Raw genomic sequence first — 56,750 nt, forward strand, 5'->3', positions numbered from 1 at the left:
TAAAAAAAAAACCAAAAAAACAAGGGGTGCCCGGGTGGTTCAGTTGGTTAAGTGTCCGACTATTGATTTCGGCTCAGGGCATGATCTCACGGTTCATGAGTTCGGGCCCCACATAGGGCTCAATACTGACAACGTGGGGCCTGCTTGGGATTCTTTCTCTCTCCCTCTCTATGCCTCTCCCCGTCTTGGCACTCTCTCTCGCTCTCGCTCTCTCTCTCAAAATAAGTAAATAAACTTAAAAAAAAAAAAAAAAACAACTAAACTCCTGAACATTCCTGTGTGGTCCAACCCTTAGGAATTCTCCAGCTCTGTGAAAAGAGGAAGGTAACTTCACCTCTCTGAGCCAGGCTGTCCTGTGTTAAATGTGGATGGTGGTACTCTTTCCCGCAGGCTCTTGGGAAGATTAAATAGATAATGCACGTAAAGCACTTAGCTCAGCGCCTGCTTCCTCGCAAGCATTCAATAACTGTTAGGAAAGAAAACCCTACCTCGAGATGTTAGTTTTCATGCCTTGCTTTTCTGCACTGCCTTATATGGAATCTTAGTCAATCCGGGGTACCCACATCGGGTAGAGGTGAATTCGGGCCATCGGAGCGGGAAGGCAAAGAGAAAAACCATCCAGGGCCCGTCTTTGACTTCCAAACCAGGCCCCCATGAAGGTTTTGAAAGGCAAAGCAAGAGCCAGGTTTGATTATAAAGCAAGAGGGGAGAACCCGAAGACAGCCAGAAATGCCAGACATGGGACTCACCCTTTACCCTTGAATAGGAAGAGGTTAGATGAAGAGCCGGACCCCTTATCCCCCCCATCCCGGGCTTAGTTAGGTGAAAGGGGGGGGACAAGGTGGGGTTGCCAAAGACCGAAGGAAGAAGCTGGAGCTGAGGGGCAGGAACTCCAGTCCCTCCCTGGTAACCACCCATGCTGAGGGGATGCCTGGTGTAGGTCTTCTGGTGACACCTTAGTGCCCTGCGACTTGGACAAGCTCCCACCGAACTCCCACACAGACCCCCTCGTTGCAGTCCAAAAGAACAGCCCCAACCTACCTGACAAAAAAAGGAGGGCTGGCCACCAGGGGGTGGATTGGCTGCAGGAGTCGTAGAGCAGGCTTTTCTTTTTGGTGGCCCAGCATCTGAGTCCCCATCCAAGTCTGGGGAGTCCCCATATGCCAAGGTAGACCCTCCCCCACCGACACCAGAAGCCTCTGAGCCAACAGTATGACTGATCAAACTACGGGCCTCAGTTCCCCCTCGGTCTCTGTGTCCTGCCCTTTGCAACACTACTTCATAGGTTGTCCTTCTTAAGCCGGAGGCTGTTTCCCCAGTGCTGATTTTGGACTTGGCCATGTCAGTTGCTTTGGCCAGACAACAATTTCCAAATCTGGACCTTAGAAGGCTCCCATGATTCCACTTGTCCTCTGGTACCACTGGAGAACCCATGTGGGCTAGCTGCTGGTCCGGGGATGTGAGACAGGGGGATCTGTGCCTCCTGGATATTCCACAGCCTCGTACCCAGAAGCAGAGCATGCCCAGCCAGCGGCAGCCTAGAACAAGCACCCTTCAGCCGAGTCATAGACAACATGAAAAATAAACATTCATTTCTGCATGCCATTGAGGCTTGGGGTTGTTTGTTACCCAGCAGTAGCAGCTAATACGCCGATGTACTCTTTTCCCAGGCAGCTAGGGCATACTGACACAGGACGTGGGCTAGGCCAACAGGACGTCTGCATTCTGGAACAAGTGGTACAAAGAAATACCATTGAGCATCTGGTTTTCAGGGGCAGCTACGGCTGAGTGCCAAGGGCAGATGGCAGTACCAGCTGAGGCATCTGGATTCTGTGCTGAAGGCAGAAGTGTCCTCACCAGCCAGTTCCCTGGCATGATTTCAGGTGATCACTCTGGCTGCCACCCCCCTTGACCTCTGCGTTTTCTGAGCCTGGTTTTGTGGCCCTCCTGACACTTCCGTGAACAACTGAACGGTCTTCCAATACACGCTTTTGCTATTTAAATTAGCCAGAGGCAGTTTCTGTTGCTGGCAAATAGAAACCCTGGCTTACATAAGATGGGGAACTCCCAGCATGTCACATTTATAATATAATTTTGAAACTGTTTGGGTTACAACTATCAGAATTACCTGAGCACTAGTATCTTAAGCGACACAAACATCGTGATTTCTCATAAAAAGGAGTCCGGAGGTCAGAAGTTCCAGGGTGGGACAGGTGGCCCTGTGATTTCAGGGCTTTGGGAGGTGGCATCTCTGCACCTCGCTTAACGTGCTCCTCATGGCCACAAGATGGCTGCAGAAGCTCCTGGCATCATGTCCTCACAGGAAGCAGTAAGGGAGGAAAGGGGGCAATAAGGCCTCTCCCTTGTCCAGAAACCCCCACCCCGGCCTCCCCTTAAAGCTGGCTGGCCAGATCTGGGAAATGTGCCCAGATCAAAAACAACCCCGGCAAAAGGCATTGCCAAGAGTGGCTCAGCCAAATCCTAAATTAACCCCCGAGGCTGGGCACGCTGTTGCTGGCACCAAATCAGGGCTCTGTTGGTGAGGCGGGAGAAATGGCTGCCAGAATGGCAATAAGCAGGGTCAGCGACAAGACATAAGCTGGGGCCTTGTAGGCAGGAGCACGGCTTCATGGCCCTCTTGCCCTTGGGACCCGCAGGCAGATGGTGCCCGGGGACACTGGAGTGGATGAGGCTCTGCTCCCACCTCCCCATCCCAGGACCTCTCATTTGTGCAGCGAACATTCGGGCTGCGCTTCCAAGGCCAGGTGCCCCTAATAAAACCCGTGCACTGAGGCTCCACCATGAGAAGCGAACTCTCCAGGGCCTGTGAGAACACAGGAGATGGAGCTACGTTCTCGGAGACAAAGCCAGGGGCGGGTTTCCAAGCTGGCCAGGTCCGGGGCAGATTCCCACCTCACAGAGCTCCCTGGAGGCCCCCTTGGCCTCGCTTGCTGCGAGGCCCCAGAAGTCACACTTGGCCTGCCTCTAGCGGGCCTGAATCCCACCATCCCGGGAGACAGCGTTTTCCCACAGCCCGAGCCCAGGTGTGGAGGGAGGCTCCTGCCGGCCGCATCCAGGGCCTTGGTGGGGAAATGGGACATCTGGAAGCAGACGGGCTTTCCCCAGGCTCCGTCCCTACATGCAGTGGCTGGCCATTCATGGCCCAAGCCATCCTGGATGAAAGGTGAAGGGAGGAGATGAGCTGACAGGACCCAGAACCCTTTAGGATACCATGCAGAGAGGCCCGGGCAGGTCCAAGGACAAGTGTGGGTGTATTTGTGTGAGCAAGTGCGTGTGCATGTCACTCAGCATACGAGCAAGGCTACGTGTGAATACCAGTGTGACCATGTCAACGTGCATGTCACAGTGCACAAGTGCAGGTGTGCATGTGAGCTTATATGCATGTGCGTGCATTTGTGCAAGCATGTGTGTGCAAATGCATGTTCCGCCTTTCTCTGAAGGACACAAACGTTCACCAAGTGAAGATTCAAGCCAGTTTCTGCTAAATTAAAAACAGCTTTTTCGTGTTTAAAGTTTACAATACGAAAAATAATTTTCCTTTCTTCCGGGGGGGGGAGGTGGTGAAGAGGGAGGGGCAGGGGGCCCCTGAGAACATTCCATGAACCAGCCCAGACGGTTATGCACAATCGACCCGGTTAGATACGGCGCGCCCCCCCCCAACCCCACCCCCTGCGCCGGCACCCCTGCCAGCTCATTGGGGACAAGATGTTCTGAGGTGTGAGCTGATCTGGGGGGACTTGCAGCTGGCAAAAGATTCTCACTGCCCCCCTGAAGGGGCCATGCCTCTAGCAGGGAAGGGTTCTCTTTGGGGGAGCTCAGGTTGGGGAGGGGGGTGAAAAGGGACTGGAATGTTCTGGTAAGTCCCCAAGGGCTGCCGCTTTTATTTCAATGCCCCTGGCAGCATGGTCTCCTTCCTGGTTCCCAACCAAGTTTTTATTTCAACACTGCCCCCCACCCACACATCCGGCTTTGCTCTGGGGCCCCGAAGGCTGCTGCACAGGAGCACCAGGCCTGTGGGTGCATTTTGAGGGTGATCCTGGAAGCCTCCCATCTCAGAAAGCTGTCCGTGAACAGCAGGCATTCTCCACCAACATACAGCCTGGTCCGTGGCGAGGCCAGGCATGAGAGCCGGGGTTGGGGGCGATTCACGGAGCTCTCAGGCCCATATGGAATGGTGATGATTTCATGCTTCCTTTAGGACTGCCCTGCGTCTCCCCCATCATGGCCTCCAGGGAGAGGGGCTCCCTGGCTCCCCAATCTCACACCCCAGGACTGAGCAGATGGAGACAACCTGCCAGGAGCTGGGGGCTGTCTGGTGGCCGGGGACGAAGCCAGCAGGCGCATGGAACAACCTGGAGAGAGTCTCACCGAAGGCCACCCAGCCCAGGGCGGATCTGTCTTCTCCTCCAGTCCCTAGGTGGAAGTTCTGGCCACACTTCCCACTGCCCCACGCCCCTGAGCCAAAGGCCAGCCCCTCTTCCAGCCCCTCTGCAATGCTGGAAAAGGGTGAGGAGGGGAGAGGAGCCCCTAACCACACAGAGGACGTGAGGAATCTGTGACCCATCAGGCCCCACAAGCTCAGCGCTGGGCCCTCTCCATCTCTTCACCATAACATTTTTATTAAATGAAGGAAAATATTAGGAGACGACATCTGCTAAGATATGAGGTTAATTCTTTACACGGTGAGTGGGTCACAGAGACACAACATCAATCGTCCGTTAGCAGCAGAAGAGACACTTTAAGTTGCCCCGAGGGTACAAATCCCATTTATAAGATAGCAATGCCGGTGTCTTAAAAGAAGCAAAACAGAACCAAAGGAGAAAAAAAAAAAAAAAAAAAAAAAAAAAACACACTAAAACAGCAAAACCAGACCAAACCAGCTTTAGAGGTTTGACACCAAATCAAATGTGGCCAGAGATGCCGCAAAGCCCTTGAAGGGAAGAGCCTGCACCACCCGCCTGACCTCCCTTGCTGAGGGCACAGGCCCTGTGGCCTGACAACCGGAACATGGGATGGGTGGGGCGGGGGTGGGGGGGTGGGGGGCTGGAAAAAAGGGAGAGAAATAAAAATCATCAGACTTGTGGAATGCAGACACACTGAGAGATTCTAAAGGTGTCCCCCTAGCGTGTCAGCCCACTCCTCACTGAGGACCCCTGAGACGCCCAGCACCAAATAGAAGGCTGGGAAACCATAAGGACCCTCTCTGAGAGCCGGCTGTGTTTTCTCCTTCTGAAAGTGGACGACAGAACACGTTGAGGGAGTTGGGACAGGAATGAAGATAAGTGCGAGACCCTCATCCAAGGCCATCCTCCCCACCCCGGCGGCTCAGGCTTATTGGGGGCAGGAACATGCCCACCCTTGAAGTCAACCCTGAGCAGGGCGCACCCCTGCCACCTTACCAGCTCCTGGAGTTCTGTGTGTTACAGAGTTTGGGGGGTGTTTATTTTTTAAAAACGCACAGTGCAAGAAACTTGGGAGGGGGCAGGGTGCAAACCATGGGTTTGGGGCTCGATGCTAATGAGCTTGCATCTGAGCATCTGAGACTGCCGAGCTGGGGGAGGAGAGAGAAGTGGGACGTAAGCCACACAACAACACCCCAAAGGAGACCCCGATTCCCTCCATGAGCGAGGATGTGGGGCGGGTGAGGAAACCCCCAGTGCCATGACATGTCAGCCTCAGGGCCGGCAGGCTCCCTCTGTCTGGTGGGCACGAAGCCAGGATCTGCTTCGGGAAGGAAGGAGGGACCCCAGGGGGAGGGGCCTTATCGACGCAGCAGGCCCCAGGATGTCAGGCCGCAGGCCGGGGGCGGGGGGGGGGGGGGGGGGGGGGGTGGGGGTGGGGTGGGGGGGGGGTGGTTCTGTGGTCCTCAGCCCCGGTGTGTGCTCACCAAAACCCCTGGCAGAGACGGCATGAGGCTGGGCCGGGTCCCACGGGTCCCGGGAGCTACCTCCTGGTCCCTGACCGGGGCAGCAGGACGGGGGCACAGGCGATGCCCGCGAACGACTCTGGGAAGTGCAGGTCGCGTTCCCACTCGTCCGTCTCTGTGTTGTACACCTGCACGATGCCCGTCACGTTGTTGAGACGCCAGTTATAGCCCCCCACAATGTAGATCTTCCTGTCCAGCAGGCAGCAGCCGGCCTCTGACTGGCCAGCCCGCATGGGGCTCACGCTGGTCCACTGGTCTGTCTCAGGCACGTAGTACTCCACGGCCAGCACGTCAAAGCAGCGGTCCACGTGGTCCATGCGGCCCCCGAGGGCGTAGATGCGGCCGCCGGCACCCACCATGGCGTGAAGCACGCGGGGCTCGCTCATGGGCGCCTTGAACTCCCACTGGTCAGCGGCGGGGTCGTAGCAGTGCAGCGCCTTCTTGTCCTCCACCGAGATGCCGTAGCCCCCCGAAATGTAGAGGCGGCCCCCCGCCGAGGCGCCGGCATGGCCCCAGGTGCGGCGCTTCAGAGAGCAGGCGTAGCCCCACTCGTTGCGCCGCGGGCAGTACCTCTCGACGGAGGCCAGGCTGCCGGCCCGGTTGCGGCCACCCGTGGCATACACCATGCCGCACAGCACGTTCAGCTGGAACTGGATGCGGCTCTCCTGCATGGCCTGCAGCCGCAGCCAGCGGTTCAGGTGGGGGTCGTAGCGGTAGCAGGCGTCCACCGCGCCCTCGCCGCTGCGGTACTGCAGGTGCTGGCCGCCCGCCACGTACACGAAGTTGTCCAGCACGGCCACGCACGTGTGGCTGCAGCCCACCTCCATCTCCGTGAGCTCACGGAAGTGGCGGGCACCGGGCTCGGGCAGCTGGTACACCTTGCTGCTGACGGAGCGGTCACTGTCCGTGTAGGGCGTGCCGCCGAAGGCGACCAGGGAGGGCACGTCCGAGCGCACGGCCGTGCGCGGGGACTGCATCTCGTGCTGCCGGAAGGGTAGCACCTGGTAGTTGAAGGCCTCCAGCAGGTACTGCCGGCACAGCACATCCTCCACCATGATGTCCAGCGGCTGCACGCTGTCCACCAGGTCCGACGACCGCATGAGCGGGAAGCGGATGTGGCAGAGCACGTGGCTGGCGCGCGGCCGCCGGGCCGGGTCGTGCTGCAGCCAGCGAACCGCGGCGCGGAACAGGTCGATCTCGGCACAGCTCTGCAGCCGATTGCTCTGCAGGAAGAAGACGAGGCGCTCCAGCGGCAGGTGCAGGAAGTCCTCCTCCTCAGCAATCTGCAGGAAGTGCTGGAAGGTGAAGGCATCCACCGACTCCTTGAGCGAGGCCAGGCTGAAGGTGGTGGCCATGTGGCCGATGTTCAGGCAGGTCTCCACGCTCATGGCGGCCTTGAGGAACTCCTCGCACAGCTCCACCACGGGAAGCATCTGCAGGAACACGGCCGCACCCAGCACGTCCTGCACGCAGTCCAGGTCTAGCGTCACCTCGGCGCTATAGGCAAAGTCGATGATGTGCCGCAGGCCGCGGGCCGACACGCCTTTCAGCTCGATGACATCCTGGCTCGCCTCCCGCATGCCACCCGTGAACATGGCCCTGAAGTTCAGAAACACAGCATGTAGGCTCGGGGCTGCCAAGGGGCATCGTGGCCACCCAGGAATAGCCTGGCCCCTGGACACCATGAGCAGGGCACGGCCAGCCAGGGGAAAGAGGCCAGATGCTCATTAAAGACACGCAAAAAAAAAAAAAGAAAAGAAAGATTTTTAACCCACCCGAGCCACATGTGTTCCTACAAACGGCAACTCCCCACTCTGCCCCTCTATTTTGGGGCCGGGTTCAGCCCACCCAGGGGTGTGGAGTGCTAGGGCCCGCTCATGGCGGGGCAGGTACGGGTGGGCAAAAGAAGGCATAACCTTGGTTTTGACGCTGGAGACAGGTGCAGCCCTACCTTGGCACCTGGCCCTGGAAGACCACACACACAGCAGGCTCAGGAGACAAGGTGGGGACCCCAAGAACACCGTGCACCATGGTTCTCAGAGCCCAGCCCCTCACCAGCAGGCACATGTGGGCCCGTGGCCTCACCTTCCCCAGCCTGAATCTCAGCCCTGTCACACAGGGACGGGGAGAGGGTTAGGGTTCCCCGGTCAGAGTACATGCTAGGAGGCCCCACCCAAGGTCACTGTCATTTCCAGAGAGAGGCCAGACAGTCAGGAAAGCCCCCCACCCCCACCCCGAGGATGACCCACAGGAGCCCTAGCCCACCGTGAGACTCCCAGTGAGTGACACCAGCTGTCAGCCTTTCTGCCTGCTCTGGAAAGCAGTGCTAGTGTGAGCACCAGTGAGAGAAACAGGACCTGGGTCAGAGCACCCCGTGGCTTTTGGGGTCCCCCATCAGGAGGAGGGGAAAGAACCCCAGCACCTGCTGGGAGTTCATCGGAGGTTCCTCTCACGGGGCAGATGTGCACTGTGACGGCTGACCAAGGAGAAGGAACTCCCCTCATCCATTCACCCAACGGATACCTGTCCTGAAGTCACACAACCAGCGTGGTCTGGGGTCAGGTCCCAGAGTAAAGGCAGTTGAGCCACCAGCTAACAACTGCCCGCCCCTGTGAGCAGCAGCGCCATGGAGCCTTCTAGGAGCAGAGCTTGGGCAGCCCCCCGGACCCTGCCTCTTCTTGTCCCCATGAGTCCCATCAGCCCATTGAAGACAGAGGCAGCCACGGCGACGGGAGGGAGCTTTGCCTTTTAAGGCCTTGCCGGCTGCAGTGCCAGCGCAGAGGAGCCTTTAAAGGGCATTTCTGGCTGGGCCGGCCCACCCGTCCCCAAATCCAGAATAAAAATAGAAACGGCGCCCCAGATGGCTTGGCTGCTCCGTCTCCCCAGAATGGCCTTGTTGGGCCTGGGGGGGGGGGGGCGGGCAGCTGGGGGGCGCACCGGGCAAGCCATCCCAGCCTCGCCACCCTGGCCTCGAGGACCGTACGGGCCTCAGAACACGCCGAGGCTGGAGCTCCGAGACGCAGTCTGCAGGGGCACTTCAGCCACCACTGGCAAAGTGGGGCCAGAGAACCACCCCAGGACAGCGCCCCAGCTCTCTCTGGCCGGGTCACAGCCTGGCAGGAGGAACCGGCCAGCTGGTCACTGAGGAAATGAGGAGACTGTCCTCAGCCCGTGACAGCCCCCAGCTGGTGAGAATGGCCCTCGCCCTTCTCCAAGGGGCCCTCACCCCCCTGCCCAGCCCAGTGTAGGGAAGGAGACTTTAGGAGAAGACCCTGGCAGCAGACTGACCAGTACACCCAGCAAGGTCTCACCCGGCATGAGGGGACTGCAACACAGTCCCAGGTACAAGCGGGGACCCCCATCTAGGCATCCCTCCTATCCCTCAGCCTGAGTAGAGGAACCACGAGGACAGAGACTTATGTCTGTCTCATCCCTGCTGGAACGCCAAGGCCAAGCATAGTGCCTGGGACACGCCAGTGTCAAACAAAGAGAGTGAAAACTTGGCCAAGCCCTGCCACTCCCCCAGGGCAGAAACGGTTAATCCAGTGCCCATGGGCCACCTCCATCCCCCAGGCATGTTCTGCTTGCCTGCACCATGGGCCCCAGAAGTTTGAGAAAGTTACAAACCTAAACAAAGCTACAGGTTTACCGAATGTGCGGCCAACGCCAGCCATTTTCCCTCAGCGATGTGCTGGCTGGCTGCACTGAGATCACACTCCCTCTCAGTAGGGTGGGCGCTCTCCAGCCTGTCCCCCGAGACCTGTGCTCACCTGAAGTAGTCGCTGCAGGCGGCCAGGACCACCTTGTGTGCGTGGAAGGTCTCTCTGTCGATGGTGAGCACGACGTCCAGGAGCTGGCCCTGGGCACGGAGGGCAGCAAGGCCCTGCAGCAGGCTGGTGCTATGGCCGGGCGCCGAGAAGGTGCACTTGAGAGCTCCATTTTTGTCAGCCATGCTGCAGGAGAGCAGAGGTGGGGGCTCAGCTCAGCGGCCACAGGTCTGTCTGATCTCTGCCCCGGGGACACCGGGCTGGCTCGCCTGGGCTCTAAAGATGCCTGAGGCGCCAACTCGCCAGGACCAGCCCCGGAGAGGCAGAAACAAAACCTGGGTCCCGGCCGCGTCTGCCACCTGGCCACCAACTGGCCTTGGCAAAGGACACCGTTTCTCCAGCCTCCATTTGCCACCTGTGAAAGGGGCAGGGTTTCTGCTCGAACTGAGGAGGCTCCAATGTCCCTTTTGTTTTTTCATTGAGATAAGATTCACATAGCATAAAATGCACCATTTCAAAGTGAACAATTCAGTGACATTTACTACCGTCGCCTCTATCTAGTTCCCGAACATTTTCATCCCCCGAAATGAGACCCCGTCCCCATCAGCAGTCACTCCCCCTCCCCCTCCCCCAGCCCCTGGCAACGGCCAATCTGCTTTCTGCCTCTGGATGTGGCTCCGCTGGACACTTCGTGTAAATGGAATCATATACCGTGTGGTCTTTTGTGTCTGGCTTCTTTCACTCAGCATGTTTTCGAGGGTCATCCACGTTGCAGCGTGAATCGATGCTTTGCTCCTTTTCATGGCTGACTAATGTTCCGTCGTGTGGCCGGACCACAATTTCTTGATCCCTTCACCCATCTGTGGACCTCTGAGTTCCTTCCACCCCTCCTCTTAAACTTTATTTCATTATTTTTCATTCTCAATGTGTCTCCTGAGTGCGTATTCTGCAGTGCAGGACTCTTCATGTCACATCACTGTCCCCCATACCCTAGCAAGCTGCCCTCCCCCCCACCGAGGGCAAACCTCTCTTCTCTCCCCTGCAGGGGCTGGGGGTGGGATTACGGTGCCGGCACAGGGCCCCAGCACAGGCATGGAGGAGAAGCTCTACGACTGACAGCTTCCAGGGCAGCTCTGGTCCCCAGGGTTGGGGTGTCGCAGGCCAGGAAAGGCCAACCTTCTTGGAGGCCCAGCTACTCTGACACCTGCCCAGCGAGCTCCTTGTGTCCAGCACCCCAGGGGAGGGCAACCACATGACCACAAAGTCATTTTCTGAAGAATTTGCTTCTAGGCTACGGTGACTGCCCAGTCTAGGCGAAAGGCCCATTGGTCCTACTTTCCAGGGACAGGGACACAATGAGTGGCTTGTCCATAGTCCCAGAGCTGTAAGACAACCAGCAAGATTTGAGCCCAGGCCCAGGACATGACAGAGTAGGTGGGATCTCCCTGTCTGTCAGGGTCAATGAAGCAGGGGAGGTGGAGGGGCACAGCAAATTGTGGGTAAGTCACAAAACCAAGAATATCTGCCCTACAAGGATGGGTTTACCTGTGGGGGTGGCTCAATGGGGGAATGGGGACAAGTGAAACAGAGGTTCCTGCACCTCAAAATAAGGACTCAGGAGGCAAAGGTCATCTTAGAACGAACAATAAAGCTTTAAAAAAGAAAGAGGTGGAAACAACCCAAAGGTCCACCAAAGGGCAAATGGAGAAACAAAATGTGGCCATCCACACAATGGAATATTACTCAGTCACAAAAAGGAATGAAGCTGAATCACGCTACAACGTGGACGAACCTCAAAAACATGACACTGAGTGAAAGAAGCCAGTCACACAAAGTCATAAATTGTATGATTCCTTTTGTATGAAAAGTCCAGAACAAGCAAATCCATAGACACAGAAAGCAGATTAGTTGTTGCCAGGGGCTGGGCGTCAGGCGTATGGGGGATGACTGCTGAGAGGCACAGGTCTCATTTTGAGGTGATGGAATTGTTCTGGAACAAGTTAGAGGTGATGTTTGCACAACACTGTGAGTGCACTAAATGCCACTGAATTGTGCATTTTAAAATGGTGGATTTGGGGGGCGCCTGGGTGGTCAGTTGGTTGAGCGTCCGACTTCGGTTCAGGTCATGATCTCGCAGTTTGTGGGTTCGAGCCCCATGTCAGGCTCTGCACTGACAGCTCGGAGCCTGGAGCCTGCTTCAGATTCTGTGTTTCCTTCTCTCTCTGCCCCTCCCCTGCTTGTGCTCTGTCTCTGTCTCTGTCTCTCTCTCAAAAATAAATAAACGGTTAAAAAAAATTTTTTTAATAAATAAATAAAATAAAATGGTGGATTTGGGGCACCTGGGTGGCTCAGTCTGTCAAGCATCCGACTTTTGGTTTTGGCTTGGGTCATGATCTCATGGTTCATGGGTTCAAGCCCTGCACTGGGCTCTGCACTGACTTGTAGAGACTGCTTGGGATTCTCTGTCTCCCTCTCTCTCTGCCTCTCCCTCTCCCTCCCTGCCCCCAAGATAATTAAAAAAAAAAAAAATTAATGGGGCACCTGGGTGGCTCAGTCAGTTAAGCGGCCGACTTCAGCTCAGGTCACGATCTCGCGGTCTATGAGTTCGAGCCCCGCATCGGGCTCTGGGCTCATGGCTCAGAGCCTGGAGCCTGCTTCCGATTCTGTGTCTCCCTCTCTCTCTCTGCCCCTCCCCCGTTCATGCTCTGTCTCTCTCTGTCTCAAAAATAAATAAACGTTAAAAAAATTTTTTTAATTAAAATGGTAGATTTTAGGTTATGTGAATTTCTCATAAAATTTAAATAAATAAATAAAAATAAACAAAAGGACATCTGGGCCTTCTCAGGTCCTGCATAAAACCCTGCCGTAACCACCAGCACCCCCACAGTATACGAGGATCATTGCTTCATTCACCCCCACATTCCCTCCCTTCCAGCATCACTGTCCCCTCTGCCGTCTCATCTTAGAAAACCTGTTGAATGCATTAAAGAATGAATGGCTTAGGCGGCCCTACTACATCGTTTCACCTCCCAAACATTAACAGGAGGGAATAATGCCATCACCTCTAGGGTCAGGCCCCTGTAGGGTCAAGAACCCCTGCCAGGACTCTCCCAACCCATGCTTCACCCCACCCACCCCAAGGCAAGGCCAAGTATTCTGCTCTCTCCCCAAGGCCCCCAGCTCTCTGGAACTTGCTTTCCCATTCCTGGGACTAACGCCTGCCCACAAATGAGGGCCAGGAATGTGGGCACTGGTCTTTCCAAGAAAGCAGGAGAAAGAAGGCTCCTCAGCCCCCACTGTCCAGCAGCTCCCCAAACAATACCACGGATAAAAGAGCTGATGCCCAGCACGGGGCATACTGTCAGCACTTGATCAATGCAACTGCTACCAACTGGAGGCCTCTGCCCTGGCACAGGCTACCAGCCTCAGTGGCCCTTCCAAGAGAGCCTCAGGAAAGGGAGGCAAACCAACCAAGGGGTTGCAGGGCCCCGGGGTGCTGGCAATAGGCCTGCAAGGTCCCAGACCTTTGGGACCCGGTGTGTGGGAGAAAGGGACATAAGACACAGCATAGGGGACATGGGACATGGCAGGGAGGACATGGGGAAGTGGAGGGGATACAGGACATGTCTGGGGGACATAGTCTGCACTTGGCAGAAGGCTTTCCCATCCCGGGAGGAGGAAACGCATGTTTCAGAACCCAGCACCACGGTCATCTGGGCTGGTAATGCTGGGATGCCGGTGGTGCCCGTGGCCAGACCCTGGGTTTGCCTGCGAGGTTTGACACACAGCCCCGCTGAAGGCCACAGAGGGAGGGAAGGAAAGGGGCCCAGAAAGACCCCAAGTCTCTAGCTTGGTCTGGCCACCTCTCTCTGCCAGGTAGAAGGGATGCCCTGTGTCACATGCCCTGTGCCCCTCCCACATTGCTACATCTAGCCCGTCGTGCCTGACCAGGCCGCCGCTGGGACTTCAAGTCTCTGTTCTTCCAATTTCCCGAGACCCTACAGTGGCCCCAAGTTCTGAGGATCACAAAGAGAATGTCACTGGCTCACAGATCCACCGGCTTCAAAGTGTGGCCATCCTCTGGCCAGGGCTGCCCGATGGGGTCTCACTGTGCCTTCTCACTGACATCCTCCAAGGCCACATGCCGCATGAGCCTCTAAGGACCCTTGAGGTGCTCAGATCCGTGCACCCTTCCCCTGACCCTCCTCTCACCTCACTGGCCTGTCAGCCCCTTGTCCCTTTCTGGTGGCAGGGACCATACAGAATGAACAAGATGGAGAGGGCTTGCCCTCACTGGGTGCAGTCTGGGGAATGGAGACCCAAAGTGGTCGAACCGTCCAGAATCAGCTTCGCACTGCAGCTCTGAGTACCTCACAGCTGGGGAGGGGACAGGAGCCTGCAGCAGAGATGTGCAGAGGATAGGGTGCCCCTAGCCCCACCACACCCACAGTTAAGACAGGGACACCCAGCCTCTCCCTTGGAGCAGAGGGCTTGGCCGCATCCTGGGGATTGGCCCCAAAGTCCCAGCTTCCACAAAAGGCCTGTCCTGAGAAGCCAACCCTCTCCCTGGGGCCCCTGGGGCCCAGACAGCACAGGGAACCGCCTTTCCCCACACCACAGGGCCCTCTGGCCTGGGGCCAAGCACTCTACCTCTCTGTGGAGCAGAGTGGCCCAGGGGTCAGGGATAGCTGGTGTGACCCCTCAGAGCCTCCCTCCCAGGGCCAGGGAGTAGAGAAGAGGCGTGTCTCCAACTTCACCACGCGTGTGAACAGGGACTGTGTCGAGACACAGACTCACACTCAGCAGCTAGGGGCAGCCCCGGGGATGGCAGTGCCACTCTGTGGACACCTTGCCTCACAGACTTTGTACATGTGTGCCCCTACCCCAGCCTTTGCCGTTACGCTTCATTTTTTTCTTAGAAGCTGCTGGGAGATTGTGCGGTAGGGCAAAAGGACTTTGTGTGCTTTCTCTAAGCCCTAAGAATTGTCGTGCCGATGCATGCTTCCAGCAGAAGAAAGATTTCACACCAGGGGCAAGTTCATCCTGGAACTGGTCGGTTCCTGGCCGTACATATCTACTATGGTTCTTCATATATAAAGAGCACCAAAAAATCAATACCAAGTCAGCAACCTCACAGAAAGATGCACAAAGGATGGTTCATAGGAAAGGAAGCACAGCTGGCTGGAGAGACCTAAGAGTCAGAAGGGCTCACGATAAAATACGTGCACACAGCAAGGGACCGGCTTCACCCTTCATGTGAGCAGAAGCATTGTGTCTGCTCGCAAAGACTCACATCAGTTCCCAGTGGGAATGTGAAGTGAAACAACACCCAGGAAGGCAGTTCAACAGACCTAGCAAAATTCTAAAGGCTCACGTCCTTGACCCAGCAACTATACTTCTGGGATTTATCTGAGATATACTTACACGTGCAAGATGAGGGACGCAGGAGGATATTCACCAAATACCATCTCTGGGGGCCACAGATGAGAAACCAGCTAAACACCTTCCAAAGGGGTATGAAGAATTATTGGACCTTCTGACCAAGGGCTGCCCTCAGCTGAGCACAGAGTCTGCGTGCACCTCAAGCATTAAAATGCTCCTACACAGGAGTTAGCCCAGAGCCCCCGACCAAGCCCACTGCACAGCTGCTTACAGGGTATGAGACCTGAGCTGTGCTGAATGGGGGGGGAACAGCCCCTTTCTGCACACACCTCGTCCTCCTCCAGGCCCTTCTCCTCATGCCCCTGGCAAGGCTCACAGTACCCTCCAAGGCTGTTTTCCCCCTCTCATCTCATAGATGGCACAGCTGTCCCTGAAGCCCCCATCAGCACCCACCACACACACCTCACAGCCTCTGGGGAGTTCAGGGAAGGAGGGAGAAAGCCAGCAAGAGCTGGAGTCCCCAGGACAGACAGGCTCGGCTGGGCGGAGGTGGGCAGGAGGAGGAGGGAGGGCTGAGGCCTGGGACCGATGACTAAGGGTAGGACCCATTACTCAGGCCAGCCCAGACAGGGGGCGGCCAGCGCGGCGGGGCCACGGGCCCCCAGGAAGGCGGCGGCGGCGGCCCTGATCCTGTCCGAGTCTCCAGACGGCCACCCGAGCCACGGTCACCCGCACTGAGTCATCGGAGCCAATGCGTCAGCAGCCGGGTCAGGATGTCTCTGGAGGCCGCTTACTGCCGCCCCAGCTGCACCCTTGGCCTGGATCTGGCCTCTGAGGGGCTACACATGCCCCCCTCAGGCCTGGCCTGAGCTCAGGGCTGTCCTGACCCCATACTCCCACACTGCCATCCCCCAGCACTGTCATTGGGCACCTCTGGCCAGGCCTAGGCCTACCCGGACATGGGGACACAGCCACTGCCTCCCTTGGAGTCTCCCCTACACCAGGGCTAATGTAAAGTGGGACCGGGCAGGGTGAAGACCCCAGGTGGACTATCTGTGGCAAGATCTCCACAATCCCCTGGGGGTCCACAGCCAGCCAAGCCTTTTGCCCACCTCGTCTCCAGCTCCTTGCTGACACACCCCCGTGTGGTCTCCTTCCCCACACAAAGCAGTCCTTCGTGGGGTCACCCCCAGAATACATCATGGGCTGGAATCCTTGTTTGAGAGTCTATTTTAGGGGGACCCAACCCAAGACAAGATGGCCAAGTGGGGAAGGCCACAAGAGGTGCAGGACCACACCAACTGCCGTCCCCACGCCCCACTGACAGGGCCCCACAGTGGACGTGGGGGCTGCCCTGGAAGTGACACCTGGTGGGGTGGGTGCTCCCCAACTCCTGCCCTCATCTGGCTGCTGGCCCTGGTCCCCATAGTTGGTTTCCCAACCCTACAGGAGAGATCTGAAGCCCCGGAACATTTCTTTTCATTGGAATGTCAAAAAAAAAAAAAAAAAGGAAAGGCAAGGCAAGAACAAGAAAGAATTTCATGGAAACATTTCTTTGGGGTTTTGTAAAATCCTTTCCCACCCCCACATGGAGCCCAAAGCTCGGGCCAGAACAGAGTCTGACGGTATTGCCCCTTTAACATACTGTTCTGACATGCAAATTCCCTCACTTCCCCTCAAAACGGAGAGCACTTCCACTTTCAAAGCCAATTTCGGTTTTATTGTCCATGTGGCTCGATAGAGCGCAGCAGCACAGCACAGCTGGTTGGCTCACACCCCGGCCGGCGACGTACCAGGGAGCTGCAGGCCACTCCGCCCGAGGGTCCCGGGTGCGTCAGCAGGGAAGATGCTGCATTTCACAGGAGAGAGGGGGACAGAGACTCAGAGAGGGGGACAAAGACCCAGAATGAAGGGGAGAAGGAGACTTGTGGGGGGTGGGGTGGAATAGAGACCCAGAGAGGGAGACAGAACCCAGGGCGGGGCGGGGGGGGGGGGTGCTGGAGAAGCTCTGGCGGCCAGCTGGTCCACCTCTCTGCCCTATTTCACACAACACCCTCCCCTACCCCCTGTCCTCCAGCCATACTGGAAACTTCTCTGCCTTCTCTCTCCCATCCACCTCTGACTCTTTACAAGGCAGGCCCACTGACTGAGCACATGCCGGGCCGGGTTCTTCACATGCCACCTCATGAATCTCCCTTCAAGACAGGGAAACTGAGGCCCAGCACAGCCCTGTGCGCAAATGTAGTCGCAGGCGACTCCAGCTTCTTGCTATACCGCAGCCTGCTGACTGCCAAGGCCACAGCACCGGCTCCTGGACATGCAGCTCCGTGGGTAAAAAGTGCATCTAAGCCAGAGTCCCACATGCCCCACAAAGGCAGACGCCCCCAGCTACTGTTGCCATGGTTCCCACAATATTTCACAGCTCAGGGTACTGTGCTCCCAGCCCAAAGGATAGAGTCACCATGTTTTGGCACCTTGCATGGGCCCTCAAATGCTGAGGCTGGCCAGCAGCCTCCATGCTCACGTCAGTGAGCCTTCTCCTGGGACTGCTCGCCAGAGGCCAGCCCGCCCTCCTCACCCCTCAGGCGGCAACAGGCCCATTCCTGGGGCTACCCTTCCTGATAAGCTCCAAAGGAGCTGCCTGCAAGTGTCTCATGAGGCTTGACCCCTGGGCTCCCAGGGGAGCAGACAAAAGACCAGAGCTTCTGGGTGGACAAGCGTGGAGCCCAGGGGTAGATGCAGGTCCTTCACTGCAGCGTCCCAGCAGGCCAGGTCACCAAACCACTAACAGAGACCCAGAAGGGACAAAGACTCAGAGGGAGAGGGAACAGAGACCCAGACAGAGGAGGACAGCCAGCCAGGGAAGGAGACGGAGACCTGGAGAGGCAGAGAAGAAATCCAGCCAGGGCCCCCGGACCCCACGTTCCCCCACCAAGCCTGGGCCCTCTCCATGCCACCAGTGGTTGTTTATTTCTCACTCCTAGTCATCATGCTGGTTTTTCTCCCATGTCTGCTTCAATTATTTAAAACACGATGCCCAGAGCCAAGGCCTACTATCTGTGCACCCTGTGAGTAAATCTGTGTATCCCGGGAGGGCAGGTGCACCAGGCCAATGGGGTCTCACCCACTGCCGCCTACCCAACCTGCCTCCAAGAACCAGAGGCATGGGCATGACTAAGGCCCACTGTGAGCCCATCCTGGAAGCATGTTGCCTGTAGAGATGCCCTCCCTGAGCCCTGCAGAGGAGCCCCAGGCCACACCAGCCTACTTCACCTTCTTCATGGCATCACCATCACAGCCATCTCCCTATGTGTATATCCTTACCTCCCGTCCGTCGGGGTTCGTCAGGCAGTAACAGGGTGACAGAACAGAGGGGTTGTCAGGGAGCTCCCAGCAGGAAGTGACCATGCAGGCTGCAGGCCCCTGGGGCTGGCAACTTCTGCGAGCCCCCACGTGACAGCCAGGGAGGCTGAGGTGGGGAGGAGGTCATCGAGGCAAGCGGGCAGAGGTTCCCACATCCACCTGGAAAGAACCATCCTGAACCTCCCAAGGGCCCGGCATGGGGAGAGAAGTAAAGTCCTCAGGACTTGGCGTAGAGGCTAGGTTCTGCCCCCACACAGCACAAGCCTGCCAATCAGAGCCCAGCAAGCCCACATGGAAGCCCCCCGCGATTCCAAGTGCACAGAGCCCGGCATGTGGTGGCCACGCTCAAGTGCCGGTTCTACTCAAGGCGGGCCCTGACAGCTTGGCCATCCTGCCCTTCTACGACAGGGACAAACCACATGAACCCCTGCCTCCCCAAATATTTACTGGGTCCTTGATGAGAACTCTGCAGACACTGCCCACCCTCCCACCGGGGTAAGGCAACAACATCAATCCCCATCTTTCTCCTGCCTAAGCCCCCCATGGCCCTCCACAGCCTCATTCTTCATAGGCCGCTGTCAGCCCAGTGCCCCTCAAGCTGGGCTGTGACCTCTTGCCTGGACCCTGGGCCATATCCCAATCTCTGAGTGAGCCCAGAACACATGGGGACCTGGCCACTGCTGATCGGCCAGAGGACCCTGTGGGCAGCACCCCTCCGATCCCATACCTGCCCAATTCTGGCCTTTCTCAAGCCTAGAAAAAAGAAAAGGGGACACCCAGACCCTACTTCCCTCACCAGCAGCAAGCTCCCTGCCTTCACAGTACCTCCGCCCCTCCCTGTCCTGGTGAGTGAGCACCCACTCCATACTGGGCTGGAGTAGGTACAAACCTGGCTCCCAGCTCACCTCTCGGTAGGCAGTTTGGAAAGGAGAATACCACTATTATCTTACAGATGGGGATACCGAAGCACAGAGAGGTTCAGGCACCCAACCAAGGCCACAGAGCACACAAGAGGCCTGGTGTCAGCCGCTCCATAGCCCCAGGTGGGTTGCCCCGTATCAGCTCCATGATACAGATGGGGAGACCAAGGCTGGGAGAGCTGAAACCACTCCCTAAGGACACTGAACCATGAATGAACATAGAGCTGGATAGCGGGAAGATCCAGATGTGGCTCCTCAGTGTTGGCCAGGGCCAGGGTGTAGACTATCCCACTAATCCTCCAGCCACTACAAGGGATGTAATCCCATCCTGCCAGGTCACTGGGAGAGTGGGAGAGCCCCATCCAGGCCCCGAGGCTTCTCTGACCCCCAACCCAGCTCTATTTGCCCCCTGATTATTGCTCCATCGGGCACACCACCCATCTGTTCCCAGCCTATCTCCCTGAGGCCGAAACAGGAACCTCACCAGGGCAGGGCAGGATGGGTTCTGTCTCCTGCTGTGTTCCAGTACCTGGCACTGTGCCCAGCACGTGCTCAGAGCTCAGTCATGCTCATTGGTTAGATGGCTGGATGGCTGAGTGGATGGATGGATGGACGGATGGACGGATGGACGGATAAGTGGGTGGATAGGTAGGTAGATGGATTGGTGAGGTGGCAGGTGGATGGCTGCCAGGTGGCAGCATTGGCTGGAGCCCGACTCATATCTTTGCTTGCTGCAGATAGCTACTGCATATGTCTGCCCTCTTCATCCCATTCATTCAACCTCCTGGTCCTAGTTCTGGGACTGAGTATGTTATCCTTTGATTGGGCTCAATCAGGAAGCCCTCAACAGGACGTTTTCTGGAAGGTCTGGCCTCCACACTTCGCTCATACTGTTCACCATGTTGAAGGGCTGACTCCTCCTGCCTCCCCCCAACCCTCCTCCTTATGTCACACTTCCAAGTCCACCAACGCTTCCATGCACTCTGGCACATTACCCTCCCGCCTTCTGAAAGTAGAAGGTCTCCCCATGGCCATGTTTGCCCTCGCGCCCCAGCCGGGGTTCTCCACAGCCTCCCTTTCGCCTCAAAGCCCAGCCAGGGCCTCCAGGTGAGGGGCAGCAGGGGCAGACTCGTGGACAAGTCTCAGGTTGAGGCTATGCCTATTTCGTTCCCACCCACCGACACAAGGCTGATCCCAGTCAGAGCCCATCCCCCCCGCATATTACCCCCCACCACACTGGGCTTGACGATGGAGCCACTTAAATAAGCAAAACCTCTGCAGATCAGGCAAGTAGGTCCATGGCTACATGGCCCCAAAGCACCACTCAAAAGCCCAGTGAGATTCTAGCACTGCCAAACTCCAGCATCTCAGTGCCAGCCCAACCACCTCCCCTGGCAGGGCAGGTGTTAAGGCCCTAAAAGGGACAGTTCTGCCAAATGGCACATGCACATGACCAGTGGTGCTAGGCCAGACACAGGCAGATGCAGACATGGAGATAGCTCAGCCTAGTCCTTCCAACAGCAGCACAAATTTAGGCAGCAGAAGGAGCCTGTCATGAATACCTCCATTTTAGGGGGTGCCAACATCCCTCCCCTCTTCAGATAAGGGTTTCCTGTTTTCCTCAGGGAGCCTCCTATTCCCCCGTGGTAGGAATCAGGAGACCCTATCCCTGGGCTGAAAAGGGAGACTGATGACCAATTAGAGCCTCCCAGATCCCTGCCTACACTGATTGGTCCCAGGATGGGGGTGTGACCCATGTGATCCAATCAGAATCCTCCCTGGGACTTTTGCTGGAGCCACCAGAATGGAGATTTGCCTTCCCCCTGTGATTGCTAGGATGGTGGGGAGGAGGAGGGAAGGCAGGGCTGAGAGAAAGGAGTCACAGATTCCAAGGGAATCATCTGAGCCCTGAATCTCAGTGTACCTAAAACTAGAACTCTCTCTGAACGTTTTTTTATGTGAACAATGAACTTTTCTTTTTTTTAATGGAACACTTTATTATCTATTTAATTTTTTTTTTCTTTTAGAGAAAGAGAGAGAGCACATGCAAGCAGGGGAGAGGGGCAGAGTGGAAGGGAGGAGAGAGAGAAACAGAGAGAGACAGAGAATCCTAAGCAGGCCCCATGCTCAGCACGGAGCCCGATGCAGCACACGATCCCACAACCCCAGGATCATGACCTGAGCCGAAATCAAGGGTTAGACGCTCAACTGGCTGAGCCACCCAGGCGCCCCTGAACTTTCATTTTCTAATTGAAGGCAGAGAGTTGAGTTTCTAGACTTCATAACCAAAGGGGGCTTTCGACGTCAGAAATCTCTGATCCAGGGCTCCTGTCCACCACATTGCAGATGAGCCTCTAAGCAAACCACCATGGAATTAACACTTCTCCAGCTGCTGCCTCTCCCTACCCTGCATTTAATCTTCCCACCCCGGGGGGGGGGGGGGGGGATGGGAGGAGCCTGGGGCGTTGAGGAAGTCCAACCTGGGCAATTGGCAGCAAGTGGGTAGTGGCCATACTCAGCCTGAGTCCTGTCTGCCTGTGACAAGACAGCTGGCTCCCCACGAAAGGTCAGCAAGCCACCCGTGGCCCCCACTGCGAAAGTTCAGCAACTCTAAATGCTAAGATGCTGGCGGCAAGCCTAAGGCTGGAGCTGCAGGGCGATGCGAGGCCATCAGCCTCGGCAAGAAAAACACCACCCATTGCTGCTGCAAGTGACTCACGTGGAGCATAAACATTTGTGTGCTCCCAACTGCCCTGCCTTACCCCCTTGCAGGACAGAGAAGGGGAGAAAAGAGAGCGAGAGATGCCCTCCAGGGACCCACCAGACTTCACCAAGGCAAGCACGTGGTTACCACTTTTAAACACAGTCCTGTAAGTTGTCCATGTGGAGGCTGCCTCGGGGATCCTCAGTGGGGCTCCTGTACCCCCCGTCCCGTGGGGCTCACTGTGTCCCTTGAGCCTGAGGCTCAAGGGACACAGTGCCACCCCCTAAACCCCGCCTTGGGAGAGTGCCCTACTCTGGGCTCCGGTCTCGGAAGATTCTGGTGATCACGTCTCTCTGCTCTGCTTCCTTCAGCAGGCTGCTTCAAATTCTAACATCCCGTTGAGAGGAGAGCTCTCCGGATATGCAGCCCAGCCCGCTCCGGCTCCCGGCCGATCCGTCTTTGACCCCTGTGGAATTCTGCAGTTGTGGCGTTAGAAAACATCTTCGGCCTCAACTCGGGTGACCCCCCTCGAGGCCTTTAAAAGCCCAAAGGTCCACCCCTCAAGATTTCCTCCAGGCTGAGCTGTTCAATTCCGGAAGCTGCTTCCCTCACAGGAAAGGTCTGCGATTCCCCAAAGGTGCCGGTTACTTCCTCCCGAATCACAATATTTTCAGTGTGCGGTGAGGCGGTGTGCGCGAAGCAATCGGCCCCTCGGCTGCTCGGGGTCTGAAACCACGCTGGCTGTGCCCCAAAACCCGCTCCGCTGAGGAAGAATGCTAGGGAAGCACTCTCGTAGCCGTGGGGGATGAGTTCTGCGAATCCTGAGCGGTCCTCTCTGGAGAGAAATGGGAAAGGGGCGGGGGAGGAGGAAGAGACTGGAGACTCGGGGTTAACAAGTGTTAAGAGCTCGTCTGCACAGCTGCGGAGCGGCTACCACAGGAGGAGGGCGGGGCTGCCGGCAGTGGGGACCCTGCGGCCCGGGCCCCCACTTCCCACTGCAGGCAGCTGGACAGGGAGAGCGGCCGGCCGTTTCCCGTCCTCCGCACACAGCGCTGAGATCCTGTCCGTTAACTAAGTGAAGCACACGCAGAAGGGGACCGCTCACTGGCTTCTCTCTAATGGGCTGATTCACTGACCGACATGCCCGCTTCTGGTTCCCTACCCAGACCGTGCCGTTAAATAAAGCGAGGGAACGGAGGAGCCTCACCCAGCAGAGTGCGGAAGGCTGTTCCAGAAGCCTCTAGGTCAGGCCAGGTCCCCTCGAAAACTTATCCCAGGCTATGTGTGGGGTATTTGCTGGAGCAAATCGGAGCCACCACAGGGAGGCTCTGCCCTTAGGAAGCATACATTCTAGGGGACACGGGTCTTTAAGCACACAGAATGTACAGTGATCACAGGGCGGGGGATGCAGAAAGGCAAGTGGACAGAGCCACCAGGCCCCAAGAAGGCCACCCGGGGGCTGTGCAAAGCACAGGGACGGGGCACTCCAGCCAAGAAGAGCCAGGTGGAAGGCCCAGGAGGGGTGGCAGCAGAGTGCTGTTGGAAACCAGCAGGGCTGCAGAAGCACAAGGACACAGCGGGTGGGCAGGGCCTCACTGTAGGGTGGGGGTGGGGGTGGGGGTCCCATGGAGAAGTAAAGTTTGTTCTGAAAGTGAGGAAGCCCCCAGGCAGGAGGCAGGCAGAGCCACATGGTCTGATGCCTGTCTTGGGAAGGACCCCCTGGAGTGCAGGGCAGCAGCCGCTGGGAGGGCAAGAGCCGACGATGGCGGCTCAGAGCAGGGATGAGGAAGAGATGGAAGAAGGGGCCAGACAGGGATGTGGCTCAAAGGTGGAACCAACATGGTGGGCCAAGAGATGAGGGGAGGAGACAGCAAATAAACGTGTGCGGGGTGAGTGCTCTCAAAGCGAAGCTTCCAGCAGGGGTGCAGAATCCAAACTGGAGAGACCTCCCTGGGTGGCTAAGACTAGGCCAAAGCCTCTTCTCAGGAGAAGGGACATTCCTGGGACCAGCAACTGCTCGCTGGAAGACCTGGGGCCCTTGAGCAAGGAGAGGCACAAGGGCACAAGGGCTTTCCAGAACAGAGACGAGCCCTCAAGCCCTCCGGGCTGCTGTCCACCTCTGCCCCCCATCTCCACTGGATGCTCACAGGCAGCACATCCTCAGGCAAGTGGGGCCTCATCCTACCTCCCACCAGCTCACCTGCCCACCTGTCAATAACCAGTACTCACTCCCCGGTCTCTGGAGGGAACCTGAGAGCCAGTGACTCCGTGCCTGGCCTCCACCGTCCATCAGCACATGGCACAAGTTCAATCTCGAATCTTCCCCAAACTCAGGCCCACCTCACCATCTCCATGGCTCCTAGCTAGGTCCAGGCCCCCTTGTCTCTCGAAAGAGGGATCCTTCTAAAACACAGATCTGACCCAGGCTCCCCTGACTCAAATTTTGCACCCCCTGAGTCTCCTGGCCTCCTCCTTCCCACCCTCTCCAGCTCCTCTCTGCCCTCATGACTCCTGAAAAGCCAGGCTGCTCCTCCTTCAGAACCTTCACGTGCCACTTGCCCGTACCCAGAAAATAGTCTACCTCCCACGACCCCCTTCCTCTGAGCTGATGACACTAACCGTCAGACTCAGCTCTGCCGCATCCACAAGGCTCTCAGAACCTTCCAGAAAAGGCAGGAACCTCAGGATCATTTATGGCAAGTGCAAAGAAATGACTACACAACTGTCCTGCTAACCCTGCTGACATGTCCCACGTGGGCAAAGCCTGTCTGTCCTGGGGGCCCAGGGCTAGCGTCAGGCACAGCAGCAGGCACACAGGAACCATACGACAATCACCAGAGGAAGAGAAAGGCGTCAAACGAGTCCCGTCCGCAAGAGAAAGGAGCCAGAGCCAGGGATGCCAGAAGCCGCCTATGTGGAGGAATTGTTTCTATCTGGGCCTTCCTCCCCTCCCCTTCTCCAGGGCCTTCAACCCCAAGTCTGTAACACGCCCTAAGGCCAAAGGGTAGCAATGCAGAGAAAGCCCCGCTTTTAAAGTGTCTGGGGTGGGCGATACGAGCGCAAACCTCCGACCTGGTCTCGCTAAGCTCTCCCGTGTGGATCGGCAATAAAAAATAATCGGCGTTGAGAAAAGTGGGATGACATACCGCATGGGCTCCCTGGAGATGGCACTATGATAGCAGAGGCTAATAAAACCTTTCTACCCCTATGGCCGACGACAAGAAGGCCGTCCCCCAGGGGGGGTCACAGCTACCAGGTGGAAGCCGTCCAGCTGTGAGACAAATGCTCCACAATTCGGGGTGAAGCGCGTGGTTTTCAGAGCAATTTCACATCATGAGCTTGCGGGACCCTGCTGGCGAGGCGGTGAGGAAGGGGGCACCTCGCTGCCTGAGGAGGAGCTGAGCTTCTCGCCCCGGCCCTCTAGCACCTCCAGCCCAGCGCTCCCTCCAGCTTGCCTCAGACTCCACTGCCCCCTCCCCAATACTCTGTAGAGACCCACAGAGCTGTCCTCTGCCCTCTGTTGCCGGGTGCGAGGCTTGCCTGGAAGCGCCTGCCCTCTCCATGTTGCAGAAGCAGCTTGGACTTGATGTGTTCCATTCTCCTACTGCCCCTGCCACCGACCCTCTCACGGCCACCAAGTAAGAGTGCCACCATCCTCCCAACTGCTCAGGACAACTGCATGTTTGTGTCCCCCTAAAGTTCACATGTTAAAGTCTAACCCGTGATGTGATGGTATTCAGATGGCCGAGGGGGGTGCTTTGGGAGGTGATTGGGTCATGAGGGTGGGGCCACGAATGGGATCAGTGCCCTTATAAAAGGGAACCCAAGGGTGCCTGGATGGCTCCGTCGGTAGAGCATGCGGCTCTTGATCTCGGGGTTGTAAGTTCGAGCCCCACGTCGGGTGTAGAGATTACTTAAAAGTAATAAAAATCTTAAAAAAAAAGAAAAAGAGGGGCGCCTGGGTGGCTCAGTCGGTTAAGCGTCCGACTTCAGCTCAGGTCACGATCTCGCGGTCCGCGAGTTCGAGCCCCGCATCGGGCTCTGGGGTGATGGCTCAGAGCCTGGAGCCTGCTTCCGATTCTTTGTCTCCCTCTCTCTCTGCCCCTCCCCCGTTCATGCTGTGTCTCTCTCTGTCTCAAAAATAAATAAACGTTAAAAAAAATTTAAAAAAAAAAAAAAGAAAAAGAAAAAGAAAAAGGGGTCCCAAAGAGCCCCCTTGCTTCTTCCATCATGAGAGGACACAGTAAGAAAACAGCCATCTGTGAGCCAGGAAGTGGTTTCACCAGACACCAAACCTGCTGGTGCCTTGATCTAGGAATTCCTAGCCTCCAGAACTTTCAGAAATGTGTGCATTATTTGTAAGCCACCCAGTCTATGACATTCAGCAACCAGAATGGGCTAACACACCAGCTTTCTCTTTTCCCACCTGCCACACTGACGCGTAGGCGAGACTTGCCCAAACCCCACAATCCCCTCGTGCCCCCTGCGGCTGCAGCGGCCAGAATGTTGGCAGCATCAGGACTGCAGGGTGACATCGCCATCTCTACATTAACATTTCGATGCACACGCCACATCCAGGTGCACCCTCACACAGGTCACTTCGTCCCAGATGCCCTTCCCAGTCGGCCTTCCCAGATGAGCAATTTAAGGCACGAAGGGTTGCAGACATGCCCAAGGTGCACGGTGAGTACCTGGGGCCGCCCTGCTTGCCAGAAGGAGGGACCACAGACACAGGTGGCTCTGATGAGGCCCCCGATACCACCAGATCTCCCAGAATTCTCAAGAGGAGGAGCTGAGGCCCCATCTCTGAAGAGTCAACACTCCCTCTCTCCCTCCTGGCTGAAAAGAGGACAAAGCCAAAGGAACAAGAACCTTCTCAAAAGGCCAAAAGGTCCCCCAGTCTTTCACACAACGGTTGGGGGGCTGGACTCTTCTAGGGCCTCGGGGCTGAGTGGGGACAATCTAGGGCACAGGCAGAAAGGGCTTGTTAAGAACGTTTAAACAAGCAAAGGTCACCAAGCCAGAAGCAGATGCCTCGCTGAACTGCCAAACCCGCTCACGCTGTGTCTGGGCCATAACTTCCCATGAAAACACCTGTGGCCGGCACGTCCCTTACCGGATACCCTCGACTCGGCCCCCGGGAGCAGCGTGAGTCAGCGAGACGGGGCCCCATCCAGACGCTGTTAGGGAAGATGGGCCGAGGACTGAGGATGCCAATGACCCAACATCTGAAGAGCCTCCGTAGCAAGAAGGTCCCTCCAGAAGTCAACCGGCCCGGTACCTCACAGTCATGGAATTTTAGCCGGGGAAGTACAGCTCCCAGGAGAATTCCTCCACCCCCTCACAACACCCCGAGTGGCCACAAACCTCCTCTCCCTCCCGAAACCCAGACCTTCGTGGAAGGCCTGAGGTGGAGCTGGGAGGGGGCCCACTAGAGAACAAGTGTCTTTTGTGCGACTGAGTCTGCAGCTAGGACCCCACCTCCCGTCTGCAAGCCCTCGGCTGAGACAGCCACGCTCCATCCATCCCGGAGGTTCAGCTTGGTTATTAACGACCATCTCTACTAGGCAACGAGTTTTTTGTTGATCCCTCGAGATGGGAAGGAAGGAGAATAAGCTTTTCTCTTTCTTTTTTTCCCCCTTGGTTGCAGAAAAGTGAAGTTGGAACAAACAAGTTATATAATGCTGGGGGCGGTGGGGGGTGGGGGAGCTTAGTCCCTCCTGAGGACAGTTTCTTGAGTTGTGGGACCGTTGGAAAGGCCAAGGGGAAGACAGGAACCACCCCCACCCCTGGCCAAATGACAAAACCCTTCATGGGACAAAAAGGCAGATGCAGGCGCCTCCTGGCAGACTGGAAAACCACCTCACAGACAAGGCCAGCCTCCCCCAGCCTCAGCAACCCTGCGAGTCTCCCTGAAAAGGCGAAGGACTGACCCAATCCCGCAGAGGGGACTTCCTTCCCGCCAGACTGCAAGAGACTCTAGAGAGCTCTTGCCACACCCCTTTCCAATCCATCCCTTCCTCTCTCCCTCCCCGCTCCTGGCCATATTTCTCGAACACTTACTTCCTCTGTGCAGCCTTGCTCCAGGCATACAAGACAGCATAAGGCAGACATGCTCTCCAGCCTCAAGGCGTGCCCACTAACAAACATACCAAGTAGTGGCAGGTGGTGACAGCGTGATCGAGGACACACCACAGCCATGAGACCCAGCGACTTCACTCCTGGTGTATGCCCCAAAGAACTGAACACAAGTGTTCCGACAAAAACTTGAACGTGCATGTCCACAGCGGCAGTATCCAAAGTAGCCAAAAGGTGGAACCAACCTAAATGTCTATCCATTGGTGAATGGATAAACAAAATGGGCTATTTCCACATGGCGAAATATTATACAGTCATAAAAAGGAATGGAATGCTCATACACACTCCAATGTAGATGAACCTGGAAAACGTGCAAAGTGAAAGAAGCTGGACATAAAAAGGAATGGAATGCTCATACACACTCCAATGTAGATGAACCTGGAAAACGTGCAAAGTGAAAGAAGCTGGACACAAAAGGTCACATGTTGTGGGACTCCGTTTACAAAACAGGGAAATTTATAGAGACAGAAATTGGATGAATAGTTGTGGGGGGCTGGGGTGGGGGAAACGGGGGGTGACTGCCAATAGGTACAGAAGTTTCTTTTGAAGTGATGGAAATGTTCTGGAACTAGGCGGATGTGATAGTTCCTCAACATCGCCAAGGTACTAAATGCCATTGAATTGTTCGCTTTAAGGGAGTGAGTTTTATGCTATTTAAACTTTACCACGTAATACAAAGTGGCCAGAAAAAGTGTTCTTGGGGCTAACTGAGCTCAGATGGTCAGGCAGATGGCTCTGAGAGGCCATGACCTTGGAGTGTGGAAGTATGGAGAAGATGAGGCATGGGCATGTCATACACTGGTCCTCACCGGCCCATTTGGAATAAATGAAGGAATGAATAAATGAACAATGCTACAAAGGCCTCTAACCTCAAGGGAGCCTTGGCAAAACACTGTGTGCCACAATCTCCCTCAAAACCTGATCCTCTTTCTACACGTTCCTTCTCACCATATTAGGGATTCTGGCCCCTTCTCCCCATACCAGCACCACAGGGATAAGAGCACCTTCCCTATCAGTTACTCTAGACAATGGTAATTTTTCACTGGGACGGATGGAAGGGGGCAAATGGGCATCTCAGAGGTGGGGGGGATGTCTTTTTAAAAAGTGCCTCCATTTAGAAAAGATTTCTTAGGGGCGCCTGTGTGGTTCAGTAGGTTAAGCGTTCGACTTGGGCTCAGGTCATGATCTCACCGTTTGTGGATTTAAGCCCCACATCAGGTTCTGCACTGACAGTGCAAAGCCTGTTCAGGATTGTCTCTCTCTGTCTCTCTCTCTCTGCCCCTCCCCTGCTTGCTCTCTCTCCCTCTCTCTGTCTCTCTCTCTCAAAATAAATAAATAAACTTAAAAAAAAAAAAAAGATTTCTGGGGCGCCTGGGTGGCTCAGTCGGTTGAGCGTCCGACTTCAGCTCAGATCATGATCTCGAGGTCCGTGAGTTCGAGCCCCGCGTCGGGCTCTGTGCTGATAGCTCGGAGCCTGGAGCCTGCTTCCGATTCTGTGTCTCCCTCTCTCTCTGCCCCTCCCCCGTTCATGCTCTGTCTCTCTCTGTCCCAAAAATAAATAAAAACATTGAAAAAAAATTAAAAAAAAAAACATTTTCTTTAAATGACAAAATTTTGCCCCATGAAAAATATCATTAAGAAAAAGAAAGAAAGCGGGGGTCCTGGGTGGCTCAGTCAGCTAAGTGTCCAACTCTTGGTTTCAGCTCAGGTCATGATCTCACAGTTCATGGGATCGAGCCCCAAATTGGGCCCTGCACTGACAGCATGGAGCCTGCTTGGGATTCTCTCTCATTCTCTCTGCCCTTCCCCTACTTGTGCATGCGTACACATTCTCTCTCTCAAAATCAATAGATAAAAACTTTAAAAAAGAGAGAGAGGAAGGAAAGGAAAGGAAAGGAAAGGAAAGGAAAGGAAAGGAAAGGAAAGGAAAGGAAAGGAAAGGAAAGGAAAGGATGAATCACAGAGAGGGAGAAAATGTTTGCAAATCATATATCTGATAAAGGACTTGTATCCAGAATACATAAAGAATTCTTAAAAATCAACAATAAGAAGACAACCCAAATAGAAAACGGGCAAAAAAATCTGAAAAGACATCTTACCAAAGATATGAATAGCCAATGATACCACGAAAAAGTGTCCAACATGATTATTTATTAGGGAGATGTAAATTAAAACCAAAATCAGGGGTGCCTGGGTGGCTCAGTTGGCTAAGCATCTGACTTCGGCTCAGGTCATGATCTCACAGTGTGTGAGTCTGAGCCCCACATCAGGCTCTCCGCTGTCAGCACAGAGCCTGCTTGGGATTCTGTCTCCCTCTGTCTCTGCCCCTCCCCCGCTCACGAGCATGCACACTCTCTCTTAAAAATAATAAAACATTTAAAAATAAATAAATGAAAACAGAATAAGATACCAGCATATACTGAAAGTGGCTAAAATTAAAGACAGGCCACATCAAGTATAAACCTACACCTACCATTGGATGCAGTCATTCCACTCCTAGGTATTTACCCCGGGGGATGAAAGTCTACGTCCCCGCAAAGACGCATTCCTGGATGTTCACAGGGACTTTATTTGTAATTGTCAAAACGGAAACCCAAACGTCCATTAACCAGTAAATGAGTAAGCAAATCTGTTCATCCATATAATGGAATACTCTGCAGCAATGAAAAAGAACAACCTGCTGATGCCTGTGACAACACAGATGAACTTCCAAAAACATTCAGTTAAGGAAAAGAAGCCAGACGTAAGAAGCCACATATTGTAGAATTCCATTTATAGAAAATTTCTAAAAGGGCAAAACCAGAGAGCAAAAGCAAATCAGGGTGTGTTTGGGGCAGAGGGTTGGCAGTTTGGTTGACCGCAACAAGCTTGAGGGAATTCTTGGGGGTGATGGAGGCCTTCTAAAAACCGGATTGTATTAAAGCATGCACAACTCTGTGAACTTATTAAAACTCAATCAACTGCTCAGCTAAAATGAGTGAATTATGTGGTATGCAATTAGTTATACGTTGCTCTTGCCCCCCAGGTTATCCCCTCCCTGGGTCCAAGGCAGGGGCCCAGAATTAGCTGCCCCTTTTTATGTGTTTCTTACATGTCGCCTCATGCCTGGTCACAAGCCCTGCCAACTCTACCCCCTGAGTGTCTTACAAATCTTCTGAGCTCTCCTCGTTCCCCACTGCAGGCCTCTAAAGCCCAATTCATGCGCCGACCCATCAAGTCTTTCGGGTCAGCACCAGCCCAAGTCTCCCCAATGAGGACTGCCTCCACAGCTCACAAGTAGTGAACAACTTCAGCACTTATCACACTGAAATTATTCGCTTCCATAAGCTCACCATCAAGAAGAGCCCAGATTTCCTCCTCGGCCAGCCAAGGGTGGTAGGGTTTCCTAGGGGGCCAGGATGGGAGGATCCGGGCCACACTGGCCTTGTGCAATGGGAAGAGGGAGGTTGTGCTACTTAAAGCACGTGTTTTCCCCCTCTGAGAATCCAAAACAATGCATACAAACACCTTCCATTTTTACACCAGTTCTGGGATTCAGGCAACCAGTCTCGGGACTTGGCCAAAGGAAAGGGGGGGGCCTCCCTGTGACCAAAGAGGGTGAATTCTGCCCCCTTGGTCTGTGGGGAAGACCTTGCTTCAAGTCCTTTCGCCTGCGGGAGGATTTGAACCCCGGAGGGATGGGAGGAAAGAGCACCCAAGATGGATGCTCCTTGTGTTTTCTTTAGACCAAAAGCTCCCCAAGACGCACCCCAGGCCCTTAGGACCCCGGGGAACTCCAGACCCCTCCTTGCCCATCAGAACTCACTGGGACCTGGGGAGGCAACCTCAGCCTCCCCTCTCAGGTTCCAAGCCCTTTAGGCCTCTTTCGGGCCCTCAGGTTCATTTGAGCCACCACCTCCAGCCTTCCACAGTCCTCATCCCTGCCAGGACCCCACAGTATGCCCCCAGGACCACATTTAGACACCTCAGGGTCCTACAACACCCTCCAGTAAGCCTTGGACCTCAGTCCCTCAAGCTCCCCTCAGTCCACTCCTTAGGGTCCCCAGGACTGCCCATGGTCCTCTGCTGAGGCCCTCTCTGCCTGCCAGACCCCTTGGCATGCCCAGTTCCCCCATGACCCCATCACAGCCTGGAGTCCATGAATTTTCCTTCAGACTCCCATGCCCCTCAATGCCCCCGCAGACCCCTAGGGCCACATGCAGATGCATCGAGGTCCTGCGGCCCCCAGCCTGCCCTCACCTGCCCCTCAGCAGCCCTCGGTCCCCCTCAGTACTCCATGACCCCCTAAAGCCCGTAGTCCCCCGCAAAGACCCTCGAACCAGCCCAGGAGGCTCCTCAGCCCCTCAGGATCCCCCGGACTCCCCACACGTTACCCTGGCCCCGGGGCAGGTACCGGCCCACCTTGCGGGCGGGTCTCACCTGCTGGGGCGCTCGGGGCCCGGGCCCGCTCCGAAGCCGCCGCCACCAGCGCCACCACCGCCACCGGACTCCGCCATCTTCCCGCCGCCGCCGCGCGTTCAAGTGACGGGAGCCGCGCGCGCCGGCCCGGGAGACAGAAACGCGGGGGTGGGGGGACGGGGGCGGGCGGCACCGGGCTTGCTCTGCAAGGAGCGCGGCGAGGGGTGGGGCCCAGTCTAATGAGGGGGTGGGTCTTGGGCGGAGAGAGGTGGGGTCTGCGGAAGGGCTGGGGCGGTGAAGGCATAGGCCAATTCAACACACGGTAGAGGGGCGGGGCCTGGGTGGGGGCGGAGTCTGTGAGAAGGGGTGGGGCGTGGTCTAGGTGGCGGGGCCCAGGCTGGGAAGGGGCGGGACAAAGGCGAAGAGTGAGGGGTGGGTGGGACCCGGGAGGGGGCTCGGAGAGTAGATGCTGGCCCGAAGGTGAAGTTCGGCTGGCCTGGGGCGGGGTCTGTTCCAAAAAGGGGGAGGGGCGGGGCCGAGATGGGGAGGAGCATGGAGAAACTGGTCCAAGAGCTCTGAGAACTTCCCCTCCCTTTCCAGGGTCACTCACTCCCCAAGACCTCCCTCAAACGTGGGAATTCATCCCCTGCCCCGGCCTGAGACTGCCAACCAGGCTTTGGGTCCTAACTCTCCTCTGACCCTCCCAGAGCCTCCACCCTCAAACCCAAGAACATCCACCTTCAGACTCCAGTCACCGGCCCTCATATCCCCAAACCTGCCTCACCCACATTTCCGGTTTTGACACCCCAAAACCCCTGTCCTCTACTCCAATCCTAACTCCCACTCCCCCAAATCCTTGCCCACAGACCCTTCAAAAGCACACTTATACCCCCAAAGTCCATTCCACCAGACCCAACGCCCTTGGACCCCAAAATTCCAACCCCCCCACAAATACCTAATCTTCAGCCAAGGCTTAAAGCTGTGCATCTGTGTCCCTCCTTTTTCTCTTTGTTCTCTTTCCTTCCTTTCCTCCCCTCCCTTCTTCCATCAACTCCCACTGTAGACTCCATGGAGCCCAGGGCCAGCAAAGCCTTTGTAAAGCTTCCAGAGCCTTCAAGGACAGCCCCCAAAGTGTAGCCTAGAAAGCCTAGAATCTCCGCCCCTCCAACCCTCCCTTGTGCAGCCCGCAGCAGGGTCCAGGGGTCCAAATGAAGTTCAGAGCTTTCCCTGCGATCAGCACGAGGAGAAGGGGGTACACATGCAAACGGCAAGGAGGAAGCAAGGGGCCTGCTTGAGCAGGCTCCTGCAGATAGAACCACACTCTGATCCACCTGCAGCAGAGGATCGGGTGGGTACACAGTAGATACTCAGTCATTTGTGTTAAATGCTCAGGAGTTGACATTGTGCAAGTTGACAGATATCAGGTGCTGAGAGGTCCCGCTGACTTCTCTAGCACACAATAAGCGCTCAGTAAATGTTAAATATGTGCACGCATGACCAGCTCAAGTTCTGGCAAGCTCTGCACACGCACACACCCTTGCCCGCCCGAGGTCGGCCTGCCACTTGAGCCTTTGTTCCAGATGAACCACATGCAGGCATCAAACCCTGCTCAGCAGAGACCTACAGCTCGCACGCCCGCCACACATACGGCTGCAGTCAATGGCATCCATATGCACTCACACTTCATAAACACCAAGATCCGCCCCACATGTCAGACATACAGACATACAGCTGAAGATAAGCGAGAAGAGGTTCACTGGGCCCCTGGCACACTACAGATGCATGGTACGATGGACATACCAGGCATTCCAAGATCGTGTGGCACCGGACAGCCAGTGCAACAGCCCCGAGGCAGATCATGCTTGGAGTGTTTTCTGACAAGGGAAAATTGAAGGAGACGGAGAGGGGAGGAGAAGGCAGGGTGGGAAGCAATGAGTGGTGCTTTAGGTCACAGAGAACCTTGTGGACCATATCTTGAATTAGGGACATTATTTAGGAGGCAAGTATTTAGTCCAAGTGATGGGACTCATCCCAGGGAGAGGTGGGAAATGGTCCTAGCTGGGATGTACTTTGCAGAAGCCAACAGAAGATACAGCAGATAGAATGTGAGAGTGAGGCAGAGCGAGGCCAGGGACCTCCCCCAGGGTTCTTGACCTGAGTCTGATTGGCTGCTGTGCCGGGGAGGGGACACAGGCAGGTGGAAAACCTGGCAGGTGGGGGAACTGGAGGGCCCACGAAGGTTACCGCACACCCTCATCCAATAATGCTGACCTGTGGTCTGGCAGAGCTTGGAGGCAGGACACGGCAGACAGCGTCCACAGGCCTGGCCGCCATCTGGCCCACAGCTGGCATTGCTCTCCCAGAGGCGGGGGGCCTCACCACCTGCTCCCCTGCTCTGGGCCAGCTGTGGGACTCGCGGCCCCAGGTCAGAGCTCTGAGGCCTCCTTGTAACCCCCAGGTGTTGCAGAGGAGAAACAGGAAGCCTGGAAGCCAGCCTCGTTTTCTTACAGCCTCGGGCTGGGGCCAGCGTCCACCCTGTCTGCCCTTCACCACTGAGTGGTCTCAGAAACAAGCTGCTGATGCTCCCAATGCCTCCTTTTGCTTCTCTGTAAACTAGACAGTCAACATCGAATAAATGTCACTAACCTTTGTTGTTACCCTTAGTTCTGCACCTACTTCTTATAAGCCTCAAGGCCTTGGGCGGGACGCTGCAGCACTTTATCCCTCAGTTCCCCCAAGTTTCAAGCATCCCTGTGGGACAGAGCAAGGCCAGGATGAAATAAACAACACACAGCACTCAGGACAGCTCAGGTAGTAGGCTTCAAGCCCAAGGCAGCTCCCAGCATTTTTCCTGCCCTACTCTGGGTGCCCAAGCCCTGCTTGACTTTTCCCCCCTATTTTAACAAACTCTGTATGGTATTTCAGGTGTCCCCTGTTTAAAATTGAGACAAAGGGGCACCTGGGTGGCTCACTCTTGTGTCTGACTCTTGATTTCAGCTCAGGTCATGATCTCACGGTTCATGAGTTCGAGCCCTGTGTCAGGCTCTGTGCTGATAGTGTGGAACCTGCTTGGGATTCTCTCTCTCTCTGTCTCTCTCTCTCTCTGCCCCTCCCTTGCTCATTCTCTCTCTCTCTCAAACTAAATAAACTTTTTTAAATTTTTCTTAATGTTCATTTATTTTTGAGAGAGAGACAGAGTGTGAGTGGGGGAGGGGCAGAGAGAGAGAGGGAGACACAGAATCCGAAGCAGGCTCCAGGCTCTGGGCTGTCAGCACAGAGCCCGACGCGGGGCTTGAACTCACAAGCTGTGAGATCATGACCTGAGCCGAAGTCGGACGCTTACCGACTGGGCCACCCAGACGCCCCTAAATAAATAAACTTTCAAAAAATATATTAAGAAAATAAAATTGAGATGTATTTCCCATACCATAAAGTTCACCATTTTATAGTGTACAACTCAATGGCATTTAGTGCATTCACAATGTCATACAACCATGACATTTGCCTAGTTCCAAAACAGTTCCATTGTCCCGAAAAGGAAACCCCATCCCCATGAGCGGTCATTCCCCATCCCCCTTCTCCCAGCCCCTGGCAGCCACCCACCTGCTTTCTGTCTCTACGAATTTGCCTGTTTGGGACGTTTCATATAAATGGATCATACAATATGTGTCCTTCTAGGTCAGGCTTATTTTACTTAGTATAATGCTTTCAGAGTTCCCCCACTTTGTAGCGAATATCAGTGCTTCATTCCTTTTTTTTTTTTTTTTTCAACGTTTATTTATTTTTGGGACAGAGAGAGACAGAGCATGAACGGGGGAGGGGCAGAGAGAGAGGGAGACACAGAATCGGAAACAGGCTCCAGGCTCTGAGCCATCAGCCCAGAGCCCGACGTGGGGCTCGAACTCCCGGACCGCGAGATCGTGACCTGGCTGAAGTCGGACGCTTAACCGACTGCGCCACCCAGGCGCCCCAGTGCTTCATTCCTTTTAATGACTGAGTAATATTCTGTAGTGCGGATGGATTACATTGCATTTATTCATTCATCCATTGATGGACATTTGGGTTGTTCCCTTTTTGTGACTGTGACTAGCACTACTGTGAACATGTGTATACAGATATCCTGTTTTCACTTCTCTTGGGCACATCTCTAGGTGTGGAATTGCTGGGCCAGAGGGTAGCTCTATGAGGAACTTTCTGGGGAATTGTCATCTGTTTCCATCCTCCCCCTAGAATGCCGACTCCCCAAGGGGCGAAGACCCTCTTCTCTTCCTAGCTATGGTAGTTGCATAACATTGTGAATGCCACTGAATTGTCCACTTTATTTTTTTACGTTTATTTATTTTGGAGAAAGAGAGAGAGAGAGACAGCAGGCAAGGGGGGGGGGGCGGAGAGGGAGTGGGGGGCACAGAGGATCCGAAGCAGGCTCTGCGCTGACAGCAGCAAGCCTGAGGCGGCGCTCGAAGTCACAAACCGTAAGCTCACGACCTGATCTGAAGTCGGACGCTCAACCGACTGAGCCATCCAGGTGCCCCTGAATTGTTCGCTTTAAAATGGTGGGTTTTACATCACCTTTTACCCTTGGTCTTGTGATGACCTTGCAAAACGGGGAAGGTGGGGCCCAGACAGTGGAAGCAGCCTGCCAAGGCTCAGGATCAGGAAATGGGAACCCCGCTCTCCAATCTGTCTCAAGCCCTTTCCAGAGCCCCATGCTGACTCCCTTTCTCCTTTCTTTTATCCAGGCATTCAGCGAGTACCTATTGACGGTCTGCTGTGCACCAAAGGCCATGGTGGGCATGGGACACACGTGCCAGACAAAACTAAGAGAGCCCTGCCCCTGGGTGAACAGTCTCGCTGAAAAGGCATTGAACAAACTCTCAGGACGCTGGTTGAATGGTGTCCTCCCCAAAAGACATACCTAACCTGGAACCTCAAAATGACCTTCCTTTGGAATAAGAGTCTTGGCAGAAACAATTAAAGTGAGGATCTCACGCTGAGATCATCCTGGAGTAGGGTGGGCCCGAAATCCACTAACTGGTGTCCTCATAAAGAGAGGAAAACTCTTGGGGTGCCTGGATGGCTCAGTCGGTTAAGCGTCCGACTCCTGATCTTGGCTCAGGTCATGATCTCATGGTCCGTGAGTTCGAGCCCCGCGTCGGGCTCTGTGCTGGCAGCTCCGAGCCTGGAGCCTGTTTTGGATTCTGTGTCTCCCTCTCTCTCTGCCCTCCCCTGCTCGTGCACTCTCTCTCTCAAAAATAAGTAAACATTAGGGGCACCTGGGTGGCTCAGTCGGTTAAGCGTCCGACTCTCGATCTTGGCTCAGGTCACAATCTCGTGGTCCGTGAGTTTGAGCCCCGCGTTGGGCTCTGTGCTGACAACTCCGAGCCTGGAGCCTGTTTCAGATTCTGTGTCTCCCTCTCTCTGACCCTCCTCCGTTCATGCTCTCTCTCTGTCTCAAAAATAAATAAACTTTTAAAAAATTAAAAAAAATAAGTAAACATTAAATAAATAAACAAACGAACTCAGTCCCTTTGTCAAAAAAAAAATAGATAAATAAACTAAAAAAAAAAAGGGAGGGGAATCAGGGGTGCCTGGCTGGCTCAGTTGGTGGAGTGTACAACCCTTGATTTCAGAGTTATAAGTTCAAGCCCCACGTTGGGTGTAAAGGTTACTTAAAAATAAAATATTAAAAAAAAAAAGAAAAGGGAGATTCAAACAGAGAGAAGCCCATGTGAAGACAGAGACAGAAACTGAGGTGAGGCTGTCACAAGCCAAGGAACACCTGCGGCGACCAGAGCTGGAAAGAGGCAAAGAAGCATTCTCCCCTAGAGCCTTCAGAGGTAGCCTGCCTGCCAACACTTTGATTTCAGACTTCCGGCCTCCAGGACGGTGAGGGAATAAATTTCTATCGCTTTAAGCCACCGGTCTGTGGTCGTCTGTTATGTCAGCCACAAGAAACTGTGCACTCAGGCATGACAGAGGGGAAGGTCAGAGGGGTCTCTGCACATCCTTCCACATTTTTCACGTCCGCTGCAGGTCTCCTCCTCCAGGGAGCCTTCCTGGCCGCCCAGCACTTAGGGTGATGGGATGTTCTGCTATCTTGGTGATGGAACAACAGGGAGGTTTACGTTTGTCAAAACTCATTGAACTGGGTATTTCAGAATGGTTGTGTTATTGGATGGCGAGTATGCCTCATTAAAGCTGACTTATTAAAAAACAAACAAACAGGAAACTGGTCAGATGGAGCCAAGGTGGTAGAGGTCAAACCTGGGGCTACCTCTAGGGGGTAACCAACTGGAAGGGGGCATGAGGGGGGCCCCCTGGAGCTGGGGGTGTTCTGTATTTCCATCACAGGAGAGTGTAAACGTTCATGGAGCTGTACAGTGAAAATGGGCTCACCTTGCCATTTGTAAACTACACCTCAATTAGAAAGGAAGAGGGGCCCCTGGGTGGCTCAGTCATTTGAGTGTCCAACTCTTGATTCAGGCTCAGGTCATGACCCCAGGGTCATGAGATCGAGCCCCACATTGGGCCCCACGCTCAACATGGAGCCTGCTTAGGATTCTCTTTCTCTCTGCCCTTCTCTCTCTCTCTCTCTCTCTCTCTTTCAAATTAAAAAATATATAAATAGAAGAAAGACCCTGTGGCTCACGGAGATAAGTAATTCTCCCAAGGCCCCAGCAGGACGGTGTCAGAGCTGTCCTACTTTGGAGCTCAGCACCAACCCCTGGTCTCATCCCTGACCCCCTCCATTCAATCAACACACGCTTATAATGCACCTCCTGTGCGCCAGGTACTGGGAATTTAACTATATGCATACCAGACAAGATCCCTGCCCTCATGCTCCAAGATACTCTGCAATAACATATTCTTTTTTTTTTTTTTAATGTTTATTTATTTTTGAGAGAGACAGAGATAGAGTGTGAGTGCAGGAGGGGCAGAGAGAGACAGAGACACAGAATGCGAGGTAGGCTCCAGGCTCTGAGCTGTCAGCACAGAGCCAGGCGCAGGGCTTGAACTCACGAACTATGTGATCATGACCTGAGCTGAAGTCGGACCCTCAACTGACTGAGCCACCCAGGTGCCCCTATAATGCATAAGACACACCTGAGACACATGAAAGGATCAACGACCAAGGCCTTTCCAGATGATGGTAACTGTCATAAAGGCAATGGGCTGAGGGTGACCAGGTGAGGTAGACTGCTTTAGCCAGAAGGTTAGGGAGAGCCTCTTGGAGAAGGTGATGTGCCAGCTCTAATAAAAGCCGGGACAAAATGTTCTAAGATGTTCTGGGACATTCCAGAACATTGTAGAAGGGCCCAGGATGTTTCAGAACATTCCAGGTGGAAGTGATGTGTAGGGCCCAAGCCTGGTGCCAGAAAGAGCCTGAGGGACAAAGATGAGACCACATTGTCTGGGGTGATGTGGGCAAGGCTTGGAGTGAGAGGGAGAGTGTCGACAATGATGTATTGAGAGCAGCCTCCTTGGTGTGTGGGACACAGCTGTGACTGAGGCTGCTAGCGCGTCGCATCTGGCAGGGGGAACATTTATTAAACCAATCATCACACAAGCAAAGAAGCAATAACTTAATTGTCAACATGATAGAGGCTTGATTTGGGGCGTAGTGACTTAGAGGGGCCAGGCTGAGCCAGGAGGTCAGAGACGATACTCAGGCCTAAGAGTTGGCCAGGAGGAGAGCAGAAACTTTTAGGCAGAGGGAACAACGGATGTGGGGACCCTGAGGAGGGAGAGTGCCGCGAGCTGCACGGAGCCTGGCAGGACCAGGTGTGAAGGGATAGTGGGCAGTGTTACGTGACATAGGACTCCTGGAGGCCCCTCGGCTTCCCCACTGGGCCGGCGCTTGGCTCTGAGAAGGAACTCGGGCAGCCCCTAACTGGGGCCTGCCCTGAACTCGCACCACTACCCCTACCCCAAAGGGAAAGACACGAGTCCCCATTCTTTCCTCCAAGTGTTTATAAATGTTGCCAGGGACACCTCCCTCCCTTCCTCCCTTCCTCTGCAGATTACCACTTCTGGGCCCAGAACTCAGGCCGTCACCAGGGAAGCAGGACCACCAGTTGCCATGGCAACACTGCACTCCCCAGACACATGGGTGCTCCTGCCTTTTGCCATGATGCCAGCCAGCCACCCACCCTCCATCAGGTCTGTATCAGTGCGGGAGGAAGGCAGAGGAAGGGGCAGAGGGGGCAGCTTCCCAGATGACTCACAGACCTGGCGGGGGGGGGGACAGACAAGGGAACTGAGGCTCAGAGAGCTATAGAGAGTCAGAGCTCTTCCACGAGGTCACTTCTGCGGGCCTGTACTCCTTGGACGAGCCCCGGACAGAGGCAAAGGGCCCTCTCACTCCTGAGACTCCGAGAAGGGGACAGGGGTGACTTGGAAGAGGGGCCCAAAGGCGTTTGTCCGGCACTTGGCGTGTCTCCCCCAGCGATTCCAGGCGGCCCTGCTGGGGCATCCCTCAAGTCAGCCAGTAGGGATGCTGGGGCCACAGCAGACCCAATCATGCATCTGAACAGAGCCTGGACTGTTGCAGCATGTCCAGTTTGGGGTGGGGGAGGAGACAGATCATGAAGCCGTAAGCAAGTCAAGGAAGGAGAAAGACTCAGCAGGTGATGAGCTGAATAGGAGGTCTCAGGGAGGAAGTACAATCAGATTAAAAAAAAAAAATGAATCCAGGGATAGGGCCAGATAATCTAGGGAAGAAGAATTCTAGATAGAGGGCACACCAGTGCAAAGGCGCTGAGGTGCATGTTGTAGCAAGGAGAGAGGAAAGTAGAGGGAGAAGCAGGGAGGAGGTGGCAGGGGCCAGGCCATGCAGGCTTTGCGGGTGGTGGACAAAGCCCTCCAAAGGGTAGGTGTATGTAAGTGAACATCGCTTTTCTCTGCACATGCACACACTCACACACCTGCCATATACACGTGCACACCCCTGGGACACCTCTAACACACCCACATATCCAGGACACCCTCCCTTCTCAGATTCCACCCATCCCTCAAAGCCCAAGTCAGCTGCCACCTCTTCTGGGCAACCGCCGCTCGCCACATATTTGGAAGGGACTTCTCTCCCCACACCACACAGCACAGAACTCATAGTTTCTACCCACACCACCTGGCATTATTCATCCCACATCTCTGAGGCACCCACTCTGGGCCCAGCCCTAGGCTGGTCACCAGAGCTTCGAGAATTGACACACTAGACACATGGCATCGAAACATACCAAGAACCTGGAGCCCTCGGGGGCTCAGACTTGAGAGGGGGGAGGGAGGGCAAAGAGACTGGGACCAGTCACAACTTTGCAGTTCCAACGCAAACCGGCCTAAGGCAAACACGAAGGGACAGGGTGGACTTCAGGCACATTTGATCCAGGGCTTCCCGCGATGGCGTGTAAAGACACGGTCTCTCTCTGTCCCTCTGGGCGGCTCTGTTGCTGTGGTAACAAATGACCCTCGGCAGCTCCAGACCCACATCCTCCTCCCCGCTCAACAACCCCAGCTGACAGCGTGTGTGTGTGTGTGTGTGTGTGTGTGTGTGTGTGTGTGTGTGTATCTCCCAGTAAACCCCACCCACGCCTGGGAAGGCTTGGGTCATGCTGCTCAGCTTGCCCGAAGCCACATAATCTTGATCAAACCAAGCCGGCGCTCTGTTCAGAAGCAAGAAGGGGGCGACGTAGGGTGCCAGGTAGATTCCTACCAAATCCACAAAGGTGTTCCGAGCAGAAGGAGCAGCTCTAGCAAAGGCCCGGAGGTTAGACCGTTGACTGATGTTACTGCAGGGAACCGTGAGGGTAGGACCCATTTTGTCTTCAGACCCAAAGGTAGGAAATGCTGGCTGCCAGGCTGGCGAATATTGGAAGCCTTTGAAAGGTTAAGCAGGGGTAAGGGCGCCTGGCTGGCTCAGTCGGTGGAGCATGTGACTCTTAATCTCAGGGTTGCGAGTTCGAGCCCCGCGATGGGTGTAGAGATTACTTAAAAACAAAAATCTCAAAAAGAAGCAGATAAGGGCACCCGGGTGGCTCAGTCGGTTGAGTGTCCAACTCTTGATTTCAGCTCAGGTCATGAGCCCAGGGTTGAGGGATCGAGCCCTGTGTCGGGCTCCATGCTGAGCACAGAGCCTGCTTGAGATTCTCTCTCTTCCTCTGCCCCTCTGCCCCACCCCTCTCTAAAATTAAAATAAATAAATAAATAAATGATAAACAGGGGAAATCTGGTGATGTCTGAGGGCAATAATGACTCATGATGAGGGGGTGGTGATCAGCAAGGGAGGGAAAAGGTCTAACCCCATGCACGGAAGGGACTTGACCAGATGAGGCTGCTTCTAGGGTCTGAGAAATAGGGAGACATTCCAACAAAAATAATTAATACCTACTCCATGATGCCAGGTCACACACGAGCCCCTCAGGAGCTGCCTTCATTGAGTTTATGAAATTATGTTGAAGAAGGTCAACATTGAAATAAGTGATCATTCATCAACCAGAAATGTGGTGAGCACAGGTGCAGGAACTGAACACAGGTGTAACAGGGACTTCTGGAGGAGGAGTCTGAGGAGGCCAGGATGTCTTTTGCGGAGGAGGAGCCCTTTTAGATGAGGACTTGGGCAGAGCAGGGCCATGAGGGAGTTCCTGGCATAGGCACATGCAAATGCAAAGGCCCTGGGGCGGGAAGGAACAAGGTAGGCTCCAGGGATCCAGAGAGAAGCAGTGTGACTGGAGCATAGGAGAGCCTCCACGGAAGTGATGGGAGACGTGATTGGGGCCAGATGGTGGGTTGCCTCAATGGTACATGTGGCTGTTTGGACTCCTCGTGGCAGCAGTAAACCCCAGAAGCGGGTGATAGCTGGGATCAGATCGCTTTATCCTGGCAGCTCCACGCTGCTGCATGGAGCTGGAGGGGGGCTGGAGGGGAAGCGGGGAGCCCCAAGGGGAAGCAGGTGCAGTGGTTGGTTGAGAAGTGGTAGCGGCTTAGACCTTGCTGGTTGCCATGGAGATAAAGAAAAGCATGTGGGTTGGAGGGGTGGGGGAGATAGGCTCTGCCGATGGGATAAGGTGGAGGGAGGACAGGGAAGACTCGAGATGCCACCCAGGTGGTTGGAGTCAATGAGACGGGAGGCCGTGGGCAAGGCGGAAAGGACCACTACGGTCCCCTTTGCACTGGACCGAGCAGTTACGGTAGCCTTTTTTTTTTTTAAGTTTGTTTATTTATTTTGAGAGAGAAAGTGCAAGCAGGGGAAGGGCTGAGAGAGAGAGGGAGGGAGAGAGAGAGAGAATCTTAAGCAGGATCCGCATTGTCAGCGCAGAACCTGATTGATACAGGGTTTGAACTCATAAAGCTGTGAGATCATGACCTGAGCTGAAATCAAGAGTCAGAAGCTGAACCGACTGAGTCCCCCAGGCGCCCCTACAGTAACCACTTAAATAGTGGTGATGGTCACACGACATTGTCGACGAACCTAATGCCACAGAATTGTACACTTAAAAACAGATTAAAATATGTGATATATATAGTTTACCACCACACAAAAATAGGGGGAAAGCCTTAAATGTACACTAACTCTAACTAAATGAGAAATGAAGTCTTCAGTCTCACTGGCCACATCGCAAGGGACCCATAACGTTATGTGGGTGGGGGTGTTGCAGACAGAACGTTTCCATCATTGCAGAAAGCTCTACTGGGCAGCACGGGCCTGCTGTTGCTTCCTACCTCTGCCCGGGTGTCATTTCTTGGCAACGTTCCAAGGGGCTGCCTTGGAACCCCACCAGGACCCAGAACAATCCCTTGGGGGCTAAATTGTCTATATGTTGAGTCCTGATGTTCATGGTGTTAGGGAGGAAGGTGCAGGCAGGAGCAGCTCAGAATGGATGCTTCAGGAGTTGTAGTAAAGGGGCTATCTGCAGAGGTGTGGGCAAGGTTGGGTAACCGACAGGAGGCGGCGCAGCACCCTGGGAGGGCAACAGCGAGGAGCTGTGACCACGCACAGGCTGGAGGTTGGGGGACACAGGGACCGACACCGGAAGAGAAACACTCGGACTTCTCGCTCTTCCCTCCTCCCACCTCCCACCTGTGGTGACTCTAGCAAAAGGCAGAGAGCCCAAGTGGATGGCCACCTCCTGGGACACAAGGTAAGGTGAAGCATGGATGGGCTGATAATCAGCCCCACACCTTGTTCCCTCTAAAGCCCCTCCCCCAGCCCACTTGTCACCCATAGATGTCCATCAGCCCTGGGAAACCGCCACCCCATTGACCACCACCACACCCCTCGTCCCAAACTCTCCCCAGCAATCTCTGGTTGCCGGCAATAGAAACGACTCCAGTTGGCTGAAGCTCAAAGAGGATTTATTGGAAGAATCTCAGGGAGTCAGCAGAATGGACAGGAAGGATGGAGAGCCATGGCTGTGGCCTCATGGGGGGAGGCTGCTCTTGTCCTGCAAGCCTCCTGAAATGCAAAGTACGGGGTAAGCGTGCCAAGTATGGGGGCGCCTGGGTGGCTCAGTCAGTTAAGGGTCCAACTTCAGCTCAGGTCATGATCTCACGGTCCGTGAGTTTGAGCCTGGTGTCGGGCTCTGTGCTGACAGCTCGGAGCCTGGAGCCCGCTTCGGATTCTGTGTCTCCCTCTCGTTCTGTCACTCTGCCCCTCCCCAGCTCATGCTCTCTCTCTCTCTCTCTCTCTCTCTCTCTCTCTCTCTCTCAGAAATACATAAACATTAAACAAATTTTTTCATGCCAAGGATGGATCCCTCGGATAGGGAAGGGGATAAGACCCAAGGTCAGTGCCCTGAAGCTGCTCCCAGTGGAGCAGAACTCCGTCCCCAAAAGAAAGGGCAATGGAACCCTGATGGCCACAACATTAACAAACATCCCCCCTCAAGCCTCTACCTGTGCATCTCACAGAAGGGACCCTAAAAGGGAGGCAAGAAAGGGTACTGACCCATCCAGGCCAAGCAGGTAGCAAAGGCCACTTTTCTAGGGACATCCCTAGTCAGAAGTGTGATGTGGGCTGGGCGGCAGAGGGGCTGTCCTTCCTCAAGCCACAGGGAGTTGCCAGGGCTGTCCCCATCTCCAAGTGGACCGGGGTCCTGGCCATGCCCAGGCTATTCTCCCAAGGACAGATGGAAAGACAGACAGAAGCAGGCTCAGTCCAAAATATCTTTTATATACATGGTTTATTCCTCCCGACCCCCATGCTGCAACCCCAGTCTCAGCCGCCCTCCCAGCATGGAGCTGCCCACCACCTCCTCTCTCAGGGGCCTCCTCTCTTGGGACTGGATCTCCGGAGGTGAGCTGGGTAAAAGGAGGGGGCCCTAGCACAAGGTGGCTCCCCTGTGCCTTCAGCCCCCACCCTCCAAAAGGGAAGGAAAGAGGAAAGAGGAAGGCAGCACAGAACTGGGGCTCAAATACTCAAGAAGCTACAAGATAGAAGACAAAAGTAGCACACTCTGGGGAAGGGGGGGCAGGGAGGAACCAAGGCCAGATCCCACCCCCCTATTGGGGGCGTGGCAATCCCAGGGCCCGGAGGGGCAAGGAGTGGGACTGGGGAAAGAAGAAGGATCGGGGGTAGAAGAGCCCAAGGATGGTCCCACCCTGGCCTGGACTCCTGGGCACAGGGCAAGCGAGGCTCGCAGAGCCCCTGCACTCGGCAATGCATGGGTGGATGGACACCTACAGCTTGGTCAGGTCCAGCTTCAGCTTGTAGGGTGGGGGGCTGTCCCCAAAAGCATGCGACGGGGGAGGGTACAGGGGCCAGTCTGGCTCTACCATGAAGCCCTTGTGCTGCTCCAGGGTCAGGGGCTGCAGGGGGAGGAAGAGGGATGGAGGGAGGGCTAATGAGCTCCCACCCTGCCAAGGCTCCTTCCCACCCCTGATCTCAGGTCACCTCAACTATGGGTTGGCACCGTTCCCCCCATCTCATAAGGAAGTGAAGAAACTTGCCCAGTGTCACACAGCAAGTCAGGAGACCCTGCCTCCAGGGGAGAGTGGGTGGCCCAATTCAGGACCAGGCAGCAGTCCTTCTCCCAACCCCTCCACTGGGCCCCGCCCACCTGAAACTTGAGGTGTTGGCCAGGTGCGGTCACCAGGGTGGAGCAGCTCAGCCACAGCATCACCAGCACAGAAAGGAAGAGGCAGCAGGCCAGGATCCAGCGAGGGAGCCCTGAGCGCCTGACCCACCCAGAAGGCACGCTCAGCGGTCCTAGTGGGGGTTTGGGAGACCCTCCCTTCCAGCTCCACTCCCATCCCACCCCCCGGGGTCCTGTCACCCACCGGGACATGCAACTGAGGAAGTCGTTGTCCTGCAGCTCATCGGACTCCACCTTGGCCTTACTGCTGGTCTTGACTCGGATCTTGGCCTTCCTCACTTTGTCCAAGGGGCCTACAGGGTCTGAGACAGGTCTGCTCTTAGTAATTCCCAGACCTCCCCCAAGAGATCAAAGCAGCCATGGAGAGGAGAAAGGAAGCCAGGACCTAGGGCAATGGGTCATAGAGTCCTGGAATAGATCAGAACCCGGGAAAATGGACCATGGAACTCTAGGAGATGGATCATGGAATCCTGGGAAACAGACTACAGAACCCTGAGAGATGGACCAAGGAATTCTAAGAGTTGAGAGACAGAAACCCCATTCCTAGAGGTTCATTTTCCAGGAGGATGCCTTATGGCAGTGGAGCTGCCTGTGGAAGGAGCATGGGTCTAGCCTCAGAACTTACCCACGTGTACCTCCAAGGCCTCAGGGTGGGATCCCCGCCAGGTCACCTCTACTCGCTGCAGACGGGCCCCTTCATGCCCCAGGTTCTCTACCACAGGCTGGGTCTGGGTCAAGAACAAGACAGCACAGAAGAGCCACTTAGGAAGTCACCACGTTAGCCCTGGGAAGCACATCTCTGGCCCATGAAGGCTACGTTGTCCCATGCCCAACTGGCACATCGTTCCACTGGGTGCAGAGAGGACACCCTTCTGTGGGGCTCTGGGCTGTGACATCAGGGATGTGGTTCCCTGCTATTGTGGGCATCTCAATTCATCTTGACCCCATCCTTTTTAGCTCCTGACCAAGCCAATAGAATCACAGGGATTGGCCGAGAGATGGTCACATGACCCAGCCAGGGCCAATCAAAGTAAGTCCCAATTTAGTTAAAACTTCAGAGAGGTTATAATCTAGAGCCTTGGGCATCTACCCAGCTATCAGGAGGGAAGAGCTTGCCTGGAAATGAAGCCACCGCAGAAAAAAGCAGAGTCAAGGAGGGGAGTGAGACAGTGAACCCCTGAATCTAGCTGTGTCTGAACCTTGACCACCTGAGGACTTTGCATCCCATGAGCCAAGAACCAACGCATCCCACCTTCTTACCCTGATCACCCACCCACCACGCTGGTGTGGCCCCTGCCAGACCCCTCACCTGGAACACCACCACCTTCCCATTGTCAGTCTGCAGGTAGTATGTCCAGGTGGAGGAGACGAAGCCCTGGGCCGAGTTGACAAGGTCATTGCAGAGGGTGGAAAACAAGTCCAGGAGCGAAAGGGCCCCACTTGGAGCTTCCAGGACCTTTCTCTGCCAAGGGAAGGCCCAAGACACAGAAATGTCACCAAGGTAGGGCGTTCACCAATGGGAGGGGAGCTGGGAGAATTCACTATGATTGGAATTTGCTAAGTGGTTTGGGGCAACAGGGCTTCGTACAATGAACACAGGCCTTGGGAGCTGCATTTGGCTTCCTGTTGCCCTCGGAGAAGTGGATTGCCCTCTCTGAACCTTCAAATGGGGATGATTCTCTTCCCTCATGGGGTTGTTATGAGAGTTCAACTAGACAACGGTACAGCACAAGCGCCTAATGTGTAGTAGATGCTATTATTAAATTTGTCACCACCATCCTTCTTATTTTGACAGCATCAGCAGAGAATTCAGAATAGGAAGGAATGATAGTGCAGTGTGCTTTTATGAAGAGTGAAGGCCTGGAGGGGGTGGAGGAAAATGAGTAAAGGGAGAAGAGCTTTCTGGGGAATCTTGGTCCATGGGTCTCTGGCTGTGATGAATGATGTCCTGTGCCTTAGTTTCCCCAGATATAGGGTTTCCTAGACTCACTTATGGACATGACAGGTGAGCAATTATTATTTCTCCCTGCAGTGGGGGTGGGGGGGTTGCTCCTCCCTGAAACTCAGTTCTGAGCCCCCGCCCCCATGACAGTGGCCACCTGTTCATCACAAGGAAGGTGCTCAGACCAGCACCTGGCATGTAGTAAGTGCTCGATAAAGTCAGCTCTAATAGCACAGAAGACGAGTGAGGGGAGAGGTGTTCATAAGCCTTGGTGGCACTGGCTTTAAATCCCATCTCATACAGCCCTAACTGTATGAACTCGGGTAGTTGCTTCGCAGGCGCGAAATGGGAGTGGCGCTGTCCCAGGTGCCTCTAGGTAGCCTGAGGAATTTGGGACAGGCTATGGCTGAGCCTGGACCAGGACAAATGACTGACAAACCGTGGCTGTTTTCTTACTCCTCGTAAGGTGGTGGGAGGAGAGAGTACTTCCCATATCACAGAGGTGATAACTGAGGCTTGAGACCAGACTTGACTCCCTCGAGGGCACCCGGTAAGCCCAGAATGGACTGCAGAGCCTGGGAGACTCTGGATATGAGTGCAGATTTGCAGGGAGGGGGTAGAGAAGAGTGGTGACAATCCCAGGGCCACAGGTGGGAGGGTGCCCACCTTCTGCTCTGGCTCAGGCTCGGGTTCAGGTTCCGGCTCCGGGTTCTGGCTCCAGCAACCCTCGCTGCAGGCCTGCTGCTCCGTCTCCTTCACATAGGCCTCCACACAGGCTGGGGGATGGGTTGGAGTGGGGAGGGGGCAGGAGGGGTGACTAAAGGCTGACCCTTCCCCCGCCACCCCTCCCCGCCCTGGCCACCCAGCCAGCCCTCACCTGCTTCACACTCAGTCTGGGTGGCATTGGGCTTGGAGCTCCTGGCCACGAATCGGCAGATGGAGAAGAGGCGGCAGCCACGCTCACAAGCACTGATCAGGACAGCCCTGTCATACTCATATGGGGACTCCGTGGGGTCCTCCTCCTCAAGCTCTGCCTGGGAGAGGGGACACTGGGCTCAGGCCAGGGGGAGGGCCAGGAGGAGATCTGCACTGGAAGCACACGCTCAGAGCAGGAGATAGAAGATTTGTGGTCCTCTCCCTCTCCTCCCCCCCCCCCCAAATGCAGAGAGATTGAGGCGGGGAGAGGAAGGCTAAGAATATTAGTGGGGGTTCTCAGCTCTGAGGAAGAGAGAAGGGGAGGGAGCTTGAGAAGGGGGATGGACCGTGGAGGGCACTGGGTTTGGGCAATGGTTGTAAAATGCATAAGAGGGAGAGAAATGCCTTCTCCCCACCAAGGCTCCAGGGAGGAGGGCAGAGATGAGGGGGATTCTCAGGCCTCAGGAAGGAGGGAGGAGGCTAAGAGGAGGAGGCTTTGTCGTATTTTCTGGCCTGGGAAAATGGAGATCCAGCTGGGGGGGGGGGGGCGCTGAGGATGTGAATGAGGGCTGGTAGCTCTTGGGGGGGGGGAGGGGAGGGAGGAGGATGTGGAAGTCGCTTAGGTGGAGGAGGAGGAGAAGAGGACCGTCAGGCCTGAGGGAGGTGGGGGATGGGCGCCCCGAGGAGGGTCTTTGCGCAGCGGACTAAGACACCTCAGTCCCCCTCCCAGCCCCTCCTTTGGAGGGACCCCCCCCCCCAGCTCCGCATTCATCAGAGGGACTTGCATCTCCAAACCCTCCCTCATCAGAGGGACACCACCACCCTCCCCCCCCCCCCAGCCCTTCCTCCGCGGGAGGAGCAACTCCCAAGCCCCATCGGAGGGACACCCGACCCCTGCGCTCGCCTCAACAGAAGAGACTCCAGCCCTTCCCTCGCCAGAGGGACCCATCCCCATTGTGGAAGCCCCATTTCCGACTCCTTCCCCCTCCGAAGAACCCCCGTCTCGCCTTCCCGACGGTGGGAACCGCATCCCCAACCCCTCCCCCACCAGGGAGGTCTCGGGTCCTCCGGCTGGCGCCGCATGCGTTTCACCTGCGGGAGCTGCGGACCGGGATAGCGGTCGCGGCACCGCAGCTGGCAGCTCTGCGTGTCCCCGAGTTGCGGGGCGAAGGGGTCGCGGGCGGAAGGCGCGGGGGTGGCAGGTGGAGGCTGCAGCAGCAGCAGCAGCAGCAGGAGCGGCATCAGCGCCACCGAAGCCATGGTCGTGCCGGGCGCGAGGGGCTCGGGGGACGCCGGCTCCTGGCAGGCACCGAGGATGCAGCGGCGGCGGCGGCGGCGGCGGCGGCGGCGGGGACCGGGTCGCTGACGTCACCCGAGCGAGGCAGCCTGGGAAGGGGGGGCGGGGGATGCGGAGAACGGGCGGGGGAGCTGCGCTGCGGCACCGTCGGGGAGCGGGTGGGGTGGGGCAGGTGGACCTGCTGTCCCATCTCGGGGGTGCCGCGACACCTCCCTCGCACGCAGGCTGGAGAATCTCAGCCAGCGCTTTGGGGCCCAAAGGAAACAAACTGGGTGATGGGCTGGGGCGTCTCTGTTCGCCAGGGGATTCAGCGAGGGCCTCCGCAAGGAGGCAAAGTTTGAGCTGACCAAGCGGGGAGGGCAATCCAGGCAAAAGTAACTGAGAACGCTGAGGCGGGTAGGAGGGTGGTGGTGCTGAAGCCAGAGAGTGGAGGTGGAGGGACGTGAGGATCACAAGACTGATGAAGGTGAAGGCCTCGGGAAGGTCTGTGGCATCCAGTCCTGTGCCATCCAAGTGAGAGGGGTGGTAACTTTGTAACTGGTTTGCCTCTTGTAGGAAGCCTTTCCGGGCCCTTCAGGGTTCCCCCAGCCTCGCCCCCTCCTGGCCCAGCCCTGATCCACAGGCTTGGGGGATCTAGCACTCTCTCCCCCAGACTGGGAGCCTCTCGGCCCGGCGCTGAGTGAGAGGGGGCACAGAGGTGCGTGTAGGTGCTGCTAAAATTCCTAATTCTTGTGGGAAAACTTGGGGCACACAGGGACACTGCTGCCTTCCATAACTGCCACGCTCCAAGGTGACAGATTGAAACCCCTTGTATCTCGGTTTAAGAGGTCTCCCTAGCTCCCTCTCAGTCAGGCAGGGTAGTGTGGGCGCCCCTCTACGCTTCGGTCCCCTGCAAAGATGACCCCTCCATCCCTCGCTAGCATGCCCGGTGCAGGTGCCTGCGGAGGTCGCGCAGCCGTCCACTTGGCTTCCATCAACGCTCCACCCCCACAGACCGGGCGGCAGCCACGCGGGGTCGGTGGGTCAAAGGGCGCCGCAGGTTCCGGCCGAGGAGGAAGGGACCCGGGGGGACCTGGCGCACCCCCTCCCCGGGCCGGCCGCGGCGCTTTCATCTCCGCGGCCTCGGCCGGCCCCCACGTGGCTTAATCAGGCGCGGCTGTGCCTGGCGGACCCTGAACATCTGGATCCCGGCGCGGCCCCTCCCCCGCCCCGCCCCTCCCGGGCTACGCCGCGGCGACCCTGCGGCAAGGGCCTCCAGCCCGCGGTTTCCGCGAAAGCGAGGGAACCCCGGGGCTAAGCCCCCGCGCGTTGGGCCCTGTGCCTTGGGAAACAGCCATTGGTTAAGACTGATACTGTCCCCCGCCTCACAGGTGGGAAACTTGGGCCCCAGGACCCCTCGGCAGAGCTAGGATTCAAGCCCACACATGTCAATTCCAGAGCCCGGCGCGCTTAAACCTTCCACAGTTACTGTACTTCCATTCATTGCAAACAAAGCCCCTCCCAGGTATGTTCTTGCAACAACCCTATAAGGAAGTGCCGGTAGCATTGTCTAATTTACAGATGAGGAAACTGAGGCTCAGGGTGGGAAAAGGAGTGGGCCCAGATACAAGCGAGAGGAGCAAAGAGACGCGGGCCGAGGGTGGGGCATCAGGCAGAAGAGGCGTCACTTAAAGAGCAGCAGGAAAGAAGGACTCCCTGCATCCTTTTGGGGAAGGGGAAACTGAGGCTGGAGTGGTTGGGGAGCTGGCGTCGGTTGCCGGAGAAGAGCGAGAGGGCTTGGTTGCTGTCCACCCACCCCCCCCCCTTTCCGCTCCACGAGGCCGCTGGGGGCGGGAGCGGAAGGAGGACTTGACCCTGGCCCCCCAGGTGAGCCCCCGCGCCCCTCCTGCCATTCCCGGGGGAGCAGGTCCAGGTGAGGGGCGGGAGGGCCGGCGGGCGGCCGGGGTCGGGTTTCAGGAAATCCGCCGACATTCCTTCGGGGCTTAAGAGGGAAAGTTGACTCGGCGCCGCCCCTCGCCCCCCCCCCCCACTTCCTACCCCCCGGGGCGGCCCGGCCGGGGGCGGCAGGCGCGGGGCGCTGCGGCGGGCCTGGGCGTGAATCAGCGGCAGGCCGGGCGTCCGGGAAGCGGCGGCCGAGGTCAGGGCGGGCATCGGACAAGCGCCCTTTGTCCCTTGCCGCCCTCACCACGACCCCGCTGACCCCCACCCCCAAGCTGGGTACAGGCTGAGGAGGAGGCACGGCACCGTGGCGCCGGCGCTTGCTGACAGTGGGGGGAGGAGGAGAAAGGGACCCAGCTGTCCGTCCCCCCCCCCCCCGCCCCCCCCACACACCGCAACTTTCTCCTCTTGGAACCCAGACATCCGAGGTTCTCCAGAGTGTCCAGGGGCCCTGACCTGGACCCAGGCAGCACTCCTGAGGCCCCACCTCCAATGCCTATGGGGTCTGAATTTTTAAAGTTCAGCGCACAAAGCTTTGAACCTAGGCATCCCAGCTACCCAGGCGCAAGCTCCAGGGTAGCAATGATAAAGCCCCGCCTTCTGCTGTCCCAACCTCATATGTCCAGGTCCGGACCCTCACTGTCCCTGCCTCCTGGGAACACAGGCCTGGAACACAGGCTAATCCCATACTGAGGGCCCCTGAGCACTGGGGTCTCAGCGTGGGAGAAGCATCTCTGCTCTGCTCACTCCCACTGGCTCTGGGTTCCTCCGGGCCAGTGCTGTTACTGCTGCTTCCTCCCCAGTGTCCCCTCAATGCTCTTCAAGTACATGGGGGGCTGGGGCTGGAGGGTCTTCCCCGACCTAATCCTTAGGTACAGAGTATGCAGACTAAGGAGGAGTCCTCCCCCAGCCCACGTGGGGCCCTCTCTCCATCTGCCCCCTCAGTACATTCCCAGACACCTTCAAGGACTTGGGTCAATATTTGCTAGAAGTGCCGTCAATGCTGGTTCCTCTTCCTTCGCAAAAGGCGGTGGATTGGGAAGGAAGGGGTTAAACCTCTGGGAGTGCCAGGGCTGGGAAGTGTGCACCCAGGGGTCAAGTCTCTTTCCTTAAAGTCAAAGGTAATGAAGTAAAAGTTACCCAGAGGGTAGAGGGCATGCTCCAGGGCAGGACTGGGCAAATGATCCCTACCCTTGTATTGGTAAGGACCAGAGAGGGATGGTACCAGTTTGGGCCACACAGCAAGTCAGGGTCCCAGCGTGGGACTCACTGAGACCCCAGGCATCATGATTCACTGGGACTGCGTTTTCTAGCCACTTGGAAGGACTGAAACTTCTCCATCCTTTCATTTTGCAAATATTCATTGAGCTCTTCTCCTGTGGCCCTCACTGGGCCCAGCATGAGGTCCTAATGGCTCTCAGGGCGTTCACAGTCTAAAGAAAATACGTCTCAAGAGAAAGACAATGTTCAAAGAGTTGTGTTACAAAGACAACTTGAAAAGGTGAAGGGGTAGAAGGGTGCCTTGTAAGGGCGGGGGGGGGGGGGGATGCCCTCTGAGGTGACACTTGACCTGTGACCTGATGGAAGATAAGGTGCTAAGTGTGTGTGTGGGGAGCTTTGGGAGGAATCGCATCCCTGTAGATGGAAGAGCAAATCTGTAAAGACCTGTGATAGCAACAAGCCTGATGTGTTTGGGGAAACAGGGCTGCAGTGGCTGGAGCGAAGTGAGGGAGAGGAAGGGGAAAAAGAGAGTGGAGGAGAGGAAGGGAGAGGAGGGGGGATAGGGTGGCTGGGCAGAGAAGACCTGCCTTGCTTCTTTTAAAAGCTCCTGCCTGCCGTGCAGACCAGGGCAGGAGGGTCACCGGGGAAGCCCAGGAGGAGGCCGAGCAGTATCCCAGAGGGAGATGGTGGGGCCTGGACCGGGATGGGGTGGGGAGAAGGGGTCAGAATCTCAGAATGGGGATGTGTTTTGGAATCAGAGCCAACAGGATTTGCTGATGGATTGGACGTGGGGGATGAGCGAAGGAGAGAGTTGTCACGCACGCCTCCAGGTCTCTGGCCTGAGCACCTGGGTGGATGGGGGAGCCTTTTCCCAAAACCCAGGAATGACTGGGGGAGGAGCAGAGATAGGGGGAGGGGATATCAAGATCTCACTCGAGAAGTCTTAAGTCCTCGTGGAAGGAGTCAAACTTTGCAGGGCAAAGATTGTGGGGGAGGGGTTGCGCATATCCTGCAAACAATTCCAGTGACGAACTGCCAATGCCTCTTAACCATCTGGACCACCTGGCAGGTGGAACTCTGGCCCCCTTTTTCAGAGGTGACAAACTGAGGCCCGGGGACCATCTTTGCTACAAAAGAACATACCTCCAGTGCCAACGGCCGTGCCAAGGGCTTAGATTGTGGCACCTTCTGTAGCAATGCATTTTCTCACAGAAGACCTTAGGCTGTCTGAGAGCTACCCATTGTACAGAGGATAAAACTGAGGCCTGATTGCATCAGTGAACGGCAGTGTACTACTCCAGGGCTTTACTCTCTCATCAACCCACCCAGAATCCAGAATGTGCGTGTGCAGAGCCCCCCCAGGATCCTGTCCTCCAATCCTCTTTTCTGACAGTCTGGGGTCTGAGTTGGGGATCCAAGCAACAGGAGTGGAGGGTAGCTTTTGAGCAAACAAGGTGAGGACTCCTGAGCCACGCTCAGAAGCTTTTACCCCTCTGGATGGTTAGGGACATGGAGAGAGAGGGTCCAGGCCTCTAAGGGAACCCCTCTGTAAGGGAAGTTAGAGCCCTTTCTCTCTCTGGGCACACCGCTGGGGGCAGGGCTGAGACTCAAACCTCCGGGCTGGAGGTGTCCCTGGAACTCTCATCTCAAGCACCCCCTAAACCTCCGGAGAGGCCAGGAGCCCTTCTATCTTGGGCACTGCATCGGGTGCTGACCGACAGGAGGGGAGTGAGGCGCCCGGGCCAGGAGGGGTCCCGAAACCCAAGCAGTGGCCAAAAATAATAACACGGAGAAGGCGCAGAAAAAAAGGAAGACAAACTATGCGTCGCTCCGGGCAGCCGGCGTTACCTGGAGTCGGCGGGCGGCGGCCGCCGGAGCTATTACTCACTGCGTGGCGCACCCCACCCGCGGGCCGCTGAACTGATTTTTCCGTGGGGAGGGGTGTCAGTGAGTCGGGGTGGGCCTCCTCGCCACTCTCCTCGTGGGTACCCTTCCCGTCCCGCTTGCGGGACCGGGGCAAATCCCCGTCCCCGCTCCCACCAGGTCCCATTTCTCCCAGTCTGTCCGCGCCGGAGCTCCCTCCTAAGGCCCCCAGAGCCCCCTGAGGAACCTCAGCCCTGTCCTGCGTGAAGGGGACAGCTGAGCCAGGGCAGGGCCGGGGATTCCGTTGGCTTCCAGCTTTTTCTCAGTCTTCCCTCCAGCAAAGCCTGGGACCGAGGCTGCGCGCGGAGGACCGAGGAGAGGCGGGATGAAGTGGGAGGCGGGGGGCACTGGGCCGAGAGCGGTGGGATCCGCGCGCCCAGGGCGTGGGGCTGGGGGGTACGACTCTTGGGCCCCTGGGGAAGAAGGAGGGGTGGAAATGGGAGCAGGCGGGGCTCAGGGACCACTCAGTGGGGGGGGCGGGGCTAAAAACCGGGGTGGGGGCCGAGGCAGGATGGGGGGGGAGGAGCGGGCCAGGGCTGGGGGCCGCAGGGGACACTTAAGGGGCAAAGGGCTGAGAGCAGGGTGCAGGGAAGTGGGCAGACGTATGAAAACGGGGTTGGGGGCGCCAGGTCCCAGATTGGGGGTGGGGAGCCTGGAGCTGGCGGGGTTGGAAAGAGTTCTCAGGCTGGTAGGGGCTGAGCGGGGGCTTCCGGGCCGCGGGACAGGGCGCGCGCGGTGTGCGGCGGGGCGGAGGCCGGACGGGTGGGGCGCGCGGTGCCCGCGGGCGGGCGGGCGGCGGGGAGGCCGG

General features: G+C 56.2%; 2 protein-coding genes across 4 annotated transcripts; both read right to left on the reverse strand.

Annotated features, from left to right (window-relative positions):
• Positions 1-5,857: 5,857 nt before the first annotated feature.
• On the reverse strand, positions 5,858-32,843 carry KLHL26 (kelch like family member 26). Of its 2 annotated transcripts, XM_027038419.2 has the most exons (3): positions 32,641-32,843; positions 9,718-9,900; positions 5,858-7,546 (listed from the first exon to the last, which is right to left on the reverse strand). In XM_027038419.2, exons 1-3 carry the CDS (start codon positions 32,715-32,717, stop codon positions 5,965-5,967), a joined length of 1,842 nt encoding a protein of 613 aa, XP_026894220.1. In that variant the 5' UTR covers positions 32,718-32,843; the 3' UTR covers positions 5,858-5,964. The 2 variants fall into 2 exon arrangements, with proteins under 2 accessions (XP_026894220.1, XP_053075575.1); XM_053219600.1 differs by lacking the exon at positions 9,718-9,900.
• A 12,921-nt stretch (positions 32,844-45,764) lies between these two features.
• On the reverse strand, positions 45,765-50,901 carry TMEM59L (transmembrane protein 59 like). Of its 2 annotated transcripts, XM_027038417.2 has the most exons (8): positions 50,656-50,901; positions 49,526-49,682; positions 49,315-49,424; positions 48,016-48,168; positions 47,332-47,434; positions 46,891-47,008; positions 46,671-46,788; positions 45,765-46,419 (listed from the first exon to the last, which is right to left on the reverse strand). In XM_027038417.2, exons 1-8 carry the CDS (start codon positions 50,821-50,823, stop codon positions 46,291-46,293), a joined length of 1,056 nt encoding a protein of 351 aa, XP_026894218.1. In that variant the 5' UTR covers positions 50,824-50,901; the 3' UTR covers positions 45,765-46,290. The 2 variants fall into 2 exon arrangements, with proteins under 2 accessions (XP_026894218.1, XP_026894219.1); XM_027038418.2 differs by lacking the exon at positions 48,016-48,168.
• Positions 50,902-56,750: the final 5,849 nt, after the last annotated feature.

Source organism: Acinonyx jubatus, chromosome A2 (assembly GCF_027475565.1).
Source record: "Acinonyx jubatus isolate Ajub_Pintada_27869175 chromosome A2, VMU_Ajub_asm_v1.0, whole genome shotgun sequence".
NCBI lineage: Eukaryota > Metazoa > Chordata > Mammalia > Carnivora > Felidae > Acinonyx > Acinonyx jubatus.

Coding starts and splice junctions, on each gene's coding strand:
- KLHL26 (XM_027038419.2), bottom strand. CDS start 32,717: ATGGCGGAGTCCGGTGGCGGTGGTGGCGCTGGTGGCGGCGGCTTCGGA. Junction 9,901..32,640: donor GGCCCCGAGCGCCCCAGCAG/GTGAGACCCGCC, acceptor GCTCTCCTGCAG/CATGGCTGACAAAAATGGAG. Junction 7,547..9,717: donor GCCTGCAGCGACTACTTCAG/GTGAGCACAGGT, acceptor TCTGAACTTCAG/GGCCATGTTCACGGGTGGCA.
- TMEM59L (XM_027038417.2), bottom strand. CDS start 50,823: ATGGCTTCGGTGGCGCTGATGCCGCTCCTGCTGCTGCTGCTGCTGCTG. Junction 48,169..49,314: donor AGCCTGAGCCAGAGCAGAAG/GTGGGCACCCTC, acceptor TTCCCTTGGCAG/AGAAAGGTCCTGGAAGCTCC. Junction 46,420..46,670: donor GCCAACACCTCAAGTTTCAG/GTGGGCGGGGCC, acceptor CTCCCCCTGCAG/CCCCTGACCCTGGAGCAGCA.